The following is a 72,089-nucleotide window of genomic DNA, read 5'->3' on the forward strand; positions in this document are numbered from 1 at the left end:
ACAGCGGGGAGTGAGAGACGAATGAGTGATGAAATCCTAAACCCTAAGGCTATTCTCTTGTCTTTCTTTTCTTCGGCCAAAAACATCACATTTTCTTTAAAATAGTCTTTTATAACTCTAAATAAAAAAATATTGCAACATAATTCATATCTTATTTTTTTAATTGAAGATGTGAATAAATAGACTCGTTACGAGAAAATAATAGAAGAACATTGAGAATAAGTTTATGAAACAAGAACAATAAAAAAATTAGTACGTACTTGATCAAAATTTCAGTTGGTTCTGACGGATCTTTATGTTAGGAATAGAACTTGCCTTAACAGAACTAGCCCAATTATTTCTACGTGTTTTTACCATTTTAATTAGCTTGTAATATTATGTGTTTGAGAAAAAATACGTAACAATGATAAAAGAGAGTTATTATTATATATCAATTTAAGGTGAATCTCTATTAAATATGAATTCAATCTAATTATTGACAATCTAATTAGTGTTATAATCAACATGAATCACACAAATTTTATTATTTATAAGTAAATCATATATTCAACCAGAATCAATATTATATGTAAAAATTACAAGTTTGAAGGCTAATATTACGTAGAGTAATAAGTTAGAATAAGTTAGAATAATAATATCTATTTGAATCATTTCTAAATAAAAATAATAAGTTTCCAGTTATATATGATTTAAAAAAATTATATATATATTATTAAATATTATGTATTTATTATCACGTGGAATAATAAATTTAAATAGTAATATCTATTATGAATAATTTTGAAATAAAAATAATAAGTTTACAATAATATATGATTTAAAAAAATTATATCTTTATTATTAAATATTATGTATTTATTATCACTCGGAATAATAAATTTGAATAACTATATATACTATGAGTTTCTATATCAAAATAATAAGTTTCTAGTAATATATGATTTTTTAAAAAAAATTATATATTTATTATTAAATATTATGTATTTATTATCACGTAGAGTATAAGCTGGTACTATAATATCTACTATGAATGATGTCTGCATAAAAATAATAAGTTTCCAATTCAAAATTATTTTTGAAAAAAAAAATTTATTATTAAAAATTATATATTTATTATCACATAGAATAATAAGTTTGAATAATAATAATATCTATTTTAAATCATTTTTAAATAAAAATAATATCTACTTTGAATAGTAAATCTTTTTAAATTACAATCATAAAAGATGCACATACCTTGTAATTATATTATATGATATAAATATAAAATAATGAAATATTTTTAAAAGATAATTTTTCAAAAATAAAGAATGAGCAAACAAAATTTTATTCTATGTATAAAGACACTGCTTAACATGTTATTAGCAAACTATATTCACCATATTATTCTAATTGTGTTACATATATTCTTGGGTGATTGACATGTGTAAGTGAGAATCAATTGGACCATCTCAACATAGGGAGAAAAAAAGAGACATAAGAGAGGTTAGAATTAATGTTATTGATAACCAACTCTTACATCATCCGTACTTCAACCATATACCTCACATACCCCAATATTTTTATTCTATGTACCACAATTTTTATACTGCTGCAGTATATTTTAACTAATCTCCAACAACCATGCATCTTTTGCTATACAACCTATTTCTACCATCATTTATCATAGGTCCAACTGTCACAAATTTTTCGCATCCTACTCTCTTATATCCTTTTCAATCTACTAATCCAAGAGATACAGATGAAATTCTTAAACTGTTAAAGTCTCTACAACATCATCAGTCTGACTATGGTAAAAATAAAAAACTATCAAAGCATACAAGTGTATACGATAAGAAGGTATCTGCGGCCAAGAGAGAATTGTCTGGAATTCACATTTGTCTAAGAGTATAATTGGTGTGAATATTGCCTCTATTAATGACAGATTTTCAAAAAATAAAATAACTACACTGAGGACCTCACACAAATCCCTAACCGAGGAGCAAAAGGCACTCTTAAAAAAGAGTACGTCAAATGGATATTCTATTAGCATGCGTTCCCTAAACAACAAAAAGGCCGAGCACAATTAAAGCTTAAAAAATGGTATAAGATTAATGTGTTTCATGTTTGCAGTGATGAGGTATTGGCAACAACAAACAAGTTTAGCAGAACTCATGACAACTTCATGTTATTAATTCCCTAGGAATGGGTACATGGGAATGTAAGTGCATAATTAAACTACTATCTCTAGCATACTTTTGATTCTTAATAAATTTATTAATTACCACATAGGTGTTGGATTTGGTGGCTACTATGCTAACCGTGCAGGAGAAAGGAATAGGATGTCAAACACACTGGTATTTGCCAGCTGTGTTTTCGGTACGCCATCTCTATTTCAGGCTTGTTACAGTTTTTATTTATTTTATATTATTGTATAATTGGTGTCACTGACTTAGCCCATAACTATTAAATTCAGCAATTCATACTGAAATGTGGTACGAAAACTGAAGTTTTGTTGAAATATTATCAAAAAGATTTCATGGAAAAAGTTGAAGAAGGTCTAAAAAAGGTATATGATTTATTGTATTTTTTATTATTTTCATTGTTTAATGGCTTTTATCTTTATGAACTGATCTATACTTTTTATTTTAAAATCTTTTGTATCTAGCAATATTCTAATACATGAATGTTGGTACTAGATTTTTTTACCTGTCAACGAGAACAACACGCATTGGTATCTAGTTGTTTTTTATTTGTGCAATCATCAAACAGTTCTGCTAGACTCCCTACCGATTGTTTCAAATAAAGAGGGAAAGAGATCGAGTATTGTAAAGCTAGTAAATTAACTTTTCCCATTTTCACTTTTATCACATTTTTTTAAAAGTTTCAAATATCATCCTTTATTTAATTTTTTTCCTATATAAAAAGGCAATATATCTGGAAGATATGCTCAAGTATGACTCATTTTATAAATACAACACTCCATTTAGGTCATGGATACTTGATTTTGCATTTGTGGATATGCTAGAAACAGGAGAACAAGCTCCCGTCTCGTAATGAATATCTGTATTTGTGTTTTTCTCTTTGAAATGTTTATCTGCATAAGCTATCTGCGCCTTATTTAACACAGTAATGACTGTGGTGTATGGGTGGCAACCTGGATGACAAACTACAGGAAAACGTCACTACAAGAAAAGAGAGCTATTTTAACACCTTTTTTTAACAATCATAATTAAATGTAAAAATTAATATATATATTTAACAAATATTACAAATGTAAAATTATCATATTTGTTTTGATATTTAATTTGACCGTAAAGAATTATTTCTCATTTTTGATGGTCTTTATTTTTAGCTTAGTACATTCCTCTTCTTCTTTTGTCGATGACCCTGCTCTTCTTTTTCTCTTCCGTCAAATTTGGGATCAGCGTGCTCTTCTTCTTTCTTTGGCTCAGGCTCTCAGTTTTGGAAGTCCACTACTCATTCTTCATATTCAAAATCTCAATTTACTCTTCAGTTTCAAGATCTCATCTCATTCTTCAGCTCCAAAATCAACCTGGTCTTGTTAGGTATTTCTTTTTCCTCTCTCAAAATTTGTTATTCTTTCATAAATCTGATTTAATTTTCGTTTTGATGCTTCAGATTTGAAAATTTTTTTATTCAAGCTTCTTATTACTAATACGTATTAAGGTAAGTTCAGATTCTCAGATCTATTCCCTAATTTATATTTTCTGATTTGGCTTCTTATTGAGCTGTTCTATAATTCGTACTTTTTATTTGTTCATCATATCTAATTGCTCTTGAATTTGTTCCTCATATCTGATTTGTGTAAATTGATATGTAATTTTGGTAAAGTTTTTGCTCTTTTTTATTTGATTTTTCTATTTTTTCATTCATAATAAAAAAATGAGAGAAAGATAACTGTTACTTGGTGATGCAATGCTATTGTTTGTTCTGTTTCAGAGTTCTATTCATTTTATATTTTATCTAATTTGACTTCTAGCCCTTCGTTTTTTGTCTTTCTAATTTTTGCACACCATGTGTTTGTTCCTTTTCCTAAACCACAGGTTCATATCAAATAGGAGTATCTAGCTTTACTTTGAGAGTTTAAATTTCTATAATATATTAGTTTGCATTAGTGATATTGCTTATTTGCATAGTTGCTTAATGTAGGTCAATCAATTTTATCAATGGCTTCCAAATTGCTATTAAAGAAACAAAGTCAACCAGTTGAGGCAAGTATTTTTTTATTATTGAAACTTACTCTTTGTTAAACTTAAAGAATTTTTAGCATATTCATGATCACATTTGTTCCCTCAGCTGCAATTTATGTGATATAATAAGAGTATACGATCACAATGTCACTGCAATATAATGTAAAATATTAGGATTAGAATATTTTTCATGACTTGTTTAAGTAGTGTTCTATAACAAATAGGCTTCTACTTGTGCTTCTGTTACGCATTCTCTCTTTTCTGCTCTGCCTCTTTGCCTCTGTTATTTTTTGTGATCAAATTTGTTGTTGTTGTTGCTGCAGTTAATCAGAGAAATTTTGCTATTTAAAAAAAAACAGTAGTATACTTCTTCCTTTAATGGAGAAGGTTATGTTAATTAGTAATTAACTCATCTTCAGTTAATAAGCACAGTCGTGTTTTCTTTTCTTTCTTTAGTGTTCTTTTCTAGAAAATAGGAACTGATTAATTAATTTAAAGTATCCCTCTAACTGTATTCAAAAGAAAAATTGTCTTAGAAATACAACAAGTTTCTAATTCACTAGGTGGATCCTATTGATTAAGTGAGACTAAAGCTACGTTTGCATGTCTGATAATAAAGCTAGAGTTACACGTTGATTTTGTAGCTTTGTTCGAAAGAAAATGAGTGTGATTAAAAGCTATGGAAGGTAATATTCATTTTTATTTTTATGTTCATTTTAAGAGAAAAAAGATAAGAATAGATATATTTTGGTCCTTTAGGAAAAATAAAAAACAAAAGAAATTAAAGACAGTGACTATAATGTTGTTTAATTTAGCTCTAGAAACTAACCGACCATATCCCCTAAAACCAACAAAAACCAAGGACTATATTCATGTTACATCCGACCACTCATCATTTGATCATTTTTTTTCTGAATTTGTTGTTAACCGGTCTAATAATTTAATTAAGAGTTATGGCTTAATTTCATTGAAATGTTTAGGAACTCACTAGTAATTTTTAATTTTGCCAAATTTTTTCACCACTAAGTCGTTCACTTGTATAATAGAATAGCTTTCATTTCAATATTATTTAATCCTTCATTTAATTTATAGGAAAGATCTTGATCTATTAATTTCCCTCATTGTCAAATCAATCTCTCTTTCTTTCTCTGTTAACTAGTAATATTATATTAGCATTTTCTTTTAAAAAAAATTAGATGACTAATATATTCTTTCTTTCTCTGTTAACTAACCCTTTACTTTCTCTGTATCTATTTTTCCTTTTATATTTTTGTTCATTATATGTGCTCCTTAATTTTCTGTTTTGTATATGGTAAGCAGTGGTTGCGTTATATGTTTGGTATGGACTATGTGACATGCATTCTTTGGATTTTATTATAGCTACACTTGTGTTTTAACTTTTTTTTTTCTATTGAGGCTTGTGGTTTCTGGTGCTTATTTTTAATATTTTTTTTAGGTATGTTAAGCTTGTCATATATTCAATGGACAAGGATTGGATGCAAATTAAGAATAGAGCCCTTTTACAATATAGGAGAGGTGTCAAGGAGTTCTTAGCTTTTGCCTTTAGTCATACAAAGGATGATAAGATATATTGTCCGTGTTTTAAATGCAATAATTACCTTAGAAAATCTCATGAATAAGTAGAATTTGATCTTCTAAGTCATGGCATAGTGAGAAATTATACAATTTGGTACCACCATGGAGAATCGCTACAAGATGAGTCACCCTATTCAAGTTCATTTGATAGTGAGGATGATTATATGGATAAAGATGACATGGAAAACATGTTAAAGGATCATTTTGGAGTTTGGGATATAGAAAAGGATATTGAAGAACCTAATGAAGAGCATATAGAAGAGGAGATAGGAGAACCTTATGAAGAGCATGTAGAAGAACCTAATGAAGATGCAGCAAAGTTTTACAAACTTTTGGATGATTCCGAGAAAGAACTATATCCAGGATGTATGAAATTTTCAAAGCTCTCATTTTTGATGAGATTATTCCATATTAAATGTCTTGGTGGATGGAGTAATAAATCATTTTCTATGTTACTTGAGTTATTGATTGATTCCTTTCCAAAAGGGGTACAACTACCGGCATCTTACTATGAAGCTAGGAAGATTATTTGAGATCTTGGCTTGAATTATGAGAAAATAGATGCTTGTATTAATGATTGTATGCTATTTTGGAAAGATCATGATAAGAAAGAAACTTGTGATCATTGTGGTGCTTCAAGGTGGAAGTTTGAGGAGAAAGATGGAAAGAGAAAAAAATTCCTATAAAAGTTCTCCGTTACTTTCGAATAACTCCAAGGCTTAAAAGGTTATATATGTCAACGAAGACATCATTTGATATGAGATGGCATGATGCAAAGCGAATTGATGATGGGTATTTACGTCATCCAGCTGACTCAGAAGCACGGAAATCATTTGATGAGTTACATAAGTCCTTTTTTGATGAACCTAGAAATGTAAGGCTTGGATTAGCAAGTGATGGGTTTAACCCCTTTGGAAATATGAGTACTACATTTAGTGTTTGGCCTGTGGTACTTATACCATATAACTTGCCACCTTGGAAATGCATGAAGGATCCTTATCTAATGTTATCATTGCTTATACCAGGTTCAAAATCTCCAGGAAAGGCAATAGATACATATCTAAGGCCTTTAATTGAAGAATTAAAAGAATTATGGAATGTAGGAGTTGATACCTTTGATGCATATGAAAAAAAAATTTTAAAATGCGTGCAGCTATATTATAGACAGTAAATGACTTTCCAGCATATGGAGATCTATCTGGATGGAATACGAGAGGGGCACTTCGTTGCCCCACTTGTAATGTTGAGACTCAATCTAAGTTTCTTACTAATGGAAAGAAATTTTGCTTCTTAGGTCATCGACGCTTCTTGCCAATTAAACATAGATGGCGACATGAAAAAGAATTGTTTGATGGCATAAAAGAACTTAGGCGTCTTCCCAAGCAACTCTCTGGTGATGATATTTTTCAACAAGTTTTTAACTTAGAAGGCTTAGTAGTTAGTAATCATAAAGATATTAAAAAAAAGGAAGAGAAGTACAGTAGGAAAAGAAATGGGAAGTTCCAATCCATGGTTGAAAAAAAGCATCTTCTTTGAATTGCCATATTGAAGGACTTTATTGTTGCGTCATAATTTAGATGTAATGCACATAGAGAAGAATATATGTGACAATGTTCTTGGGACATTGATGGATATTCCAGGAAAAACAAAAGACAATTTAAATTCTCGTTTGGATATGAAAGAGTTAGGCATAAAGAAAGATTTGTATCCTATTAGAGAGGGAGAAAAGGTGTTGTCATTACCTGATGCCATTTATAAATTGAATAATAAAGAAAGGAGGAGTTTGTGTGAATTTTTACAAAATGTCAAAGTACCAGATGGATATTCTTCAAATATTAGGAGATGTATTAACCTAAAAGAGAAAAAGATTTATGGCTTAAAGACTCATGATTGTCATGTTCTTCTAGAGTGCTTCCTTCCGCTTATTTTACGGGGTCTTTTTTCATCACATGATGTGCGTAGTGCATTAATAGGACTTTGCAGTTTATTCAAGGAGTTGTGCTCAAAAGTTCTAACAGTGAAAACTCTTGAAAAGATTGAAGAACAAATCATTATCACACTTTTCAAGTTGGAAATGATATTTCCGCCTTCATTTTTTGATGTCATGATCCATTTACCTATCCATTTGGCAAGTGAGGCGAAGATTGCAGGACCGGTCCATTATCGATGGATGTACCCTATTGAGAGGTAAATATTATTTTATCATGTAATATTTTAGATAAAATGTTCAATAAATTCCTTTACTTATATATTGTCCCTTTTTGAACAAAGGTATTTACGTAGCTTAAAAGCTTATGTACGTCGAGCTCATCCAGAAGGTTCAATTGCTGAAGGATATCTTGCAAATGAATGCTTATTATTTTGCTCAAGATACTTTAATGGTATTGAAACAAAACATAATCGAGTTGGAAGAAATTGGGATGGTGCAATAACTCATGGTTATAAAGTTAAAACAAAGGATAAAGTACTACCGATTTTCAAGCAAACTGGAAGACCCACAAGAAATTGTAAAGTGACAAGAAGATTGAGTCTAGAAGAAATAAAGCAATCTCATCTTTATATTTTGAAGAACTGTGATCAAGTTACTCCTTTCATATGGTAAGCATAGTTGTATTTAGATAATATTTAGCTTTTATTTTAGAAGTATTGCTTGAAACTTATTGGCCTTTATAAATGCAGCAAACATAAAGAAATATTAGAAAAAGAGAACCCAAGAAATGTTCAAAAACGACATGATCAAGAATTTTCAGATTGGTTTGAAAGTCATGTAAGTCCTAAATATGGATGAAATATTAAATACTACTTTTTAATGAGGTTACATACTACTTTTTAAAGTCATGTAAGACTTTTTTTAACTATATCTTTTCTTTTTCAAATCAGGTTACATCTTTGTACAAAAAAAAAGATGAACAAGTAACCCATCAACTTTTATGTTTAGCAAGAGGTCCAGCAAGAGAAGCCATATGCTATAAAGGATACAAAGCAAACGGTTTTATCTTCCACAAAAAAGATTGTGAGAATCATAGAAAAACTCAAAGTAGTGGAGTTATGGTAAAGCTAAATTGTAGAAAGGAGTATTATGGAGTCATTGAGGATATTGTGGAGTTATCATATATGAATGATAACAAAGTTGTAATGTTCAAATGCTTATGGTGGGATGTGGACAATTATGGTAGAGGAGTGAAAGTAGATGAATATGGTGTCACCCTGGTAAATAAAGGTCGCACTTTGAAGACAAAAGAAGTATTTGTTATGGCATGTCAATTTGAGCAAGTATTCTATGTTGAAGATATTTGTAACTCCAATTGGCAATGTGTTGTAAAAGTAACACCACGTGACTATTTTAGCATGCCTTTAGAAGAGGAGGAGGAGGAGGAGGAAGTGGCTGAGGATATGTTTGATGAATAAATAGAGTAATAGATAGATTTTCTTTTTTTACTTGAAACCTTTTCTAATAGAAATTAATTGCAATTATGTTTTTAGGATTTTTCTATTTAATATTTTTATTGAAATCCTTTTGATGTGCTCTTGTTGGTTTTAATAATGAATATGATTTGTTTATTTAGCCAAAGACCTCAAAGATTATTAATAGTGTTGCTGCTAGAAGAAATAAAGGGATTCAGAGTCTTGTATCTAGAAGAAATTTAGCTCCATCAAGTCATTTACAACAAGCTGATTTTCTTTCTAATAATGATGGAGTGCATGAAAAAAAAAGCAAGTTCATCAAGTCACACACAAGTTAGAAGGACATTTGACTCCCTTTCTAATGATGATGGAGTGCATGGAAAAAAAGCAAATTCATCAAGTCACTCACAACTTAGAAGGCAAATTGACTCCCTTTCTAATGATGATGGAGTCCATGGAAAAAAAGAAAGTTCATCAAGTCACTCACAAGTTAGAAGGACATTTGACTCTCTTTCTAATAATGATAGAGTGCATGGAAAAAAAGCAAGTTCATCAAGTCACTCACAACTTAGAAGGCAATTTGACTCCCTTTCTAATGACGATGAAGTGGATGAAGAAGAATTCGAATCTGGTATATTCTTTAGCATTCTTTAATTTCATTAGTCTCTTTTGGATATTTATTATGAGGTGGATTTAGTTTTCTGACATAAAAATATTAATTGCATGACTAATTTTATTTGTATATCTTCTTTGTGACATTAATGCCATACCATAAACTTTGAAGCTAGTGACTACAATTAGAAAAACATTAGTGCTATACCATATAGATTTAAAGGGTGATGGGGTGTGAGAAGAGAAGAGAAGAGAAGAGAAGGGCAGTAATTAAAAACTGAAGGAGGGGGCAGGGGCATGGGTCAGGGTGGGTGCGTGCAATGCAGTGCAGGGTGTAACAAAGACAAGCCATTTATTATTCTTCCCCTACTAAATTATAAGTTGCAGAGGTGAGTGTTATATACTAGTATATTATTATATATCTGGCTAGCTAGGAACCCTGCTTATGCCATCTAGTCTATGTATAATGTATGCTTCTTTTGTCCTTTTCCAATGCTAGTTATTTTTTTGTCCTCTAAATTAAAATCTACTGTTTTCTTTGTATTTTCTCCACTTGTTGTCTAAATAAATTCCTTGTATTGAACAATGCATAGAATAGAATTTAACATGTTGTGCCAACTTGGACTTAATGTCTGATTTATCAAAGACTAATATATGTCTGAAAAAATATCTTGCTCCTATTATCTCACTGATTTAAACAGATTTTGTTGCACCGAAAAAAAAAGCGAGAGGACCTACACGCAATCTTGAGTTAGCAAAGTTATCAGCTGGAAAAAGACTTGACATAAACTGGAGAATGAATAGGCCAGTTGGTCCAAATGCAAAGTTGTTCAAATCAAGATGTACTGTTCTAGTTCGTGATGTGAAGAATGCACCACTAAAGGTTAAAGAATGGGCTTATATCAAAATAGAGAACAAAATAAAGATGTTTGACCTAGTTTTGGTAATATTCATGTTCTCCTTATTATGTTTTCACATGCTTTTTTTATTTTTATGTCTATAAACTCAAACTAATAGTATATGTTATGTTCTTTTAAGACATACTTTAAAGTTGAAGGTCGAAAGCATTTAGTATAGGCTCAAATGAATTCTTCTTATCGGAGTTATCGACATCTACTAAAGAAAAAGGTATTTTGAACCTTATGATAACCCTGAAATTGCTCGAGCCAATATACCATTGGAAATGGAAAAAGAGGATTGGGATTACCTTGTGAATCTTTGGATTGATGAAGGCTGGCAGGTTTGTACTTCACATGACATAATAATTGTTAATTGACTTAGATTTAACTAGCCTCTTTTATCACATGTTATGACATATTTTGTTAATTATTAGAAAATAAGTCAACAAAACAAGATGAGTCGAGCTGCAAATAGCATTACCCATACCACTGGTGCTAAGGGAGCCCAACAAAGTGCTGAAGAGGCAGTATCTAAATTTTACTAATTTATAGACTTAATTTGAAGATATATATTAGTTGCTATATTTATAAGATATGTTATTTGTGGCTACAGTTTGAGCAAACAGGACAAGAAATTGACCATCTTCATCTTTGGGAGCTTACGCATACCCGTGCTAATGGACAAGCTTGCAATGAAGAAACTCAAGAAAAACTTGTAAGATATGTTATCACATGTTGTGAGTTTTGTTTATTACTTTGATAACTTCTCAAAATTATTTCTTCCTTCTTTGATAACTTGTGTAATTGTTTAAATAAGTTCTACAAAAGATAGAATCATTAACAAAGTAGTTGTGCTTTGTCGAAAGTACTAATATATTAGGAGCTGTTTCTGCTTCAGATTTTGTTGTGGAAGTCTTGAAAAGTTGTGTTTGTTTTGTCCTTAGTTTATGTATGTTAAATTTTCTGCTTGTTAAAGAAGCCTCTAAATTTTCTGCTTGTTTGATTTTGTTAAAGATATGTTAAATTTTCTGCCTGTTCTGCCTGGCATTTAATGTTGCTAATTGGTTTCTTTGTGGTGAATAGTTCAATTCTTTAACACTCTTCCAATAAAAAAATCATTGTTAGTTTGTAATTGTAGTAAGATGGTAAAGTGTGATGCAATATTTTTTATCATTAGAGTGCTATCAGCTGAACAGGTACATGTGGATCTTTTGATGCTTGATTGACATTAGAAATTGTCCATAGTTTTATTTTGCATAAGAATTCTTATTACATTTGTGTATTTATGTAATGTTGTTGGCTATCCACAGAAGCTGGTTATTGATTATTAAAGCTCTTGAGCAATGCATATCATCATTGCTTATGAAGTGATTATGTATAACTTGTGGGCTGTGGTGTAATTGGGTGACAGTGGTATCCAAAATACAACCTGCAGAGTTTCATTTGCATAATAAATGTGAATTTTCTATAAGTATATGTAGGGGTGTTCATGGTTCAGTTTTTTCATAAACTGAACTGAAACTGCACTAAACCATTTTAAATGGTTTAGAAACTGAACCAAACTACTTTGTCAAATAAAAAATTGGTTTTAAACCAGTTTACAATACAATGCACCAGTTTAAACCAGTTCATAAAAATAAAACCAGTTTTAATAAAAAAACCAGTTTAAACTGGTTTATAGGCTAAAACTAGTTCTAACTTTTAACATATATAAAATTAGTTTTTACACTTTCTCTCTCCCCCTCTCTCTCTTTCCTCTCCCCCTCTCTCTCCCTCTCTCCCTCTCTCCCCCTCTCTCTCTCTCCCCTTACTCTCTCTCCCTTCTTTCCCTCTCTCTCTCTCTCTCTCCTTCCCTTCTCCCTCCCTTTCTCTCTCTCTCTCTCCCTCCTCTCTCTATCTCCCTTTCTCTCCTTCCCCTCTTCCTCTCTCTCTCTCTTCTTCTCTCGCTCTCTCTTCCTCCTTTCTCTCTCTCTCCTCTCTCTTTTCCTTTTCTCTCTCTCTCTCTCTCTCTCTCTCTCCCCTTCCATCTCTTTGTCTTTTTCTCTCTCTCCCCCTCCTCTCTCCCTCTCTCTCTTTCTTTTCTCCCTCTCTATCCCTTCTCTCATTCTCTCTCTCCCCTATCCCTCTTTCTCTCTCTCTCTCTCCCTCTTCTCCTTTTCTCTCCCCCTCATCTCTCTCTTTCTCTCCCTCTCTCTCTCTTAAAATATATAAAATTAGATTTTACATTCTCTTTCTTACCCTCTCTCTCTACTTCTCCCCATCGCTCTCTCTCCTCTCTCTCTTTCTCTCTCTCTTCTCTCCCTTTTTCTCTTTTCTTCCCCTTTTCCTCTCTTTCTCCTCTTCTCTCCCCCTCTCTCCCTCCTTTCTCTCTCATTCTCTCCCTTTCTCTCTCTCTCTTTCCCCTCTCACTCTTCCTCTTCTCTCTCTCTCCCCTTCTTTCTTCCCTTCTCCTTTCTTTGTCTTCCTTTCTCTCTCTCTCTCTCTCTCTCTCTCTCTCTCTCTCTCTCTCCCCCTCTCTCTTTTTATCTTCCTCTTTGTTCCCTTCCTCTCTCTCTCTCCACTGCCCCTCTTTCTCCCCTCCCCTTTCTTTCTCTCTCATTTTTCTCCCTCTATCCCTTTTTCTCTCTCCCCTATCCCTCTTTCTCTCTATCTTTCTCTCCCTCTCTCTCCTTCCCTCTTTCCCTCCTCTCTCTCTCTCCCTCTCTCTTTCTCTCTATCTCTCTCACTTTCTTTTCCTCTCTCTTCCTCTCTCTTTCTTGCGCTCTTTCTCCCCCTCCCTTCTCTCTCTTTCTCTCTCTCTCTCCTCCTCTCCTCTCTCTCTTTTTTCTATCTCACCTTCTTCCCTCTTTTTTCCTCTTTTTTCTCTCCCTCATTCTCTTTCTTATTTTGAAAAAAAGAGGGAGAGAGAGAGAGAAGAAGGATATAGAGTGAGAGAAGGTTGAGAAAGAAAGAGAAAAGAGAGAAAGGAAGGGAAGAACGAGAAGAAAGAGAGAGAGGAGGGAGAAGAAAGAGAGAGAAGAGGAGAGAAAAAGAAGGGAATGGGAGAGAAAGAAAGAGAAAAAGGGAAAAAAGAGAGAGAGAAAGAGGAAGATAGAAGGGAGGGAGAGAGAAAGAGGAGGGACAGGAGAGAGAAAAACAAAAGGGGAGAGAGAGAGAGAGAGAGAGAGAGAGAAGGGGGGAAGGGAGGGAGAGCAATGGAGAGGGGAGAAAAAGGAAAGAGAGGGAGAGAGAGGGAGAGGAAATGGAGAGAGAGAGAGAGGAGGGGAAGAAAGAGGAGAAGGAGAGAGATAGAAAGGAAGAAAGAGGGGAGAGAGAGAGAGAGGAGGGAGAGGAGAGAGAGAAAGAAAAGGGGAAGTGAGAAAAAGGAGGGAGAGAGAGGAAGAGAGAAGGAATGAGAGAGAGAGAGGGAGAAAGAGAGAGAGAGACGAAGAGAGATGGGATGATGAGAGAGAAAGAAAGGGGAAGAGAGAGGGAAATGAGGGAGAGAGAGAGAGAGGAGAGGGAGAAAGAGGAGGAGAGAGAGAGAGAGGAAGAGAGAGAGAGGGGAGGGGAGGAGGAGAGAGAGAAGGAGGGAGACAAAGAGGAGGGAAAGAGAGAGAGAGACGAAGAGAGATGAGAGGGGAAGAGAGAGAAAGAAAGGGGAAGAGAGAGGGAAAGGAGGGAGAGAGAGGAGAGGGAGAAAGAGGAGAGAGAGAGAGAGAGAGAGAAGGGGGATAGAGAGAGAGGGGAGGGGAGGAGGAGAGAGAGAATAAGGGAGACAAAGAGAAGGGAGAGAGAGAGAGAGAGGAGGGGAGAAAGAGGAGAGAGAGGAAGGGGAGAGAGAGAGAAAGAGTATGTAAAAACTAATTTTAAAGTTTAAATAAAACCAGTTTTTATTTGGTTTAAAACTAAATTGAACCATAAAAACTGGTTTAAAATAAACTGATTTTCATAAAAACTATGGTTTCAGTTCAGTTTTTTATTTAAAAAAACTGGTTTATTTAAAACAATTTCAGTTCAGTTTCAATTTAGTTCAGTGAAACCAGTTTTTTTGCACACCCCTAAGTATATGTGATTTATCTGAAATTATCCTATGTATGATATTTAGGTAGTAGTTTGAAGTATGGAAAAGTTTTTGGTCATAGTTAGGATTCAAAGGCACTTTAAAATACTAAATTCTTATGGTATTGTGCATTTTAAATTCTTTTTTGTCCCTCCTTTCCCATCAGTGAAGGTTTATATATATATATATATATATATAGAGAGAGAGAGAGAGAGAGAATAAAAAATGCATATTTTTGTTTGTTTTGAATAAGATTTTAGCATTCTACATCCATTTACCTGTACTAATTGTTGTATTTGGAAACACAAGTCGATTTTGATGGTACGACTAATATTTTGTTGTGTTCTAACATCTCAATTATCTCATTTAGGTTGCTTGTAAAATACTAAATTATATGCCACTGGTTAGACAAACAATATGATTTATGACACAGTTAATAAAACAAGAGACAAGTACGAAGGTAATCAGGTAGAACATATAACAATTTTATTTCTTAACCGAAATTTAAGGACAATTTTATTACATTTAAGTGTGGTCTTGGTATTATCATGGTTCTCACACAAAATTATCCTCTGGTTCTCACTACTCAGTCAAAAGTAATTTTAATGCTGAAATGTTCTGGTGAATGTCGATATTTATATTTATGTTTTAAAAGCATTTTATATTTATGTTTACATATATTTTTATTGATTTTATTAGGTTGATTTGATCCCTTTTAAGATTTACTTAAGGAATTATCATCTCAAGTAAATGAAGGAACATTAGAGATGAATGTAGAAGTATTTGGACCTGAACGACATGGACGAGTTTGTAGTTATGGGGCTGGCGTGACACCTACACAGTTATGGGGTCCTAGATCATTTATATTTTTTGATCTCCAAACAAAACTTCAATGTGCAGAAAAAAATATGAAGACTCTAAAATAGAGGTGGAAGATTTAAAGAGAAAGATAGATCATATGGCAGGAATACTTAAGCAACTATTGGATAGAAGGTTGCCTATAATTCAAAGTGATAACAATCCTACTTCACTTGATTAATGCTCAAGACTTTGATGAGTTTATGTGTGATTCATATAGCACTATACAAAAAAGAACATTAATATGATATTATGATATGGAGTATTGATTTTGGTACTTGGTATTAATTGTTGTTGATATACTTGTCAAATGCTAAATAAGGAATATTATAATTGTACTAGTTTTGAATCATGATCAATGATCAAAATTGCAAAGTTCTTGTTTGATTTTATACAATGATTATGTATGATAAAGTGAAAGCATATTCATGTCATAGTGGTAGAATTTTTGTTTTGTCTATTGTTATAGTAATTTTTATTTTAAAAAAAATAATAGGTGAAACCTTAACTTTTATAATAATGAATGTCAAAAAAAATATGATTGAGTTTTTTTTATGGTAAAAAATTGTCAAAAAATATCCATGATATAGTATATTTCACGGTTAATAATTGTAAGAAATTGTTGTTGAGAATTTTTTATGGTCAATAAGTGTCAAAATTATAATATTTTTTACGGTTAATAAGTATCACAAAAAATATATTCTCAAATTTTTCTAACATTATTTTTGTCGGCCAATATTTATCAAAATAAGATTAAGCTTTTTTGACAATTACTTATATGTTAAAAATACTATTTTTGACAAAACTTTTATTAATATATTTTTATAATTAAAATAGTTTCAAAACTTGTTTTTTTGATGATTTTTAATTCTTTTTTGACACATATAACCTTCAAAAATAATCTATATTGTTGTAGTGTGTATAGTTATACAATAAATGTAATTTTCTTTTGCTTAAAAAAAATAGTACCTCATTTACTAATGTGTATAGTTTTGTTGGTAACCTAAAATATTTATATTTTTTTAGGTTAATGATGGTATAAAGATGCGACTTGCGTTGGATTTGATTCTAAGGCCCCACAAGTTGATGCTGCATGATGTCATTGACTTTGCTACCAGGAATTACAATAAGTATAAACAAAAATATTCAAACAAAAATTAAAAATTCGTAACTGTCATGTAGTCATGTTTGGTTTATATTAAGAGTTGTTAGTTTTATCTCTTTTACTTAAAAAATTATCTTGCACTATATTTTCTATGGACTCTTTTTGAAAATTGATGTTTCTGTCTTTAGTTCAATTATATTTGAATTTAGATGAAACTTAATTTTCACTTTAGTATTTTTATCCCTTGAGCCACTTCTGTGTTGTAAGCTAGGCAAGTTCTCATATTTGGGATAATATTAAAAGTTACTAGCAATATATAGGTATAAATAAATTACTAGTTATCGTATAAAGTATAAACAATAACAAAAGCTGATATTACAGAGGTTTATTAGGAACGTGTAGTTAAATAAATTCAGTGCTACCATTGTCTTGTAGAATTAGTTGTTGGTGAATGCAATTGAATAAACAAAAGCAGTTTCTGAATATGTAATAAAAACCAAAATGTTGAAACTAACTCATAAGGAAAGCTACATGTATTAATGAAGTAAATCTTAAAAAGAGTTATCTGATCTTTCTGTTTAGTTACTACTAATGATGAGGAACAAGAATGCGACTAATTATATTAAAGAAAGGTCAAGCCCAAACAAGTTTTCATTATTGATTCATATGAACCATTAAACCATTTATTCTTTCTTTTATAAATTATTATATTGTATCCTTTTTGAACTGGAATTATATTATAACTTTGACTAAAGAACAAAGCTTTAAATAGATATTTATTGCCAGAAAGTTGAACAACTTTGTAAATTGCTAATGGATTATTCTACAAACTCATTAATTGATACTCTTCCTCCCTTCCATAGCGTCATTCTAAGCGATTTCCATCGCTGCCACAAAAAAAAGTTAATTTCATTCGCATATGATATCAACTTAATGTGCCAACTCTGTTTACCATTGTCAGAGATGAATTTAGGTCTAACATGGGTCACAAATTAAAATTTGATTATTTAACTTTTGGCATAATACAATTTAAAGAGCCATTTTGGTATTTATCTTTAGAATGAAAGAAAGAAAAAAAATCTTACATAATAATTTTAATAATGATACTAAGTCGTTTTACTTTTACAATATCAAAGAGTTATATGTATGCTACAAACTTTGTAGCAAGACAGTAGAAACAAAAGGATCTTGTTCTCTTCTACAAGTCATACTATACTATACTCTCATACCTTGTGCTTCCATGTCAAAACCAAAGCTTCACTTGTGGTCCTTTCTCTTCTTTCTGCAGCATCTTGCACTGCACACTGTCACTAATCAACCCAGAGGACAAGTTCAGCTGGTTTGCCATAGAATTTAAAGATGTTAACTTGGTGCAAACCTGAAAAAGTTCTTGGAGGAAATGTGACTTTTCAGTTGGAAAATAGGTATTTGATGAGTTTTACCCTCTCTATGATTCCAACTGTCCCTATCTCAGCACAGCAGTAACTTGTCAAAAGAATGGGAGGCCAGATTCTGACTAAGAGAAGTGGAAGTGGAAGCCATTTGGCTGTTCCATCCCAAGGTTTTTATATGTTGTCAAATGATTTGTTAAATGCTTTCATGATCAAGAATTCAAGATTGTGATGCATGTTTGATAGCTAGTACAAAAGATAGGTTATTAAAGCTCAAACATCAGTTACAAAGTAGATATTCTAATGCTCTAACAAAGTCAAATATGCATTAGTCGTTAATCATTATGGTATATACAAGACAAGAATACTTTACTAGCAATTTTTGACAGACTAAGTGTGACAAAATCACCTGGCAGCATCAACTGCAATTCTTAAACGGAGATACCAAGTTAAAGATGAACCACGATTAGGCCCTACAATTATGGTTAATATAAACAAACAATATAAGATGCTTTAGTTCCCAACTATAGAAAATTTTTATGTATTTCTTCTGAATCAACATGAATGAAATGAAATTAATGTACCATGCAATTGAGTTTCCAATGATCCATTCTCCATCAATTCATAAACAAGGAATTTTGATTCACCATGAATACAATAGCCATGAGTTTTATGATATTCTAATGCCGAATCTTGCTCAGCCAACTCACTTCATTCTGCAGTTTGATGTAACCATCAAAGGCAAATGAGTGCAGCAAACCTAGATATTAAATATTGATATGGATATCTTCTAATTTTTAATAGTAATAGAGGAACATCACCTTAAATTCTCTATCAGCATCACTATCTGCTTTCTTAATAGCTGAGTGGAAATTCTTATCAAGATGAGCTCTGTAAGCAATTCTAGAACTACTCTCTGCTATAACATTGCTGTTGTTAAAGCTGTTTGTTACCGCCTCTAATAATTAAAAGTAAAAAATAGCAACTAAACTCTTCTTATCTACCATCCTTGAGTAGTTAAGTTTAGCATTGACAGGGTTTAAGGTTTTTTCCTTTTCAGCCTCTACACACTCAACAAATAAATAAAAAGAATGAATTAGAGATCTAACCAAAGCCAAGACCATCATAGGAAGTTTGTCTATAGGTATCCAAATCCATGATGTAATGGTTTCAATTTCAAGTTACACCACCCCTTCTTCAAAGGCAACAAGAACACATCAAATTTGGGAATGTCTTTTCTGCTTAATCCAGCAGCAAGAGAAATTAAAGTGTTTAAAAGAATATATAGACATGGAAAATCACATGAACTAGAACCTGATACTTGTTACACATACATCATAAAATCGTCAACAATATTTGATTAATTGAAATTGATTGATGTTGCCACACTACAAAAAAAATTAGTTTTAACGACAAATTTTTAGTGGCCATAATATAATAGCCATTATTTCTTTTGTTTAAGCTATGTTATTATGGCAATTATATAATTTCCATTATTACTATATATTATACTGGCAATTATTACTATTACCGTTAAATTAGCAACTTTTTATTCTTTTAATCCTATTTTCTCTAACTCAATAGTGGCCATTGTCAATATTGCTGCTAATTTTTTATTATATTTTTTTAACTCGTCATAATTCAATCAGAACTTCTTCCCTAACTCAAGTAACCAAAAGAGAAACTCCTCAAGTCATTCCCTCCCTCGCCGACCATCGCCATAGGCCATACCATCACCGGCGATCGTCCATCATCCTTCAATCATTCACACTCATTCAAATTGATCATTCTTCATGTTTTCATCTTCCCCCCTCAGATCCGCATCGCTATTCTTGTTCGTTCGTGTCTCAGATCTCCATTGCTAGGTTCGGTTCCTATCACCAATTTCGCCAAGGAAGAAACGAAAATATGGCGGAACCTGCAGCACTACCTTCACTTTCAACACCATCGTTAATGGTGGCATGGAAGTCCGACGCAGAGCTTGAGGAGGTTCTTGATCAGATTCTCACTTCCGCGACATGCACTATCGCTAATCTCACGCGCACTACACTCATCAAATCTCATTCTCAATTCAACCTCTCAAACACACTGCAATATCTCAATTTAGGTTTTCATCTTCAATTTCTCTGATTCTGAGATTTTTGAATACTTTGTGATTTTTGTGTGTTTCTTTTGTGTGTCATGTGTGTGCAACGGCTACAATTCCCATGGTTTAGAAACAACACTAGTTTCCGGTGACTCTGCCTCTGTATAATGCAACTGCTATGGAGTAATGGAGGTAACTAAATCAATGTTCCTTCTTTTCCATGCTATATTTTTCACTGGAATTTGGAATATTGTCATTGTTAGTTCAAGAATGTGGTGGTTTATCAGAAAAAATAATCGAGTAGAGCTAATAAGTAAAACAAACCTGCCTATGGTTTATTATGTAATGGCATTGTTGGAAGGTAAATAGGTTTGTTTATACAGCATCTATCTTTTTATGATCCACGGTAAGACATTATTGTTTCTAATAATTGGCTAAGATATTGGAGTAGGATAGTCCAAAATCTATATAGTAGGCCAATTTCAGCAGAAGTTTGTCTTAATCAGTAGCTGGTAGAGTGGTTGGTAATTTCTAAGATATCTACCAATTTATCATACAAGGATTATATTTCAAATTTTAAATTTAGGGTCTAATCAATCTATAAGTTATTATCTAAATGGCATGTCACGTTACTTATTACAGAACCTTGGTAATTGGCCAGTTGTTGATCCGCTACTGTCATATGAACGAGGAAGGGAGTTGTCGGGTAGAAGGCACAAGAGCCTCATTTATGGACCAGATTTTACTGATGTTATTATAATAAGGTAAATGCTAGCTAGTTTTATAATGCTGTAAGTGTTCCAGTGATATGTTACAGGTGGTGGAATTGACAAATTGAACTTAGTGGGGGTTCTCATCTCGAATTTAACCTTTTTATGTTCTCCATTTTGGAATATCCATCCTATATATTGCAGGTTTGTCTTCTATGGGATAATCTAGTTAAATTTTTCATTTCCAATGGTGTTGATGGCATATGGAATGATATGAATGAACTTGCTATTTTTAAGGCATGTTTTATAATAAACTTGTGGGCAATACATGCAAGTAGGATGTGATTCAGTTATATAATAGTAAGATGCAGTTCTGCAGCTTGACTCTGAATTTATTTTGTGAAGTTTGTCTTTGTTGAGTGTGTCAATGGTTTTACAAGGTAATATTGTTTATTGGATATTTATGTATTTACAACTTAAAATTGGAATCCAGTAAGTTTTCTGCATCCCTTCATTTTTTGCATTTGTTGTGTTCAAGGACTCAGTGGTCAGCCATTTTCTGGTCCTAATCTTAGGGGATTTGCTGGAAATGCAACACCTAGGATTTTTGGAAGTGGATGGGTGTAGGTTCCTTGTTTCCCTTCTGCAAAGGTCATTCTGAAGAAGGCACAAACGATCATGAACCCTGGTCTTTTGGGGAAGAGATTGGTTCGCAGTTGCCTATGTAAATTCTTTTTTGGTCTTATCTAGTTCCTTGTCTTTGCTTGACATCAACTTAAAATGAGTTAATTGAAATAAATAAATATATTCTCACATGTACTTCATTTCATGCTTTAAGTTTTGGTGTTGCACAACAAGTTTTGAACTTATTTGGTGTTAATTTTAAAAATTACTCTTGTTTTCCCTGAAATCTTTTGAACTTCTGTGAAAAATGATAACTGTTTATGTACTTCTATTCATTTATATTATTCAGGGAACCTAAAAGAAAATACTGGTTTTATCATGTATTCTTTTTTATGCCCAACTACTCACTAAGCATGTGATTGTTGCTGATGTATCAGTATCCACATCCTGTTAAATCATTATTTGAAATTTGGGTGTTAATTATTAATTGCCCATGCCTTTTACTTTATATCATTTTTATTATTATTGTAACCGGGCTATGCTCTGTCTTTTCTTGAACTGCTTTTCCACTTTTCCTAAAGGAAATTCTGTTTAACTTTTACCCAACTTATTGAGAGGTGAACGGTAGTTTTGTTATGAAAAATTGTTTGGACTTTGGAAGTAAAATATTTTTTTATTTCAGTGTTAAAATGCTTTGCTTAAGTTATAAGACTGTTAACAATAAAGCAACAGCAGAGCTCTTGAGTCGAGCGTTAAGGAGCACTCTACAAAATTTTTTTAGTTTACTACATTGGATTAAGTGTAAGGTTATTGAGATTTGATCCCATGACAGTGAAACGAATTAAACTAATGTCAAGATGATAGTTTACTCATGTTATATACAACTCTTTAATATGCAGGCTGCATAATATTGTATTAGTATTTAAGATTGAATCCTTTTATTCAGTGTTAGTAGCTTATAAATGCCTTCGATTTAAGTTTTCTTTGTTGACATGCTCTATATTGTTAGTATTTAAGATTCATTGGACAGGTACACGCATTATTATGAGCGATGGGCCAGCAATCAATCCGTACACACTACTTTATACTTATTAGTATTCTTGGAAAATGTTTTTTCTTCACGTATCTAAATTCATTGATTAGTTTTATATTTGGATAGTATTCTTACTATGTTATATGCTTTATGATTAATTTTCTTTCTATGGTAGTCGAGGCAAAAAGCTCTTGCAGATCTACACCAAATGCAAACTGTTCATGTATGTTACATAACATTTGCTATATTTTGCATTAGCTTGTATCTGTCTTTTGCAACTCTTTCAGAAAGAATGGTATATAAGACTGCACATTTTTCTTTTTAGTAGTATAGGTTGCTGCTTTTGTAGTCCATTGATTATTTCAGTGTCAAGAGTCTGTTTAAAATTGAAGCTCTTAAACTGCTGCTCTAGAATCTTCTTTCTTCTAAGTAGAGCTTAATATGAGGTTGCGAGGATCATAAAATCACCATGTAATCCTTGTACATCAATTTCTGGATCAATGAATCATTTACTGAAAACAATCTTTGTGAACTTGTCAAAGGAAATGCTGGGGATCTTGTAGAAGAGGTAATTCTTTAAACTTTTTCTCTAGCATTTAAATGTATGTGCATTATCAATGTTGTTGGATCTTTAGCTTCAGAAGTCATCATAGCACCAAACCTTAATCATAAACCTACTAAATCATTAGGAAGAAGCTGAATTAATATGATGGAAGTATTATTTTTAGCTGAAATTAATATAATTCACTTTTAGGGAACAAGTTGCTAAACTAACCAAAAGATTGGAATGGGCCTTTGCTCCGCCATTTTGATCCTAAAATATTTAGAAAGTATTAGCTTTGTATTAGAAGAAACTTCCATTTTATTACAATTGATAGCTATGAAATATATTTCAGGTATTCTTGCTAATACTGCTGAAGCAAAATACAATTACTGGTCTACCTTTGCGCCTAATCCTTTTGAAGTTGTATTAACTGGTCTACATCGTTATAGGCTTGTAGGCTTGTAGTATTTTTTTGTTGTTAGATTTGTAACATGGTTTATTACTTTTCATGAGAAATTTGTGTATCAATATTTTGAGTTTAATGAAATATCTCATTTTGTAGTAATTAATTTTAGTATATTTATATTATGCATAATAATAATTATTGTTGGCAAAAATATATACTTGATTCTAGAAAAAAGATAGTTCGTTACTTTTAAGAAAATGAGTATAATATAACTAAAAAAGTCTTAAGATTTTAGCGGCAATAGTAATGACAACTAAAAGTGAATAACATTACAATTCTAGATTTATTTTTAGTGGCCATATAAATTGCCGGTAAAATGAGTTTTGGCGGCAATAGTAATAGCCACTAAAAGTGAATAACATAGCAATCTTAGAATTACTTTTGGTGGCCATATAAATTGCCAAGAAAATGGCCGCTAAAAGTTATATACTTTTTGCAGCCATTAAAACGGTCTTTACCGACAAATGTTATAATTGCCGCTAAACCCTTTTAGCGACAAAGCATAAGACGGGTAATGTCTAATTGCCGGTAAATGTATTAGTTGCTATTTTTATTGCCGCTAAAATCAAAATAAATGGCCGCTAAAAGTGATTTTTCTTGTAGTGGCCATACTAACAAATTTGAAGAATAGACAAAACATCTTCCATGTTTTTAACCACCAATTCAGCATCAATGTCTTAAAATTCAACCTTTATATCCAAATACATCATTGTCAATTAGATTGTTCAGAAACAAGAATAATAATAATGCAATCACACACTTTAGTTCATACTATGCATTGTATTTGTCTTTCTTAGCTCAAACAATGCAAAATTATTTGTAATTAACCAATCCATCTTATGTATTCGCTATAGTTATTTCGTATTCCTTCTTTTTTCACAACAATGCTATAATAATTAAAATCATAGAGAAGGAGTTACTGGAAGGAAGAGGCTGGCGACGGTGATAAAGAACAAGGAAGACGGTGACGCTCTCTAGAACGAGGAAGGCGGTGACGCTCTCTGACGCGAAGACATTCTCCTCGACTGGGTGAGGCACGCGACGGATGCTGCGGTGACCTTGGCAGGGAGCCGTAGAGAAAACTTCTTCATCTTCTTTACCGGAGAGAAGAGACGATGAAGAGAAGAGAGAGAGATACTAACAACAGCGACAGAGAAGAGATATGAAGATTGGGTGAGAAACCCAGGAAAACAAAGAACAAAGTGATAATTTTTTAGTATTTTTTAGATTTGTTTATTTTTTTTGTATGAATGATTGATTAGGGTTCATGGAGGATGTCAATAAGATTGAAATAATCTTTTTTAGTATAGATAAATAATTATTTTTTTTGTTTTTGTTTTTTAAATTATTTAAATTTTGAAATTGTAAAATTAAACTATTTGATTATTTTAAAAAGGTAATTTTTGTCTAACATAAAAAAAGGTATTTAAGTCTTTTAAAAAATAAAATAAAATAATATTTTTTATTTTTATTAAATTATAAGGGTATTTTAGTAAAAGTAGTGATATGATATATATCTTTTTAAAAAAATTAAATACTGATGTGTAAAATAAATTCTACATGTTATGTTATTATTTGTCTATATTTTTAACGTATCGATATGTATAAATTTATTATCGTACCAAAACAGACACCTAATTTAAAAAGTATAAGCAGAGAAAATAAAACCAAATTGATAAATTCCTTTTTCATCATTCGAATCAATGCATGCACAAGATGCACTTACGAGTTCCATTCATTCAGGGGAGTTAATAAAATCTTATAATTCATCAATGATAGATGAAGCATCCCTCGTGATGTCAGGATCCATTCTAATCAAAATATAATAATAGCTTTAAACCAGCAAACCATGATCAATCCCAAGCGTAGCACGGGTACTTTCACTAGGAGTATATACTAAAATTCAAAATACATATTAAAAATAAATTAAATAATATATATATTATTTATATATAAATATATAGTAACTAATTTAGTAGTTAATTTTTTATTTATACATAACTTTTTTGTGTTTAAAAATGCTGACAAATTTACTACGAAAAATTAAAATTTACGTTGTACTTATAAAAGATGGGCTATATTAACTAAAATATTCGGACAGTAAAAACCTATCTAAAATTTCAAATTATCCTCTTCTTAAACAATCTAATCTCAAATTTCCAATTATAATTATATTTCTACCTCACCCCAATTTTCAATCCTCCACACTACCTCCCCGACTCTTCCGAACAATGAAAGACAATAACACTATCCACTAAATTTTCTAGCCACCGCCATAGCTATAAACTCTCATAAACTTGTTCCTCGCCGCTCAACTTCCATGGTTTCATCCTTGTTTCATGCGCTTGTAGGATTCAGATGCGCTGGTCATCCTCTCTGCAGGAAAAAGAAAAGAGAAAATTGAATAAGCAGCAAGTATATCATAACTATATTATAAAAAAAAATCTACCTAACTCGGTTCGAATAAAACTCAGTAGCTCGATGAAGAGCATTTTCGTGGAAATGGTGGTCAAGACCATAACCGCAACACTCTTTCAGAATCTCAACGAAAAGCTCCTCCTCATTAAGGTCGTCACTCTCAAGTTCAGAATGCTAATATATGCGAAATATGTACTCGTCTTTTTTGTTTTGGAGAAAAGGTTGGAAGTCGGGCAGGGCCTCACCTTAAAGTAAAAGTTTTTGAAAATCGTGGAAAGAGTCCTAAAAAATCTGGAAGATCTTCTAATCTTGGTGAGCTCGGACAGAAACCTATTGTTGTTTTTTGACACTGAAGGGCTTTGCCAGGTGAAGAGGTGAAGGAAAACCCGGAGGGAGCAAACAAGTCAAAGTGTCCAACACATAACCTGGAATCCTAGCATGAAGGTCTAAAAGTTTGGATGGAGTTAAGTAGGAGTCACTTTACATGTGTAAAGGACAACATACTCGAACTTGATAAAAAGGATCTTTATCCCAACATTATAAAGAGACACTCGTACATGTAGATAAAGTAAGGGACGCTCGAGATAGTAGTATCCATCTAAGCTAAACTTACAAGTATGTTGGAAGGCATCTCATTAACAATCGATTTGGTTATGAGGTCAGATACCTACAAAAGTAAAATTGAATGACTATTTAAAAACGTGAAAGAAGAAAAAAAGGTTTGTGTGGTGGGGACCACAAGCAATCAAAACTTCCAAAAAACAAGCACTTATTCAGGAACAAAGCCACCACCATGACGGCAGCGTCACTGCCTGTGGAAGGCATCAAGAATCACATAGCATCAGAAATAATAGTATATTGGCAAGATGAAAAGAAAAAGAAGAAAGAGTAAAGCATAAAGCATGGTGAAAGTGAAAAAGAACCAACCTAATGAAGATGAAATTAGGAAAAAGCAAAGAACACTTTGTAAATCCTGGGAGCACCAACAAAGGAAATAGAAATGAGAGAATACAAAGTTGAATGAAGAGAAATCAAGCGAAAAAAGAAGAATGCAAAGAAAGAGAAGGGTTATAAATAAGTATAAGTAGGGGCATTATGGTAATTTTGTAAGGATTTAAATGCTAGGTGCGGTTATCAAGAAAACTGAAAAGACACGAGAGCAATTAAAACAATGTACATGCTCTCCAAGAATTACATGATGTTTTTGACTTGATCTATAGTGAAACCATGCAGAGATTCGTCTTGTGTTAAGCATAATCTGACATGAGAAACAAGACATCACGACTGACTCCAACAATAAGATCGATCTGGCTCCTACTCAGACAGTTGTCGATCTCTCAACATGCCAAGCTCGGTGACCAACAAACAAAGGATTCGTATTTATGACTTAGACTGTTACTCGAAGATGGTCCTCAAAATGTCCTCACAACCTAGCCTGTTATGGAGGTCAGATCCAATCGGCGGGTCCATATACCCGAATAACATTAGACTTGGGCTCTAAGACCTGAGTTCGACTGGGCTTCGGGAGCAAGTCAGAGCTCCCCCTCCATTACTTCAGTTACGGGGATTACAACAGCTTAACCGCCATTCTACTATAACCTCCCAAACAATGAGGGGATAACTTCCCACCTTGATCGGATAAGATCTCTTCTCCTAATGCACTACAAAAAAGTCTGGTTAAAACGACGGTTTTTTAGGTATTTACGGCGGTTTGAACTGCCATTATTATCAAGAACGGCAGTTTTAGAAAGTGACGTAATTCTGGGCGCCATTCTGGTTATTACGACAGTTTCAGAAAACCGTCACAATTTTTTGGGTTAAAACGGCAGTTTTTGGATAGGTTAAAACAGCGGTTTTTGGTTGGTTAAAACGGCGGTTCAAATCGCCGTTATTTTCAAGGTAAAAATGGCATTTTCGATTGGTTAAAACGGCATTTTTGTTAGTTAAAATGGCATTTTTGAACTGCCATTTTTACCCTAACAGTGACATTTATATTGGTCAAAACGGCATTTGAAACTGCCGTTTTTACTGGGTTAAAATGGCGTTTCATGTTGTTTAAAATGGCAATTACAAACTGCCCTTTTTACCGAATAAAAGTGATATTTTTTATCTTTTAAAATTGCAGTTTTTACTGTTGTTCTTATCGTGCTAAAATTTTTTTTATTAAATTCCACAATAAAAAATCATAATCCATAGACAATATTATATAACTCAAAGTATTAAACATAATATATGATTTTTTAGTGTTGCAAATCAAAAGTAATAACTCCTATACAAAGTATCAAACTAAGAAATATTGTTAGTTCTATTACATTGGGAGTTTTCTTAGAGATGCTTAAAAAGTTTGCTACAGACCCTTCCAACATTTTCACTATTCATGTCCGTGTGAATAAATATTACATGCAAAAGAAAATTGAACATTAGAAATAAATAATTGCTCAAATAAATAGCAAACTACCAGCATTTTGTAGAAGAAAAAACTAAACTAGCAGTCTCACAAGAAATATGCTATTTGATAAGAACTCATTATTAATTAAGAGTAGCTATCTTTTTAACCTCTTTGGCTCTATCTTGTTTCTATCCTTCTCTTAGCTTTCTCAAAGTTCAGGAACTCACTCTGCAAGGCATTCAATTACTATCTACTCCACTAACATTATTAATAATAAATCAAATATAACTAACTAGCTATCTAGAGAGAGATAAATTCTAATAATTAGTACCTGGTCTTGGCTCAATCTGGCTCCCTTTGCTAAGAATATAAACTAAAAAGGATAACCACTCTAGCCTTAAATATTTGCAAACTCAGTTTATCAAACAAATCAGATAGTTTAGTATATTTTCATAGGAATGAAATCTTAATATATATTCTCCTTTCAAAAATATACTGAACTAAAAAAACTAATTAACAAATTTGGAAGTGGCAGGGAATATAATATTTCACATATGTAGATATATTAAGATGTTAATTAATATTATTAAATCATCTCTTTTTTAAGTATTATTTCATTTTAACATCTCTTTTCTCAGGAATTTCCTGCAGTAGCAGAGAAGATGCTTCAGATTCATATCCTCTTTATTATTATTATTTACAAGAAACTTGGGAACATGTACTGAAAAATTAAAGCATGAAGACTTTGATGTAAGAACCTGTCTTGAAATGGCTAGGGAACGAAGGCCTCTTTCGGCGAACTTGTCAATAATGGCATGAACCATCTTCTTAGCATCATCCCTTAGATTACACAAGTTCATGATCTATTCATCATAACAAAGAATATCATATCAGCATCAATGGAACAGGCCAGAACCTCTCACAAATCATGAATAAACTAAAAATTGTTCCCTGCTCCGGAGCGCCTTTGCTTGCACGGTGCCAGTTTCCATCAGCATCAATGTAAGTCAGAGCAGTTCTCTTGTCAATAGAATTGAAAGGTAAAAAGTGAACATCTCTGATTCTAGCCCTTACCTACAGCACAAGGCATATACATGTTCAATTTTTGGCACGATTTTCGAATAATGAAATCAAGGATTAAAATTATGGACACTAAGCTTTATGAAAGAAGTTAAACCTCTTTAGGATCTGCAAGCATTCCAACAATAGCAGCATCAATGGCATCCTGGTTTTTCGGTGCCATTCCAACAATAGTAGGCATAGTAGCATCAATTGTTGTTGCGTAGAAGAGCGAGCTATGATGACTGCTCACCGGAGGAAGAGGGAACGCCAGACTCACCCCGCTTCCACCGTGCTGTTGTAACCCTAGAGTCAAAGAAACCCCATTGAAACCCTGCTGTTGCTGCTGCTGCTGGGTGTATGAAGAGAAATCAAGCTCCATTGATCCAAATGTGTCCATCACTCACCCCAAGCATTCTTCTTCTGCTAGACGAACCCTTGCATTGATAAACCAGTTTGAAACCTCCTTCATTCATTTCCAGACATACATTTACATTTTAATTGACAATGCCCTCTACCTACCATAATAATTGAATGCGAAAAGAAAGAGATGGACGTGCCTGGCTTCTTGAAAAGCCAGTTTGGCGGGCTAGAATATGTTTATCAACGTCGCTTGGGTAACTGCAAGGAATGAAGGTCCAATTTATACACTCTAGACTTATCCCTACTTGAATTCTTGCTGACTTAGGAATTAGACTCCTTTGCAGGTACCTGCAATTGTTGTTCTGGAGCTGACGTGAAGCCACCCCAGGCGCATTTACCATCATCTCCAACTTTCTTTTCAAATCCATTTTCCTACAATCGATTTCAGGTACACCTCAAAATAATTTTTTTTCCTTAAAGTAAAATTTAAAATGTTTTGATTTAGTCATGCCTCAATTAGTTATTGATATGATAGTTTATATAATTAGGGATCTCTTTGGTGAAGAGTGATATTTGGTAAAAAAATGAAGATTATAGTTAATTTTTGACAAAAATATGCATTGCACATGATGCCTTTATTTTTTTTAGAAAATGACAAATAGATTCCTAACTTTTTGCCCCCTAGACATTTAAGTCCCCGAGGATTAGAAAATACTTTTAAGTTTCTGACCTCTTTAAAAGTTGGACATCTTGATCCCTCCGTCCATCCAGGTCCATTAAACGTAACGGAGACGTGTGATGTGGCTCCCATTTTATTTATATAATCGTTACGGATGCACATGTGTAGGAAGAGATAAAAAAAGAGACAAATTAGTCCCTCGAACTCAAACGACGTCCTCAAAGAAAGTAATGCCATCAACATTTGCAGAATCATCATCATCTTTTTATTCTTCTTCATCCTCCACTTTCTCAAAGAAAGGAACAAAGTCTCATGTTGAAAACAAAGTGGAAGAGTAGTTTTTCTTGAATCAGATTGCAAATGATTCTTCCTCCGCTTATGGTGGTGACTTTAGAGCTGCAAATGAAGTTGTTAATAAATATGGTTTATGTGCATTCTAACCATATTCATTACACTGGTCTTCTACTAAAGTAGTCAAAAGTCAAAACTGAAAAGTGAACACAAGTTCATCACTTAATATCTGTTGGAGAACTTTCTTTTTATTGTGATTTAACAAGTGATTGGTCTTGTATGGTTTAAACTCGAGAAACAACCTTGTATTCAACAAGTTTTACTTCCATTGAGCAAAAGAGAAACAAAAATATTTCTTGATCTATGTTGACAATGTTGATCAGCACATTCGAAAGATATCAGCTACACCGTAACACTCTAAATCACCAAATGTTGATGGATGTCTACAAGAATTATATCTGACTCAATATGTAACATCTCGAGTTTTTGAAAATTAAATAATAAATTATTTATGATTTATTATATTTATTGAGAATTTTATTTTAAGAAAATTAGAAATAAAAAGTAATTAAATCAAATTTTATGATGCTGAGTTTAAAATTAATTAGGATTTATATCATTTTCATAATAATTAGATATTTTTGTTTACTAGAAATTAATGATTTGGGTATTTCTTTAATTAAAATTTAAAGTTTTAGTAATTGAAAATAACAAGAATTTTATATAAATTAAATTGAAAGTTTTGGTTAGTTTTATGAATAAAAAAAATTAATTTAGTTATATCTAATTTTAGATTAGCGTACTTGTTTGAAAATAAATTATAAATTGATAAATAAGTAGTATTCTTAAAAATAATTATATTGAACTATATTTAGTTTAATTTACTACTCTACCGTTTTAATTTTATTGAAAGAGAAAGTTTAGGGAGCCAGCAACTTTTCTGTTTTGTGGCCAGCATTTAACCATCAAAAGAAAAATGAGTGATCTTCCACCACTGGATGTCTCACACCATTAAAAACACTATTGATGGCCAATTAATAATTACAAAATACAAAAATTGCTGTCCCCTAACACTCCTCTTATTAAAATCTCCAATTTCACCATTATCCTTTTTTTACCTAACCCACACTCACTCATTGCCAAGGTTCTGAAAACCGGACTGAACTGGCCGGTTCGACTAGTTTAACCGCGAACCGGCGATGCAAGTGGTCCGGTCCTCCTCTATTAACCGCTGGAGAGAAAACCGGGAAAAAACCAATGAACCGGTGACGAGCGGCAGAAGTTAGACCAATTAAGAGATTATAATATAATAGAATAGCGTTGCGAGTATAGCTCTTAACCAGCAAAAATCCGCCTCATCAATTTAAAAAGGTTGTCACAAAAAGTTAAAATAAAAATACTGGGAGTATGAGTCCCAGGTCGTCTCCCAACGAGTTGCGAGAAAGGGTACTAATTTATTAATTAGGAGTTTCCGAGAGAGTTTGAGAGTTGAATAACGAGCAATTAAATAATTATAAATTAAAGCAATAAAAACTAAGAATGATTATTAATATTCTAGATAAAAAGCCTTGACTGGGGGAATGATTAATTGGAAGTTCTATCCTTGTTGGGATCTCTTAAGTGTAGTATCAAAAAGGTTGTTGTTTTCACTTAGTTAACCCTTACTAAATAAAGGAAAGTCAAGCGATTGAGCTAACTCTTATTCGCAAATCCTAGTCCTCTCCCTTGAGGAGGTCTAGCGTTAGTAAATACAGAACCAACCAACAACTTCCAGTTTAATCAGCACTTAAGCCTTCCAACTCAAGTGTCTCCTTTTAATCAACTCCCATGTCAAGTATGGAATCTACTCCATTAACATGAATAAAGCGCTCATAAAGATATAAGAAGAAGGCATGGTAAACTGAATAAAATATAGATTCGAAATTTATTAAAAGTAAAAGTAATCCTCTTCACTAACAATTCATGAAAATAATCCAATTACCACTCTAGACAAGAATTAAGAATATGGAATAAATAAATAAAAGAGTAAGTAAGGAAACAAACTAGAATAGTATCTTCAACGAAGGTAATGACTCTTCAATATCCAAAAGCAAAACTAATAAACTATGAAAGTAAAAGAGAACCTAGAGGGAAAGTAATCCTCTCTAAATTCAAATCTAAAAACCTAAAAACTATTCTAATAAGATTATGTGAATGTATCTCTCTCTGTGAAAAGGTGTGTTGAGTCTCTGCATGTTTCCTGGCTTTATTCTGTGTTTCTGGGTCAAAAACTGGGTCAAAACGCGGCCCGAAATCGCCCCCAGCGTTTTTTGTTAATTCTGCAGATCGCGCAGGTCACGCATACGCATCGTCCATGTGTGCACGTCATTCAGCATTTTTCCTTGTCACGCGTACACGTCGTCCACGCGTTCGCGTCATTTGTGCAGACTCCAATCCACGCGTACGCGTCAGGCATGCACACGCGTCGCTGCAATTTTCTCTATTCCGCGCGCTCGCGTGAGCCATGCGCGCGCGTCGGTGTTCACTGGTCATCTCCTTGCTTTCTTGTGTTCCTTCCATTTTTGCAAGCTTTCTCTCCATTTTCTAAGTCATTCTTGCCCTATAAAGCCTGAAACACTTAACACACGGATCACGGCATCGAATGGTATAAAGGAGAATTAAAATATACTAATTAAAGATCTCTAGGAAGCAAGTTTTCAATCATAAAACAATACTAGGAAGTGATTATAAAATCATGCAAATCATATGAATAAGTGGGTGAAGACTTGATAAAAATCACTCAATTAAACACAAGATAAACCATAAAATAGTGGTTTATCAACCTCCCCACACTTAAACATTAGCATGTCCTCATGCTTAGCTTAAGGAGATAAAATAAATGAGTAGGAAAAAGTAAGACTCATGCAATGCAATGCAACCTATGTATTTGAATGCAACTATATGCTAAAATGATTTTTTGTCTACTTAGTTAAAAATAAATAAGTTCTTTTAAGACAAAAATAAATCAAATTCCACTAATTCAAATTATACAGTAAAAGCAATTTAAACTTGTGAGAAGACAGCTCATGAAAGCAGGGAACATAGGATTAAGCATTGAACCCTTACTGATGGTGTATATGCACTCTAGTCACTCTAGTGTATAGGGTAATCACTCTGCTCTTCTCTAATCATGCTTTCTAAACCTTGTTCTTCACCTAACGAATCAACAAGTATTTAATGTACCAATGCAAACATCATGAGGTCTTTTTAAGGTTGTAATGGGGCCAAGGTAAAGGTGAGGGTATATATATGGCTAAGTGAGCTATAAATTGAATCCTTGATTAACCTAAGCTCCTACCTATACATACACTCTATACTTTTAAATTCATGCCTAGTTACCCAAAGTTTTCCCACTTTTGTATTACATACTCATGCATCAACTCTTCTTTTAACTTGTATCACATGTACATTGATTTTTCTCATTAACTTAACATTGGGGTAATTTTGTCCCCTTATTCATTTATTAATCACTTAATTACTTGAATATTTTTGGATTTTTTTTGAAGCATAAAAATAAACATAACATTGCCAATGCACATGAATTTTTTTATTTTTCTAGTTTCACATGAGTAGGTACCCAAATTCCCAACATTTTATCATGACACATTCCCTTATTAACCCATGTTCCCACAATTTTTCCACACTTAATTGACACACAATTTTTATCTTAAGCTAACCAAAGATTCAATTTGGGGTATTATTTTTTTTCCGCTTAAGGCTAGTAATGTGGTAAAATATAGAACAAAGGGATTTAAAAAGGCTCAAAGTTGGCTAACAAAGGTAATGGAAGGGTAGGCTATTTGGGATAAGTGAGTTAATAAAATAATGGCCTCAATCATATGCATACATATAACACATTAAACATTGGACATATAGGATGGAACAAAATATAGATCACAATCATAGAGAAGCAAACACACAAGAATAAAATTTTATGGTTAAATAATGTAACCATGTCATTAGGCTCAAGTCTCACAGGTTGTGTGTTCTAGCTTTTAACTATGTTCAAAATACAACTTCCAAATAAGTTTAACACAAAAGTTTTGATTTATATTAGTGAAATTTTTTCAAAATAGAGTCTTTGAAAAGAAGCTTATTATTTTTCAACCAAATAGAACATGCTTGCAATTACCTATTACTATGCTATCTATCCTTATCCTAATAAAATAAAAATAAATAAATATCCTATTTTATTAGTGTTAAGAAAGAGAAATTACCTCCGGAAGTCAAGTACTGACCGACCCCCCCACACTTAAAGCTTGGCACCGTCCTCGGTGCCATCAGTCAGGAACAAAGGGGGGCTGGTAACAGCATCTCCGCAATCGGGACCATCATGGCTCCCTGTGCTGGTAAATGAAGTGGAGTCCAGGGTGTCTGGGTTTTCTTCAGGTGGGCGGTTACCAACAAGCAGCTCCTTGAGGTATGTAAATCTGCGCTTGTTACGGCGCTCCCTTTGCTTTCCTTTCCGGTCAAGCCGGTCCAATTTCTCAAGTATCTGATGAAGCAGTTGGTTTATTGAAGGTGCTTGTGATGTGGTAGGAGAAGGGATATCTTACGTTGGTTCTGTGCTCCGGTTGATAGTGGCTGCTGGAGGTTTGATATACTTCCCGTTAAGGACGTACTGATCATCTCATGGAATCATGGCCTTGGTGTCCCCAGCTTTGTAGGAAACTCTGGCTGCTGAGACTAGATCTGAAACCAAGGCGGAAAAAGGTATGTTACCTGCAATCTGTACGTGTCCCATAGCATGCCGAATGTGTCTTGGTAAATTGAGGTGCTGGTCTGTAAGGATACACCAGAGTAAAGCAGCCATGTCTGCAGTGAAGGAGGACTCGTGAGTACTCGGAAAGACGTAATGGGACATAATATGTGCCCAAACTGGAGCCTCCAAGGTGAGTGCTGAAGCCAATATGCTCTTAGGTCGAGATCGATGGTATCCATAGATCCATCTGCTGCTAGGTTGTGCTATAACTCTGAGAACGGCATTCCAGTCAAATTGGTATGTCTGGCGCTTGAAAGAGGCTTCTTGGAATGCGTCCAATCCTTCTGGAGCAGGGGAAGATCTAAAACTCGTTGAATGGCCTCTTCTGTTATGGGAACTTGCTTCTGACAGACATAGACAGACTGCACGGTTGGCATGTGAAAATTGGAGTAGAATTTAACTACCCATGAAAGATTAACCTGCCGTGGCTGTCTCCGTAGGAATCCCCATTGTCTTTGTTCAATTCGGGGCTCAACAAATTTAGCAATGTTGGTTGGGAGGATGAGAAGGTATTCATTATTATAAGTCCTTTCAGCCAGAATGGAGAACATCTGCTCACAGTAGCGGTTAGTGAACCGCGCAGCGTCCTTTGCTGGAAAGGCTTTCTCTTTTTCATCGACCTTGATGATCCTCTTGATTCTTTTTGTTGAGGGTTTTACTGCTGTTGAAGATGGCTCTGCAGCTAGTGCTCTTTTTGTTCCTTTCCTTATTGGTTGTTTGGGAGTAGCTTTTTCTTTACCTTTATTGGTGGCCATCCTGAAAAGGGAAAAAGTAAGTAACTTTAAAACTAAGGGTTAGAGCAAGGAAGAGGATGGTACAAGTGATAATCAATGCACGATAAAGAAGGATCTCGTTAACACATGGTCATGACTACATGTAAAAAGTTCATCAATGGAAATATAGCAAGTGCATGTGATGGCTATTAAATGCAAGATGTTTATTGGCATGCCGGCAAAGGCACGAGTAGCATAGATCAAGCATTAAATGTCCAAGTTAGATTATCAACTCTTTCAAACTAACAATCTATTTGTATTGACAATTATATTTAATCAATAAAATATAAAAGGGATTTTGTGAAAAATAGGCATTAGAGTAGTAGAATAGAGTAATATAAAAATAATGCACAATGCCATACGGACTTTTTCATAAACACATAGCATGCATGGTGAATATGTTATTGAAAGTATTAAAGTGAACATGCAAGCAACCCTTTAAGAACTAATATTAATTGTCAAACAATTTCTTAATATACTCACAAGCTAAATAGAGAAGAAAACAATCATCCAATTAAATTTCTAACACCAATTAAAGGAATAAAAAGAAAAAGAAAGAAAAAGAAAACATATATAATGAAAGTGAAAGAAAAAAGAAGAAGAAAACATTAATAAAAATAATAAAGGAAAAGTAAAAAGTAAGGAAAGAAAGAAAAGAACCTTGATAATGGATGTGAAAAATAAGGGAGGAGAAAGTAAAAAAAAGTGAGAAAGAATAAAGAAGGAAGAAGAGAGAAGAAAGAAATAAGAAGGGAAAAGAAAAGACTTAGATTTGGGGAAAAAAAAGATAAGATATCAGGCGCTGATCTGGATAAGCTGTACGACGCAGGCGACACGGACGCGTGGGTCACGCGATCGCGTGGTGTGTGATAAGTTCAGGTGACGCGGACGCATGGGTCACGCAATCGCGTGATCTGATTTGTGCTATTGGCGCGAGTGCAGCCTCGCGTATGCACAACTCTCTGTTTTATACGCATATTGCCAAAAATCTAGGTGACGCGTGCGCGTAAGTGACGCGTTCGCGTGGTAGGGCTTGTGCTTCCAGCACCATTTCAGCCCCACTCCATCATAACTCTCTGCCATACACCTTTTTACGTCGATTTTTGCACGGTCACGCGTGCGCATGCGCGACGCGCACTCGTGGGAGGCTATTTTTGAAAATGACGCGGACGCGTCAGCGACGCGTTCGCGTGGGCATGGTTGTGCCTAAGGCATGCCTCCAGCCACGCTTTTGCGTGACTCTCTGCTTCTTTTCTTCATGTTTCGAAAACACCTATGACGCGGACGCGTCAGCGACGTTTGCGCGTCGCGTGCATTTTTTTTTATGCAGTATGCAAATGCAAATGCAGGCTATATACAGCTATATGCGGAGATTATGAGAAGAGTCATTAACAAAAATAAAAATAGAATAAAGTAAAATAAAACTAAGACTGAAACTTGAACGATCATACCATGGTGGGTTGTCTCCCACCTAACACTTTGCTTTTACGTCCTTAAGTTGGATGTTCTTCAGGCTCATTCTGCTTCTGTTGATGGGTCTTCCAAGAGGAAAACCTCTAGTTCTTTGTGATCCTTAATCTTCTCTCCATGATAAAGCTTTAGACGATGTCCATTGACCTTTATGAATTTAGAGCTTGAAGGATGACGCAGGTGAAAAAGTCCGTATGACTCTGCCTTTTCTACTCTATAGGGACCTTCCCATCTTGATCTTAGTTTACCTGACATAAGCCTCAGTCTTGAGTTATAAAGAAGAACTAACTCCCCTGGTATGAACTCTCTCCTTTTTATGTGCTTGTCATGGACAGCCTTTATCTTCTCTTTGTATCGCCTGGAGTTGTCATATGCTTCTAGGAAAAGGTTTTCTAATTCTGCTAGTTGTAGCTTTCTTTCAGCACCAGCTTCTTCAAAATTCATATTGCATTTCCTTACAGCCCATAAAGCCTTGTGTTCCACCTCTACTGGAAGGTGGCAAGCCTTTCCGTATACTAAGCGGAAGGGGCTCATCCCAATGGGTGTTTTGTACCCTGTTCTATATGCCCAGAGTGCATTTTGTAGCCTGGCACTCCAGTCTTTCCTATGAGGCTTTACTATCTTCTTTAGGATGCGTTTAAACTCCCTGTTAGACACTTCTGCTTGTCCATTGGTCTGAGAATGGTAAGCTATTGCTACTTTGTGAACTATCCCATGCTTTTTCAGTAATCCTGTTAGTCTCCTGTTACAAAAGTGAGTGCCTTGATTGCTCACGATTGCTCGTGGTGATCCAAAGTGACAAATAATATGGTTTCTAACAAAGGAAACAACAGTGTTAGCATCATCAGTACGTGTAGGAATTGCTTCCACCCATTTAGAAACATAATCTACAGCTAACAGTATATAAAGGTAACCATTGGAGTTTGGAAATGGACCCATGAAGTCAATGCCCCAAACATAAAAAAATTCACAGAAAAGCATAATCTGTTGAGGCATCTCATCCCTCTTGGATATATTACCAAATTTTTGGCATGGGAAACAAGATTTACAATATTCAGCAGCATCTTTAAAAAGAGTAGGCTACCAGAATCCACAGTCTAAAATTTTCCTAGCTGTTCTTTGAGGGCCAAAATGTCCTCCACTCTCAGAAGAGTGGCATGCCTCTAAAATGGACTGAAATTCTGATCGGGGCACACACTTTCTAATTACCTGGTCAGCACCACACCTCCATAGATATGGGTCATCCCATATATAATATTTAGACTCGCTTTTCAGCTTGTCCCTTTGATGTTTAGTAAAATTAGGAGGGAAAGTATGGCTAACTAGATAATTAGCTACAGGTGCATACCAAGGAACTGCTTCAGATACTGTATGCAAGCTATCAAATAGAAAAGCATCATTTATAGGAGTGGAGTCATCCTTAATGTGCTCAAGGCGACTCAAGTGGTCTGCCACTAAATTCTGGTTACCACTCCTGTCCTTAATTTCTAAATCAAATTATTGCAGCAGCAGTATCCAACCTATCAACCTTGGTTTGGACTCTTTTTTAGCTAATAAATATTTTAAAGCTGCATGGTCCGAGTACACTACTACCTTAGTACCAAGTAAATAGGCTCGGAATTTATCCAGAGCAAAAACAATAGCAAGAAGCTCTTTTTCGGTAGTAGTGTAATTAGACTGAGCAACATCTAGGGTTTTAGATGCATAAGCGATTACGAAGGGATCCTTACCTTCGCGCTGAGCCAGCGCCGCTCCTACTGCATGGTTGGAGGCATCACACATAATTTCAAATGGCTGGCTACAGTCTGGTCCTATCACAATTGGAGCTTGTGTCAGGGCGATCTTCAGCTTATCAAATGCTTGCATGCAATCCTCACTGAACTTGAACTCAATATCTTTCTGCAACAGTCTGGATAAAGGTAATGCTATCTTACTGAAGTCCTTAATGAATCTCCTGTAAAAACCTGCATGGCCAAAGAACGAACGGATTTCCCTCATGGAGGAGGGGTAAGGTAAACTAGAAATGACATCCACCTTTGCTGGATCTATAGAAATACCAGTATTAGAAACAACATGTCCTAGAATAATCCTTTGTTTTACCATAAAGTGACATTTCTAAAAATTCAATACAAGATTTGAACTAACACACCTGTCTAATACTCTAGCTAAACTATCCAAGTAAAGGCCGAATGAATCACCATATACGCTAAAATCATCCATAAATACTTCCATACAGTTCTCAATAAGATCTGAAAAGATACTCATCATGCATCTTTGGAAAGTAGCAGGTGCATTACATAGGCCAAAAGGCATCCTTTTGTATGCATATGTTCCAAAGGGACATGTAAAATTGGTCTTCTTCTGTATAACCATCTAAAAAGCAATAATGAGATTTACCTGACAAGCGATCAAGCATCTGATCAATAAATGACAAGGGGTAATGATCCTTGCGAGTAGCTTGGTTGAGACACCTATAGTCAATGCAAACCCTCCATGAATTCTGTACTCTAGTTGTCAGGTGCTCTCCATGCTCATTCTTTATTGTTGTGACTCCAGACTTCTTGGGCACCACTTGTACTAGATTGACCCATTCACTGTCTGAGATGGGGTAAATGATATCTGCTTCAAGTAGTCTGGTTACTTCTTTCTTGACAACTTCTAAGATGGTGGGATTCAATCTTCTTTGGGGTTGACGAATAGGCTTTGCTCCTTCTTCTAAATATATTCTGTGCTCACAAACTTGAAGGCTGATGCCTACTATATCCGCCAAGCTCCATCCAATTGCTCTCTTATGTTTTCTTAGCACACTGAGCAGTTGCTCCTCTTATTGAGAAGTGAGTTCCCTTGCAGTGATAACTGGAAACTTCTAATTATCCTCAAGGTAAGCATACTTGAGGTGTGGAAGAAGGGGCTTCAATTCCAATTTATGCTCTTGGCTAGGCTCTGGATCATCCGAGGCTAGTGATAATGGTAAAGTGTCTTCATTATGTTTAGAGGGTGTCCCCACACTTGGACCTTGCTCCATGTGTTTCTCTTCTACTTCTTCTTGGTGAACTTCAGCTACAGTTTCATCAATGATGTCACACTAGAAGATAGAATGATCTTCCGGAGGGTACTTCATAGCTTCATTTAAACTGAAACTCACTGTTCTGCCATCTATCTCAAAGGAGTAAGTTCCTGAGAATGCATCCAGCTTGAATTTTGAAGTCTTCAGGAATGGTCTTCCAAGCAGGATTGATGATGGTATTCCTGAGTCATTAGGGGGCATTTCCAGGATATAGAAGTCAATAGAAATGTGAGACCCTTAATACTCACTAATACATTTTTAGCAATTCCAACTACTGTAATAATGCTTTTATCTGCTAACACAAAACGAGTTACCGACCTTTTTAAGGGAGGGAGCCTTAGAGTATCATATATAGACAATGGCATTATACTAACACACGCTCCTAAGTCACACATGCAATCAGAAAATATTACACCTCCAATGGTACATTTTACCATACATGGACCTGGATCACTACATATTTCAGGTATACCCCCATTAAAGCAGATATAGAACTACCTAAAAGAATAGTTTCTAACTTATTAATTTTATCTTTGTGTATGCATAAATCCTTTAGAAACTTTAGGTACTTGCTGAATAACATCAAAAAGGGGAACAGTTACCTCAACCTTTTTGAAAATTTCTACCATTTTGGGATTAAGTTCCATCTGCTTTTTGGACTTCCTTGCAAGGTGTGGGAATGGGATAGGGATGGCGCCACTTGTAGCCTCTGCATCCTTTGGTGCTCCATTCCTTGGCAGAGCCGTTTCTTCTTCAACCTTGTCTTGTACTTCATCTTCTTCTTCAGCATCTTCCATTTCAGCATCTTCCACTTTCACCGAGTCTTCAATTTGGGTGTGTTCTATTGGGCTTGGCTCCTCCTGATTCCTCTCTGTCAGTGTGGTTCCAGACCTTAAAGTGATGGCATTGATGCCACCCTTGGGATTAGGTAAGGGTTGAGAAGGAATTCCACTGGAGCTTAAAGGTTGGTTAGTAGAAGTAGGTAATGAATCTATCCGGGTGGCGAGAGCTTGTGAAGTAGCATTCAGACCATTTAGAGTAGAGTTCAGTGTAGCCTGCATGTCTTGTTGTCCTTGTGCAAGAGAACGAAGCATCTCGTCACTTGATGAGGAAGTAGGGTAAGTGATCTGTGGGACTTGTTGTTGGTTATGCTGGGGTCCTTGTGACTGTCTTAGGTGAAGAGCTCTGTAAGGTTGGTTCTGATTCTGCTTTCTGTTGTTGTTATTCCACCTCTGGTTTCCATTGTTGTCTCTGCCTCCTCTGTTATAGTTGTCCCTCCAGCCATTGTTGGAATTATCCCTCCAACCTTGGTTGGATTTGTCCTGCCATCCTTGGTTATAGTTCTCACCTTGGTTGTAGTTGCCACCTTGTTGATTGTATCCTTGATTCGGGCGGTCATAGAAGTTATGAGTTGCTGCCACAGTATTGTCTTCTTGTTGGAGCTGCGGGCATTCATCAGTATAATGACTATAATCAGCACATATTCCGCATACTCTTTGGAGAACTAACTGTTGGCTTTGTTGTGGTGGGGAAGGCTGAGCTTGTTGTTGTTAATTCAACTGTAATTGCTTCAGTAGGTTGCTCATTTCACATATACTCTGTGTAAGAGCAGTAGTCTCAGTACTAGAGAAAATTTTTGCAACAGCTTTTGAGTGGCTATTCCTGTGCCTGTGATTCCTGGTAGACTCAGCTAAGTCGCTGATTAGTTGCCATGCTTCATCTGCGGTCTTGTACTTTTTTAGAGAACCATTACTAGCACCATCTAGTGTAGTTTTATCCCGAGGCTTCATTCCTTGAGTGAAATAGCTGATCAATACTAGCCTGTCAATCATGTGATGGGGGCATGCGTCTAGAAGGTTCTTAAAATGCTCCCAGTACTCATAGAGAGTTTCTGATTCACCTTAAACAATGCATGAGATCTCTTTCCTTAGTCTGTCTGTAACTTCAGCTGGAAAGTATTTTTCTAGAAATTCTCTTTTGAGCGTATCCCAGTTGGTAACAGTCGCTTCAGGTTGGGAGTAGTACCACTCCCTTGCCTTTCCCTCAAGAGAAAACGGGAAGGCAGTTAACACAATAGAAGTTTCATTCGCACCATGACGCCTAACAGTAGAACAGGCTGTTTGGAAATCCCTTAGGTGCTTGATAGGTTCCTGAGCAGGTAAGCTATGAAACTTGGGCATCAAGTTGATTAATGCAGTCTTCAGCTCAAAATCTACAGCTAGAGTTGGATGATGCACTTGATACGGCTGTAGTGTAAAATCTGGGGCTCCAGCTTCCTGGAGAGTAATCTTTCTAGGTGCTGCCATTCTATTTGCACGTGAATCAACTGAATCAGTAGTAAAGGAGCTTGTTTCGCTCTCAGATGGCGGTTCAGATTCGCCCTCAGATGAGACTGGTGAATCGATAACAATCACTTCACCACCCTCAGAGGCTAACCGACGTCGAGCTCGCCTAATACGTGAAATAGTTCTTTCAATTTCAGGATCAAATACGGCTAAGCTCGGATCAGGCAGTGAACGCGTCATTCAATGAAAGAAACATATAGCTCATGGTAATAAAATAAAAATAAAATATGCAAATAAAAATAAAAATATGTACACTAATTAATAATTTAGCACACAATTGCAACTCCCCGGCAATGGCGCCAAAAACTGACGAGCGGCAGAAGTTAGACCAATTAAGAGATTATAATATAATAGAATAGCGTTGCGAGTATAGCTCTTAACCAGCAAAAATCCGCCTCATCAATTTAGAAAGGTTGTCACAAAAAGTTAAAATAAAAATACTGGGAGTATGAGTCCCAGGTCGTCTCCCAACGAGTTGCGAGAAAGGGTACTAATTTATTAATTAGGAGTTTTCGAGAGAGTTTGAGAGTTGAATAACGAGCAATTAAATAATTGTAAATTAAAGCAATAAAAACTAAGAATGATTATTAATATTCTAGATAAAAAGCCTTGACTGGGGGAATGATTAATTGGAAGTTCTATCCTTGTTGGGATATCTTAAGTGTAGTATCAAAAAGGTTATTGTTTTCACTTAGTTAACCCTTACTAAATAAAAGAAAGTCAAGCAATTGAGCTAACTCTTATTCGCAAATCCTAGTCCTCTCCCTTGGGAAGGTCTAGCATTAGTAAATACAGAACCAGCAAACAACTTCTAGTTTAATCAGCACTACTTAAGCCTTCCAACTCAAGTGCATCCTTTTAATCAACCCCCATGTCAAGTATGGAATCTACTCCATTGACATGAATAAGGCGCTCATAAAGATATAAGAAGAAGACATGGTAAATTGAATAAAATATAGATTCAAAATTTATTAAAAGTAAAAGTAATCCTCTTTACTAACAATTCATGAAAATAATCCAATTACCACTCTAAACAAGAATTAAGAATATGGAATAAATAAATAAAAGAGTAAGTAAGGAAACAAACTAGAATAGTATCTTCAACGGAGGTAATGACTCTTCAATATCCAAAAGCAAAACTAATAAACTATGAAAGTAAAAGAGAACCTAGAGGGAAAGTAATCCTCTCTAAATTCAAATCTAAAAACCTAAAAACTATCCTAATAAGATTATGTGAATGTATCTCTCTCTGTGAAAAGGTGTGTTGAGTCTCTGCATGTTCCCTGGCTTTATTTTGTGTTTCTGGGTCGAAAACTGGGTCAAAACGCGGCCCGAAATCGTCCCCATCATTTTCTGTTAATTTTGCAGATCGCGCAGGTCACGCGTATGCGTCGTCCACACGTGCGCGTCATTCAACGTTTTTCCTTGTCACGCGTACGCGTCGTCCACGCGTTCGCATCATTTGTGCAGACTCCAATCCACGCGTACGCGTCAGGCACGCGCGCGCGTCGGTGTTCGCTGGTCATCTCCTTGGTTTCTTGTGTTCCTTCCATTTTTGCAAGCTTCCTCTCCATTTTATAAGTCATTCCTGCCCTTTAAAGCCTGAAACACTTAACACACGGATCACGGCATCGAATGGTATAAAGGAGAATTAAAATATACTAATTAAAGATCTCTAGGAAGCAAATTTTCAATCATAAAACAATACTAGGAAGGGATTATAAAATCATGCAAATCATATGAATAAGTGGGTGAAGATTTGATAAAAACCACTCAATTAAATACAAGATAAACCATAAAATAGTGGTTTATCAACCGGCTAAAAATCGGCCGGTTGGGCCGGACCGGTGACCGGCCGATTCTTATAAAACAAAAAAACGATGCCGTTTTTTATTGCTTTAAAAAAAAAGAAACCCGACCCGGTTACCACTCGAGAACCACCCCCTTCTTCCCCCATTCATTCATCTCAGTCTCACACTAACGCTGAACCCTAGCATTCCCAAATCCCAGCCCAGTAGCCACCGCCGTTGCCGGGGTTCTCAGGTCGTCAGCGCCACCGCCGTCGCCTGGTCTCTTCCCCCAATCATTCATCTCAGTCTCACTCCACACGTGAACGGTGAACCACTGAACCCTAGCCCTCTGAAGCATTCCCAGCCCAGTAGACTTCCATCGTCCCCGCGGTCCTCAGGTCGTCAGTGCCACCGCCGTCGCTTGGTCCTCAGCACCGCCGCTTCGTCTTCGCTGGCCTCTCGCTTCATCTTCGCTGGTCTTCGCTTCGTCAGCACCCAGGTGAGTGACTCCTCTGTTTTATCTTCTTTGTTTCATCTTCTATGTTAGAATGTATGGTTCTGATTCCAAAACGCCTAATGTTGATTTTTTGTGTTTTGCTGCTTTGTATTTGTTAATTTGTTGAATGGCTGAATGCTTTGTCTTTGTTAATTTATTAGAATGGCTGAATGCTTTGTATTTGTTAATTTGTTAGAATGGCTGAATGCTTTGAATGGTTGAATGTTCTGATTCCATTTTCTGTTTTGCAATATTGTTGAATGGCTGAATGCTTTGAATGGCTGAATGTTCTGATTCCATTTTCTGTTTTGCAATATTGTTGAATGGCTGAATGCTTTGAATGGCTGAATGTTCTTATTCCATTTTCTGTTTTGCAATACTGTTGAATGATTGAATGCTGTAGGCAGAATTGTGTTGTGTTGAATACTTGAATGGCTGAATGCTGTAGGCAGATATGGGCTTGTCTCTTGTGTTGTGGTTAAGAACATGCTGTTAATTTTCATTGTGTTTGGCTCCTGCTTTAGGTTAAGAACATTGTTAATTTTCATTGTTAATTTTCATTGTGTTGTGGCTGTTTTTAATTTCATTGTGTTGTGGGTGTTATTAATTTCAGTTATGGAAAATAGTATTAATCAAGAAGCAACTGCTGATAACAATGCTTCCGTGAATAATTGGGGGAAGAGGTTGACTTTTGGGTGACTGAAGAGGTTGTAGAGAAAGAGCCTGATCTTCCTAGTAATGTGGATGACTTATTGCGTGAGTATAGTTTATTTAGTTTCTAATGATTTATTAGAATGTTGTTAGTTTATAATATAATGATAACATGTGTATTTTATTAGGTGAAATTGATGTTGATTTATATCAAAGTGGCAGTGGTAGTAGTGGTCTTTATGCTGCATCTCTTGATTCTTCTGCTCAACAGAGTGGGAATGAAGGTGAAGATCATCCCACCGAAGCAGATTTGCAACAAGTTCTTGCGAATTTTGATGATTGATAAACCATGATGTTGGAATTTAATATTTAGATATGCTTTTATTACTATTTAACTTTTGAGTTTGGATTTTGATGATTGATAAACCATGATGTTGTGACAGTGCGTATGGAGAGGGATTTCGAAGAGAGAGAAAGGGGGTTCTGACGGAGCTCGTCACCGAGTTGCACTGCTGTGCTTCTGGCCACTGTCATCGTGGAGTCCACCGCTGGTAAGGGCGTTCTTCCTTCTAATTTCCATTTCCTTTAACTTCCGAATATTGTTGTCATTGATTGCCATTACAGCCGCGTCGCTACGCTTCTGGTAGTCGGAAATCCTCCACCAGAGCTTCTGGTCGCCACCGTCACTGAAGATAGCTGCCAGAGCTGCCGCCAAATCGATTCAGAGGTCGTTGTTGCTTCGTTCTTTTGTTGCAGGTTCAGTTGTGGTAATTTCATGCTGCGATTAAAGTTGATGTGGTTGTTGTAGTTTTGGTTAATGTGGTTGAGGTCGTTCGGAAATTTCTGCGGTTGTTGCCGCTGCTGCAGATTAACATGAAAAGAGGGTTTATTATATTAGAATCACTGCAGGCTTGATTCCTTGAAGTAGGGAATTCGTTTTCAAACTAAAGACTTTGGATTACGAGTGCCAATAAATTTATCAAATAATTGAAAATAATTTATGATTGTCTAGAATGATTGAATGATGAGTTTAAGTTGGGTTTGGAATTGTGAAAATGACTGAATTTGATGAATATGTGTTTGATTTTCTGATTGTTTGAGAATGCTAAAAATTCTTATTTTTAGCTGGTTGTATTGAGAATTTGTTGAGTTATGGCTAGGAACGGTAATTGATTTGGAATTATTGGTTAAATTGAAATATGATGATTTTTGAAAAAACTATTGTTGTTGGTAATTGTTTAAAAAAAGATTAGTAAAATCCTATTTCTAGGGGAGGGTATGTCTAAAATTTTATAAAAATAAGGAAAAGTTTAAGGAAAAATAGTAAGAATTAAAAGGAAAAAGAAAAGGAGATGAGGTATTAAAGAAGGATATAGGTTTCGGTCAAAGAGGTTAGGGTATTAAGGTTAAACATCAGTAAGGATGTAATGATCTTTTAATAAAAGAACGAGATTAAAATAATAATTTAAGGTCATTTGAATGTTTGAGGGTAAAGCGATTAAATCGAGTTTGAATGAGAAAGAGGTAATTAAGGTTTAATAAAGTAAGGTCTAAGGTTTAAAGTTTAAGGATTAAAGCTTAAGGAATTAAGAAATAAGGTTTAAAGGTTTAAGAAATTAAGGATTGAGGTTTGAGGAATAAAGATTGAGGAAAAGACTGAAAAAGATTGAATGATTTGAATTTAAATAATTTGATTTTTAGCACAATTTTGTGAGAAAGACAAAACATAATGCTTACTGTTTACTTGAGATATTGTGCATGAGGCTCAGTAGAGAAGATGATACTCAACGTCCACTTGAGACCTGAAGGCAGGAATGGACATAAGGGGTGCAAGTGGAGGCCTCGACCCCCTAGCTTTTTCTAAAAAAAATTAATAGTAATAAATTATTAAGTATGATTTAATTTTTTAAAAAATTTATTTAATATTTAGTCTATTATAAATAAAAGTTTAGTCCAACCTAAATATTAATGATTTCTAATATCTAAAAAGTAATTAATAATGTTAAAAAAATCTGAAAAAGATATTATTACTAATATTTTTTAATTAAATAAAAATTTTTAAAATCCATAAAGTGAATTCTTTTTCTTCTTGTGATTGTCTTTCTTGATTCATTTGGTATTAATTCTCTTTGTTTTAACTGCTACAACTGAATGATCTTTTCAGCTATGAATATTGTGAATAATGACTCAGAAACAAAATGAAAGATGAATTTATTGCTAATTGTCTTTTAATTATATTGAAAAGAAAATTGTTGATTTGACACAGATTCTATTATCGATGAATTTTATGATATGAAGAATCGACTACTTCGTTAGTAAAAATTACACACAAGTATATTTTTGTAATACATCTTACATTATATAATTTTTTGCATAATTTTTTAATATTATATACGTTATTGCCCCCCCCTCCCATAATAATATTTTTGGATCCGTCCCTGCCTGAATGATGAAGCTCAGTGGGGGCAGTGATACTTAACGCCCACTTGAGACCCGAAGGAAGGTTCCCTATGAGGACGGCAATACGTAACGTTCATGGAGGGGATGTTGGCTGAGGTAGGGACGGCGATACGTAACGCCTATCTCAGGACCACTGTCGGGTAATGGGCAACGAACTGACACGTGAGCTCATAGCCTGTATAGGAATAGACATTCATCATATGCATTTGTATGAATTGCTTGGGTGTGCTTTCTATTGCTGTGTTAGGTTATCTGTGAAATTCCTTGCTATTTGATTTGCGTGAATTGTTTGTACATTTGTATTTAACCTTACCTATGTTTGTTAGTTTATAAATGTGACTGTTAACTGAAGTAATAGAGGACTGATATAACTGAGGATTGATTAATGTAACTGAAAATTAATCAAATAATATAATTTGAAGGACAATAACTAAATTGTTTAAATTAGAACTTGAAGAATTTTAAAGGTAATTAGGATAACCACTTTTATGGTATTCTCGTCCTCTACTGAGAACGAGTGGTTAGTTCTCACCCGATAATCTTTTACCCTTTCAATGACACAGGTTTTGAAGACTCAATATGGATCTGTGGACGAATAGTGGAGTTTGTTTATGGGGTAAGTGCTTTCATAGAGTCCCCTCGTGCTTGTCGCTTAAGATTTTATTTTTTCAGAGGGATAGGTATTGTATTTGAGTTTTATTTGAAATTACTTGAATAACATTTACTATTATTAATAATTATGTGGCTATTATTGTTTGAAGATCTTTGATGAAAGATTTTATTTGAACAAAATTTTCTAGCATTTTCACAAAACTGGAACGCGATATTGATATAAAGTTCCAATAATTAAGTAGTTAATATTGGGAAAGATCATGTAATGTTCTTGCTAGTGGAAATACCATGACTTAAGCAAGGTATTTTGCTAGAAGGAACGTTACACAATACGATCAACTACTTAAGCCTCCCAAACAAACTGGATACATTGAAAGTAAAAGAGGATTACACACCAAATAATAATACGGTTAAACAAAAACATATATTTATTATAACATATATGTCCTTCTTGTAGATCATCCAACGACCTCTTAAAATGAGTAAGAAAATGAAATCTGTAAGGCCGGTCAGCATGCTCCCAGTTACGCCACTTGACATTACACAATCCGTTAATTAACTTTTATCGTAAAAACTAAAATACAATGTGCTACACTTTTTCAAAGCAGATAGTAATTAATTTTACCTGTTTGCAATTGGAAAGAGTTGGGGATTGCTGAGAATCGGTGCAAGAAATGGTAGACAGATCCAAGCCAAGGTAAGTAAAAGTGTCAGTGGACCATCGATCTCCTTGCAGTTGACATGAGATGCTCTACACAATGCTCTATATAAGTGCGCTAGACATGTCGATCCCAACTAAATTCTATGATCCCAGGAAAGTTACGGAACAATGGCAAAAATTTCCAATGCACTGTTGCTCCAGACTTTTCTCCAAACAGAATTGTCCCAAATAATAACATTATGTGGCACTTTACGTATCTCTGAATGTAAATATCATCAGTCAAGACTAAATGATCTTTTTAGTCCTTGAAACCACGTCAACTTTATAAAGCTTCCTCTACAATCTGTCTTTTTAGGTGCAACCCCAAACTGGTGCAAGCATTCGGCCTCTAAGGCCTTATCACTACCCATGGTCGGTCCTGTAACTGGATGACCATTTGTCAGAAGACCTAAAATTATCGCCACATCTTCCAATGTCACAACACACTCACCAACCGAAAAATGAAATGTGAGTCTTAGGGTGCCATCTCTCGATCAGAGCATTAACCATTACCGACTGACATTGGATTACTCCAATCTAGAAAACGTGATAAAAATCAGTCTCTCGTAAATGTCCCTCTACAATTGGATTGTATGGATCCGGCGACATTAAGTGATTACATGTCAACATCCGAGAACCCTACAAAACGTAGCCATGTATCACATTAAACAAAGATAACCATAATTAATTAATAAATAAAATTTAACAATATCTGATTTTCATTGTCACATAACTAGTATAATATAATTATATTAACAATTATATAATTAACTACTCGAAATATACTAAATCTATTTTACAAAAATCTCACATTTATATTTATTAGTTTCTAACAATAATTAATAAAACTTAAATGAATCTAAAATATAAATTTAATTATCATTATTAGATACATTAAAAATATATTTTCTAATGTCTAAAATCTATTTATTTTATAATAATTATTATTCATTATTTTCTATTTATATAACAAGAATAATTTTAAAAGGTATTAAACACTTCTAACGGATTTGGATCCTCTAAAGTTTGAATTTCACTTTAGAGAGTAAAGTGTGATCTCTCACCATTGATTTCATAGGTGGGACCAAGAATAAATATGAAAGAGAAACTATTCAAGGGTAGAAGATCACACTTTACTCTCTAAAGTGAAATTCAAACTTTAGAGGACTTATTATACATATATAGATTTTACAACACCAAATTTATTAATAATCATAAATAATTTATTAAATTCATAACCAAAATTTAGTGTTACTAACATAATTCATTACTTAAATTACACTAAATTCAATTATTATTATTATTATTATTATTATTATTATTATTATTATTATTATTATTATTATTTATTCAGTTTCGATTTTTATGCCACTATAATAATAATAATAATAATATACCTTAATTACTTAATTAACTAAGAATGAAGAATAATGGTTAATTATTATATGCAAAAAATTTCAAAACTTTCACTACAATACAATAATAAAGCATATTAATTAAATATCTAACTAATAATACACAACAACAAGTAGTTAATCCTTAATTAAATATTTAAATAATACATTTATAATAACAATTAACTCAACAATTATTTAAAAATCTTCTAAATTTATTTTATTTTACTAACTATTTCTAAAAATTAATAATAATATTATATAACCTATAATCTTAATAATTATTACTATAATATTGCTATTAGTCTCTAATATTATCACTATTATTTTCATTAAATCAAAATATTTGATAGTGAAAACTTATATAATTAGGATAAATAAGATAATTAAGAATGTAACACTTTAGATGATTAACTTCTTTTATATTGAATCTCCTAAGCATTATTCATATTTTGGTAGTGGCTGATTGTTCTTCTTCCGTTAAATTTGATAAACGATGGAAGAAGAGAAGAGAAAATTATAGTTGTGGGTGAGTTCTGGAATGTATGAGAAGAGAAAATTAGAGTTGTGGGTGAGTTTTCGAATGTATGAGAAGAGAGAATGAGAGTGAGAGAGAGAATTTCCAAAGTGAAAAGGAGAGGTGTAGATCAAGAGGCCGGGATGCGCTGCATGCACGATACGTGGCATTTGTTACGCAAATTAGACAGCCAAGTTTGTATACCTACTAATTTATGTAATTGGACTGTCTGATTATTGTTCTTCAACTCAGACCGTTCGATTTCTTTAGTGCAGTCATCATAAAGCGGTCAATCTCCTTACACTCCAATAACGTACTATACACTTTCCTACTCTCATATCAAAATTAAAAAAGTGCATACCATTGTGTATTGTTATTTATCGGATATAGAATAAAATAGATCCACTTCTTTTTGTTCCTACTGAATAGAATTGTTCCATTTTTCCTAAAAACCTAGAACAAATATAAATCCTTTACCAGATATAATCGACTGCAAAGGGGGTTCCATAGTATATTTTTTAGTATCTTTTTTCTAGTGCAATAAAGTTACATAGTGTCTATTTTTTGCTGAAAAAAAAAAAAAAGAGAGGGGTATTCTCATGGGTTTGCCTTGGTATCGTGTTCATATTTGGTAAATTAAATTAAAAATGACTTTAATGAAATAATTAAATTTGGAAATAAATTAATGTATTATAATAAACTTTTTAATTTCAATGAATACAAATTATCTTTGAAAAATTTTACTTTAAATACTTTCAAAAGTACTATATTTTTTAAATACTGCAAGTACAAATATATAATTTTTTTGATTTACCAAACATAAAATAAAAAAATAAACACTTTTTAAAATTTTTTATCAAATCAAACTTTATCTTTTTTTATTTTCTTTTTCTATTGTAAAATGTACAATGTTCATTTTTTCAGCCAGCTTTTCTTTTCACCATGTGTAACTATCAGTACACTATTTAAATAAACAACTAACTAAAAAAAATAAGAAGCAAAACTAAAAAGAGTTTAATTTTAATATATTAATAATATAAATAATTGTACATAATCGTATAATTATATTTGTTTTTTGAATAATTATTTATGAGTCAATATAAAAAATAGTTATTTTTATTATTATGTAATTAGATAAACTTATAAAAGTAAAACTAGTCTATATTGATAGGACATTAAAATTAAATTCAACTAAAAAAAGAATTTTTTATTACCAAAAACCTATTTACAATTAACAACACGTTTCACCAACACCCAACTTTTGTTTTTGCCCTCCAACAATATCATAAGATTCACAACGCCACTCACTCCATTTCCATTGCTCCACTTTCCTTCGTCTACCCTCTGCTCTCTCCTCCTCACCCTATTAAACAAAAACAGCCACACCCCGCGGTTCAACCGAACTGGTTTGTGTTGCTACTGCTAGCTAGGGTTTCTCTTCTTCGTTCTTCTTTCTTGAACCGGCTCGTTTCAGAGCCCAAATTAAATGGCTTCTCTCTTACCTTGTGCGCCGCCCAACATAGCTTCTACTCCGTTCGGGAACCGGACTGGGTTCCCTCTGCTGAACCGGTCTCACTCCTACGCTATTCCCGCTTCGACCAGGAGCTTCCTCCGCGGGTCGCTTTCGGTGGCCCGGTTCGGGTTCAAACCCGGGTTCTTGCCGGAGCCCGACGCCGCCGGAGAGGTGTTAAGGGAGCTGTTCGATAGGGCGGAAGGGTTCCTCTACACGATTGCGGATGCCGCCGTCTCGAATTCCGACACAGCGGCGACGGCGACAACCACCGCCAAACAGAACAACGATTGGCTCTCGGGGATCACCAATTACATGGAAACTGTGCTCAAGGTATTGTTCTTCTTGTTATTTTTTATCCTAACTTCCAGCTCTTTCTATTCTAATGAATTTTTATTTGTTTAGCGTGTGGAATTTGGATGGCATGATTTGAATTTGAATTTGGAATATGTGAATTCAGTGTTTGGAGCGTTTTGAGCATGCTAGTGTGAATTAGAATGGCGAATTAAGGGCTTGTTGGTTTTATTTCCTGTTTTAATTCCATGTCTATTTTGTACTGCACTGAAGAAGATAGTGGAAACATGAAATGATAATTGAAAAAAAAAAAATATAAGACTAAGACGAATAAAATTAACAAATCTGAAAAGTGAAAAAAAGAAACCAAACCATGCTTAAAAGTAGTTGCAGTTTAAGGTTAATGCATGGTGAAAGCGAAGCTAAAGGCGGTGCAATGCACTAGTTATAGTGGTTGGTTGGATTCATGGTGTTTGCTGTTGAAGATGACAACACAACTCACAAAAGAATAGGATTCCAAGTGCTAAATATCATTATTTCCATTGTTGCTGTGATTCTAGCTGTGCAATTTCCTATAGTTGGCCAAGTTGTCATGGAGTCGATTAGACAAATTTAAAGTCAAGAGATGATGATGCTGATAGTGGTCAGGTCAATGAAATAATATATTCCACTCATATTGGAGATCGAAATTGGGTCAACAGAACAATATCTTACTTCTGCTAGTAATGAATGACACCTTTGTACATGAGTCTGTAGACTACTTAACAGTCAACTGATAGTTGTTTTGTCAAACTTCCTTTTTTTATTGTTTGAACTCTGAAGTTATGAAATAACTTAGTTACATATATGAAATTTTAAGTAGATAACTACTTTGATCAACAATTGTAGTTGTATAACTACATATGGTTATACTACTGCCATCATACACATTGCAATTATTATGAGAGAAGTGTTTTTTCAATTTTTCGGTAGGTACTCAAAGATGGACTTTCTACTTTGCATGCGCCATATGCTTATGGTTTTGCAATTATACTGCTCACAGTTCTCGTAAAAGCCGCCACCTTTCCGTTGACAAAGAAACAGGTTTGTTCCTGTTGAAATGTGCTTCAAATTCGCTAGTGTTGATGAATTGACAACATACTGAACTGATTGTCATTGGCTCTTTGCTATTGACGTTAAAAATGTTCATTACAAATAGCATTCTTAATAAATGTTCACAGGTAGAATCTGCCATGGCTATGCGATCACTGCAACCTCAAATAAAAGCTATCCAGCAACGTTATGCTGGTGATCAGGTATCTTTTATAGCTTCCATAAGTAATATACGTGTTTGGATTATGAACATAATAAAGCTACTATGGGAATATACTGGATAACTCTTCGGATAACTTTTGATATATTGCTGGGCAGCTATAGCCATGAATAGCATTATTTCTTTTCCCCTGTGCTACTGGAGAATTGAATGAGCTTTTATCATTGCTGACAAAATTCCATTCTAAATTGCCCATGCTTATGTCTATATTTTCTCACTGTTATCTTTGACTGATAGGAGTGTAATTCAAATATCAAGTTTTATGCATTGTTTTGTTACAGGAGAGAATTCAACTTGAAACTGCTCGGTTGTATAAATTGGCCGGCATTAATCCTCTAGCAGGTATTTATGGAATTAAAGACTATATTGCAAAATTTTTTATAAATATGGTCCTTGGTTTCCTGGATGGAGCCATCCAAAGCTTTCATATCACAAGTTCAGTTTATTCTCTTTTTTTTATATGATTAAAAGATATATGGAACTATTTGATCAAGCATTTTAGTCTATTGTTTTGGCTTAATTGGGTATGCAGGCATCAATTAATCCAGTATAATGCATTAATGTTCTATCTAAATTTTTTACCTAGTAATATTTTTGTCAATCTGTCTTTTCTCTTCTCCATAGGATGCTTGCCTACACTTGCAACAATACCAGTCTGGATTGGCCTATATCGAGCCCTTTCAAATGTGGCAGATGAGGTATCTTGTGTATTCTGCTGATTTGGTATCTGATAGTCTATCCATTGATGTGATTTTTTGGTCATATGAATCTACCTTTGATGGTTAATGCTGCCTTTTCTTTTAATTTGAAAAATAATTACAAAGGGACTCCTTACAGAAGGTTTCTTCTGGATACCTTCTCTTGCTGGTCCAACAACGGTTGCTGCTCGTCAAAATGGAAGTGGTATCTCTTGGCTTTTTCCATTTGTGGTGAGTATCTTTTGGAAAATAGAAAGTAAAACTACATATTGAGAACACTACTTTTGTGGCATTGCAAGTACCATATTTTTTTTTTTGTCTAGGGCATTGGTCTTCTTTCCAAATTGTGAATTGTCCCGTCATTTGTATCACTAATAAGAAGTATATTTCTTTATTTTTTTAGTTGACCAGTTTCAATGTTTCATGGTCTTTTGAGAATCTGTGTGAAGTTTTTGAATTCCTTTGTGAGTGTGGACACATTTTATTGGCGTAGTGTGAGTAAACTAATGTTTTTGTATGTTAGGAGGAAAATGGAATAAGGTTTAGAGTTCCGATTTTATTTTTAACAACTTGGCTTGAAATACGACCATATTGAATTCTCGTGCTTTGTTTTAGGCATTCTTTACAATGTTTCCCTTGTTGGCAATGCTTATTCTGCTAAATAAGAAAGCTCTTCTATTGTATTTTTCCAATTTAAATAGTTACCTTATAGGAGAATTTCCATTTTCTATTATAATTTTTTACACCCTCATACAAGAGTTTCCTTTTTGCTGATTGAGAGTTACACATATTAGAAGGAACCCTCCACTGTTGGGGGTGCACCATCTGTGGATCCTATAGACCAAATTAGATTAGTTAGCTAGTTAATATATTTGTGATCTAATAAGCTGTGGTCTCATAAGAAAGAAATGGGGCAAGGGAGTGTTTGCCTCTGAGTGTAGGAAAAGTCGAAAAGGCATGATAATTCTTTGTTTATGATTCATGTATTTATGGTGCATCACTCTTTCCTCTCTCGTTTCTTCAATGAATCAATGAATGTTAAATTGTTGCATCATTTTTCTTAAGTGCAGTTCTTCAGAATTATTTTTAACCTATGCTAAAGTTATTGCAAAAAGTTCTTTGCAATATCATTTTTTGTTCTTGCTGCTTCCATTTCAATTTATATGTGATTTGGCAAATAATTTAATTTAATTTTTAACTTCTTTTGCTTTAATCATTTAATTTCAGGATGGTCACCCTCCCCTTGGATGGTCAGACACATTGGCTTACCTTGTCTTGCCCGTGTTGCTCGTAGTCAGTCAGTACATCTCTGTCCAAATAATGCAGTCATCACAGGTCAGTCTTGTTATATGCACAACTAAATTATATACATGTCGGTTCCCTTTCTCAATATTTCCCTTGAACCTTATTTTACAAGTGTTGAGCCATGGCTAAGTTATATCTTTAACTTAAATACTTAACATTTTTTCTTCTGCATCCATAGCCAGCCTTTCTAACTGAATTTTACCTTATTAGCTTAATCACATGTAACCGACTCACTCTCCTTTACTTTTTCATACAAGATTAAGAGAAAAATGTTCATATTAGTTTACTTTCTGTGTCTGCACATGAAAATGCATCTGGGTATATCTTATTAGCTGAGTTGCTCAACATTTTCCATGTCAACTTTCAGCCTAATGATCCCAACATGAAGAGTTCTCAAGCCATCACCAAGCTCCTTCCATTAATGATTGGTTATTTTGCTCTTTCAGTTCCTTCTGGACTAAGCCTTTATTGGTGAGCTTAATTAGAAGCTTATTGTTTGTCTTATATTTATATAACCATGTATCCTGTCTATCCGTATTTACTTATTATGCTATCTGCAGGTTAACAAATAATATATTGAGCACTGCTCAACAAGTATGGCTTCAAAAATTAGGGGGTGCAAAAAATCCTGTAGTTCAAATTCAAGATGATATTATGAAGGATGACCAAATGAAGATTCCGAAGTCGGTACCTAAAGTAAATTCCACGAAAACAGAAGCTAGACAAGATGAGAAATCAACATCAGGGGGGCCACAACCTGGTGAAAGGTCGGTATAAGTGGCCACCAGCGCTTAATAGTGCTGTTATTTTATTTTCATTTTGTCCCGGACTTTTTGTTGCAGATTTAGGCAACTAAAAGAGCAAGAGGCAAGGAGAAGACAACAAAGAGAAGAAGAAAAAGGGAAAGCCACTGAAGCAGCATCTAAAGCAACTAAAGTATACGAGACTAATGAGATAACAGTTGAAAAGGGAAATCAAGATGGGGGTGATAATGTTGAAAATTCTCAGCATGTTAACGCTGATGCTGATCCATCCACATCTCAAGTCACTGTAAATGGTAATCCACTAAGCAAAGACTTGGAAGAAAATCAGAATTCCACATATACACCTCAGAGGGAAAGTAATGAAGGTTCTCCTTTCAACAATGGAGTAAATGAGAAAAGTGATGAGGTATTGTAGCATATATAGATGGTATTTTTCTTAACATTTGTTAGTTAAGGACATGTAAAAAAGTGCATCTTGAATTTAATTTTTTATTGCCAAAAGAATGAGGAATGCTTTTGGTAATCATCTCTGCTTACCTTTTCATGTCAACGTAAATGGATTGTGTATCCTACCTTTTTCTATTTGGCTAATCATAAAATTTGTTCTGGAGAAAATATTTATACTGATATGTTTCCTTTTGCAAAATTTTGTTCTTTGGTGAACCTTCTTATAGTGCTTTGTTTTGAATGCTTTCATGCTTCTGACGTGAATTGTTAAATTTAGCAATACATGAACCAGCTTAAGAAATTGTAGTGTACTAAATTTTTCTGGTAGTCATGCATTACTGTTGTTAATTAATTGCTAACCAAGTTTTCTTTCATTTTCTCTTCGCATTTCTTCATTGGTACAGAGAGGAAAATTTCCATTATCATCAAGATTTAGATAATTATTTCATAACACGCCATCGTGTACTCGTGTCTAATTCATGTTTTTACAGGAACCAAGGGAAGCATTCACAACTACAGCTACCACCAAGAAGCAACATCCTGAAGAAGAATCGGATCACCTGGCGAAGGATTGAAATTAGAACCGTAGAAGTTCAGCTGCTGGGAAATTGATTGGTCCCAATGCCATCTAGAATTATACACTTAAATGCAACCATTCTTGCAAGTTGCAATATGAGATGTCTCTGGTTAACATCGAATATTATCACAGAAGTTTTGGATTCAACAAGATTCGAGGTTTCTACAGTTGCTGTGTGGAGGTGGTTGAAGTTTGATGGCTGAAACTGAATCAGTGAATTGGCAGATTGTATTTTCATTTGTATTATATTTTAGGTCTTTTTTTTTTTTCTTAATAAATAAGGATTGTGAATTCCAATAAGAGAATAGCAAAAGGTTGGAGGGGATATAACATTGGTGGTTCTGTTTTATTTTATTTCTTTTTGGTCTAGAAAATAGTTATGTTCAATTCAAAATTTCAAATAACGTCGAAGTTTGTATATGATATGAAGATGAAGTTCATAGCTCAAAACCAAAGCAATGATATGCAAATCCATTTCAGGTGTCGAAAGTTTAGATATTAAAATTCAACTATCAATTACTGAGCACCAAAAAATGGGCTTCAGCATATATTTATAGACACCAATGGGAATTGGTGTATTAGTGACGATATGATTTATCCTATACATACGTGGCCAGAATTTGTGCCAGAATTTAGAGCGGAAAAAGTGTTGTGTATTCGAATCTTGTATTGTGTATACGACGAATTTGTCCTTGATCCGATGAGTTGAGAAATATTGGACAATCATGCTTTAAAATTGCCAAGCGTTAATTTTGAGTCAATTTTATGTTCCATGCATTGACCAATGACCAGTACAAATTTTGTTAGCTTAAAACTTTCTGGTTTAATGTAAGTGTTTCGATCTTCCAACTTTCAAGTGACGCTAGCTTTAGAAAAATAAAGATTTAAGAATCAAGATAGTTTTGAAGTAGCTGCAAATGCAATTCTTGTCCGGTTTGCCAAGTCTTGGTGTTCTTGGTAACAAGTTATCATATATGCCCCGGAAACTCTCCCTTTTCGTATGCCATGTTTTGTTTGTTGACGCAATTTTTCCTCATTGGATGCTTCTTCTACCTTTTCGCCTAGGTTCCTTTTAGCCGACCCAACTTATACATTAACTCAAATTTGATTTACAAAAATACTATTTGTACACTAAAATCAACTACAATGTATTTATATATTTTAATATATATTCTATATTAGTGACTGATTTTGACATACATCTAGTATGGTTAGTTTATTTATAATAAGTTAAAAATTATGTATGAACAATTTCATAATTATTGGTTATAATTCTTCTTAGAATATGTATTAAATTTGTCAAAAATATATAGAAAAAGTTGAGTTATGTGATAAAAGTTTAGAACATACTTCACAAGAATGAGCTTTTCGTGCTTTTGCAAACTTATGATTTTGGTAGATTAATGTGTGTTGAATTCAGTTAAGAGAAATGTTTGGGGTCAATAATTTTGTTAATATTAGTCAACACATTAGGACTAATATTTTATTTTTATACTATTAGAATTTAGGATTTAAAATTTAGCGTTTAGAATTTAGTTTTTTGTATTTAGAGTTGGATAAAAATTGGCCAAAAATAATAAATTTTATTAATTATATAGTATTATTTTTCAATTATTTTTTTTAATAAATGTTTTGTTAACAAAGCTTTTCATAGAACTTCAAGTTTGTTATTTATTATTATTCAAAAATTATTTAAAAAAAAACTATTTTTATATTCTTCACAAATATATACCTAAGAAAATAAAATAAAATAAAATAATAATAATAGTAAAAAAGTGCTAGTGAAGCATGTCTTTCTCACCTCTATGTGTGATGTGTGTTGTGCACATGCCATTTCAGTACGGTAACGTTGCGTGTGCGCCAAATTTTGGTTAGTGTGTTGAAGATTTATTATCACTGCAACTTCGGTTGACCCGTATCTTTAATATTTAAAGATTAAACTACCTTATCTTCATGTTTCATTTAGTTTCATTTTGCAAAAAAAAAAAAAAAAAAAACATCTGATTAAGTCATTAAAATGCATACTTCAATAACGTCAGGTTCCTACAATACGTAACAGCCTTACATGTAGAATTCGGAAATCAACACCTTCATTGCATTTTGCTATTACTACGTTTTACGTGTATCTGGATTAGGGTTTTCTCATCCGGTGTATTTGTAATATTCTACGAAACACAAATATTTTGTTGAAAAGAACTCTAATAAAGATATTTAAAACATTTTTTCTTAAAAATGTTTGTTATTAACTAAAATTTAATATATATAATTAATTAAACTATATTATTTTGTCAAAATTAGATTAGATAAATTGATTTGATAAAAAAATTGGTAAATCAAATTTTGAACCGATTTAAATTAATATTTTTTTTATAAAAGAATATTTTAATTATTTTTTATAATAAAAATATTATAATTATTTTTTATAAAAAATATTAATTTAGACCGATTCAAAGTATAATTTATCAATTTTTTTGCCAAATCAATTTATCTGATCTAATTTTGATAAAAATAACATAGTTTAATCAATTATATGTATTAAATTTTAATTATTTGATATCTTTGAAAAAAAACATTTTAAACATCTTTATCTAAGTGACTCTCTTTATTGAATGATACCCAAGTTTCAGATACATTTTAAATATATATTTATATGAGATGCATGCCATTTGTATTTAAATATATCTTAATAAAAATAAAAAATATTTTTTAAAATATATTTAGATTGGTATGTCTACTTTTATTTTTGACTTAAATAAAGTATTAAAAGTGGTCATAAATGAAGTAAATATTAACAGATACAACCATAAAAGATAGTTTGTACTTAACACATCTGACTAATTAATCAATTGAGCGCTAAAACATGCAGTGTTATTGTCCAAAACATGGCGTTTGGTGCATAATGATATTTAAAAAAAGAAAAGAAAATTGCGAAAAATTCTTCCATCGTCGTGGTTTTCCATTACTAAGTGTGTGCTTGTATTAATGTTTGCAAACGAAATTTTTATCAAATTGATTTTACAATCTTAATTTTCATTAAAAGTAAATTGGTGTAAACATAATTTATATTTGATAATTTTTATATCAAAATAAATTATAATAAAATAAATATTGTTTAGATTATATTATTTAAAATTATATTTAGATAAAAAATTATTAAAAAAATATAAATTTAGATATTTTTATATAATCTTATTCTCTTATTTTAGATATTTAAATAAATTTTATTATTAATTTATAATAAAAATTAATATTTAATTATTAAAGTAAAAAATAGCATATAAAACTGATAAAATATATAATGTATTAAAATTAAAATAATACAAATAAACTAATAATTTACACTGTTAATGTAAATGAGATATTAATTTAAAGGATAAAATATATTTTTTGTCTTTAATATTTTTAAGAATTTTTAAATTTATCTATAACATTTAATTTAATTTAATTTTATCTTTAACATATAAAATAAATTTCAATTTTACTCCTATTATTAATTTTCTGACAGTAAATAATTAGTTAATTTTTTTTTAAATTTACCCTTAATTTAGCCATAACTCTAAAGTCCAAATCCAACTAAATTCGAACCTAAATCCAACATTTAAAAACCAACCTACTAAATCCCAAATCTTCCCCATCTTGCCGCTCCTGGAGTCCTTTTACTTTGTCAACCTCAACTTTCTCCTTCTCAACGATCACAACCATAATATCCTACTTTGCCATTGTCACCTTTTCTCGCACCCTCACCCTTATCACTAATAACATTATCCATCACACTTCATCACCTAATTAAGATCATCACCTACTATCGCAAGCCTACCATCATCTCATCCTTCAACAACAACAACAAACCGCAAAAGCATTCATATTTTCGTTTTCAAAAAGAAAAGACAAAAAAAAATAGGGAGAAATTACTCTAAAGGGTCGTAGAAGGGTGCAGAAAATATAAAGATGCAATAGAACAGTAACCAGTGGTATATGCCTTAAAATTATAGTGAAATTGTATTAATAAGTGAAGGAATTGAGTGACAGAACATAAGTAAGGGAGGAGACAGTAAGACAGTTATTATGAAGCTATAACAATAAAATTATTGAGGTAAATAAAAGAATAGCAGCCATGAACTCCCTGCAAGAACCTGAGAGAGGAAGAGAATTCAAGATGAAGAGAGTCAAATACCACAATCATCTACCGCTCATGATTTTCTAATTTTCTACTAATAGTGCGTCTTCTGCTGCCGCGTCTCACGCCCTGAACATTCGGACCATGCTCCATGTGTTCACTTTCTCTAACTAACTCTGCCCTATATGGTCATTTTGCCCCCACTATATTATTTTCCCATTTAGTTACTACTCCCTTGTTCGTTACATTACCCCGCTCTTGAACCTCAACCTTGTCCTCAAGGTTGAAATCTGGGTAAGTTGGGAGAAATTTTATTGCATCCTCCCACGTCTTCTCAGCCCCTGTACCTTGTCTTCATTGTATTTACAATTGCTGCACTTCTTGGCCATGTTTCAAGATGACTTGGTGGTCCACAATGGCATGCAGACTAAGAATAGGGCCTTCTTCACTCGACTGGAGTGGCAATGGCAAGTATTGCTCATGTTGCTCGCCCCTGAATTTCTTGAGGGCAGAAATATGCAACGCATTGTGGATTTTGGCCTCAACTGGTAACTTTAGGCGATAAGCTACTGAACTCAACTTTCTGCAGATGGGGAGTCCAAAATAATGCATTCCCAACTTTTGGCTACAACGTAATGCGACAGAGTGTTGCTGATATGGCTGGAGCTTAATCAATACTAAGTCTCCTTCTTCAAATTCCACGAATCGCCGACGCTTGTCAGCTTGAGTCTTCATGAATTGTTGAGAGCGTAACAAGGTAGATTTAAGTTGCTCAATCAACTTGTCCCAAGCTAGCAACAGTTCCTGTAATGGAATCTCATCCCTCAAATTTTATATCTGACCAAGGAAGAGGGGATCACGTCCATATAAAGCTTTGAACGAGGCCATCTTTATGCTGTTGTGATAAGTAGAATTGTACCAAAATTGTGCCCACGGAAGCATGTCAAGCCAGTGCTTGGGATTCTCAAAACAGAAGCAACGAAGGTACATTTCCAAAGTCTTGTTCAAGACTTCACTTTACCATCCGTTTGCGGGTGAGAGGCTGAGCTCATTGCTAAAGTGGTTCCTTGAGCTTGGAACAATTGCTGCTAGAATTTACTAATAAACACTTTATCACGATCGGAGAAATTGACTTGGAAAAACCATGGAGTTTAACAATGTGCTTGATGAAAGCATTGGAAACTGTCTTGCTATCAAAATCATGATGCAGAGAAATAAAATGGGCGAATTCGGTAAGTCTATCAATCACAACCATGATCACCGAGTATCCATGAAAAGGAGGTAAGGATGTAATAAGATTCATGCAGATGTCATCCCATACTTGGTGGGGAATAGGGAGAGGCTGCAAAAGCCCTGCTGGCTTGGTAGTTTTGGCCTTAGCTTGTTGACATATCAAGTAATTCTGGACATAATTTCAAATGTCCCTATGCATGTTTGGCTAGTAGAATGAGGAGCGGATCCGATCAAGAGTCTTAGCGATACCAAAATGTCCCCTGCCCGGACTATCATGGTGCTTATGAAGGATAAGAGAAATGAGGTTGCTGGTTACAGGAAGCACTACTCTATCCTTCCATAATAGAATACCATTTTGAACCGTATAATGTGGATTAACCTGCCTGTTTTGAAGACATTGCTGCCACAATTCTTGCAATTGCACATCTGCCTTAATTTCCGATTTAAGAATCCCATCCATTCAGCATTGGGATAAGACCAAGCTGCAAAAAAAATCTCGTGAAAGGGTATCAGCGACAACATTTTCCTGCCCCGATTTATACTGTATCTCATAATCATACCCAAGTAGCTTGTGGAGCCACTTTTGTTGCTCAAGTGTATGTAGAGTTTGATCTACCAATGCCTTCAAACTCTTCCGATCAGTACGAATTATGAATTTTTTTCTAGCAAATAATGTTGACACTTTGCTACAGCTTCTGTAATTGCGTAGAACTCCCTACCATAAGATGATTATTTTTGCAGCGAAGGAGACAACTTCTTTGAGAAGAAGGCTATAGGATGCTTCTCTTGAATCAACACGGCACCAACCCCTGTCCCTGAGGCATTAGTCTCGACTTCAAAAGGTAGCTCAAAATTTGGAAGAGTTAAGATAGGTTTGGATGTAATGGCAGCCTTCAATCTGTTAAAAGAAACTGTGATTCCATTATCCCAAGCAAAGGCATCTTTACGCAGTAAATCATTAAGAGGACTAGCTATGGAGGTATAGTGACGAATAAATCGACGATAGTACCTGGTTAAACCCAAAAATCCTCTTAGTTGTTTCACATTGGTTGGTTAAGGCCACTCCAAAATAGCTTGAACCTTGGCTTTCTCCATGTGGATGCCACTGTCTGAGATAGTATGCCCTAAATAATCAATTTTATTGGTTCTAAAAGAGCACTTTGATAGCTTAGCATAAAGGCATTCCTACTGCAATAACTTTAACATAGTCTCCAAGTGTTGTAAATGTAAAAGTAAAGGAGGGGCTATAAACAAGAATGTCATAAAAAAAAACAACACAAATTTATGCAAGTAAGGTCAGAACACATCATTCATCAAGTTCTGAAATGTTGCCGGAGTGTTGGTGAGGCCGAATGGCATGACTAACCATTCATAAAGGCATTGGTGAGTGCGGAAAGCTGTTTTCTATCTATCCTCAGGGCTGACCAGAATTTGGTGGTAACCAGAATGAAGATCAAGCTTGGAGAAAATGAAGGTGCCAAACAGTTCATCAAGTAATTCATCAACCGTAGGAATTGGAAAACTATCTTTAGCGGTGATATTGTGTAAGGCTCTATAGTTTGTACAGAAGCACCATGTACCATTTTTCTTTTTTACCAGTAATATTAGAGAGGAAAAGGGACTCCGACTCGGTTGAATAATCCCATCATCTAGCATCTGGTGGATGATCAATGCTGTCTGAGCTTTTTTACTGTGAGAGTAGCGGCATGGTCTAACCTTAACAAGTTCAGCGTCCTTGATTATAGGAATACAATGATCATGACGGTGCTGTGGGGGTAGGCCTGAAGGCTGGCAAACACCCCAGCATATGAGTGCAGCAGTTTTGCTAATTCAAAGTGTATATCATCAGGAAAAGGAAAGGAAGAATGAGCAACTTCAACCTGAGGTTGCACCTGCAATGTGAAAGCCCCAGCAATAGAATTGGTATGCACAAGTCTCATGATATGATGGAATTCTTCCTAAGCTATAGCATTAGTCTTCTCCCCATGCACCGTAATCAAACTACCCTCATTCATGAAACGAATATAAGCTGTCTCATAGTCCACAATATGGGCTCGCAATCATTTCAACCAAGCATTTGCAATGACAAGATCACCACCCGCAACATTTAAAACAAATACATCAGGGACCAGCACTTCATAGCCCTGCAGTGTCACCTCGAACGAAGGAATGTGACCTTTAACCTGCATAATGTCAAAATTTTCCGCTATAACTTGGACTCCCGGAGCTGGCTTAATGGAGAGATTAAAAAATTTTGCAATCCACGACTGAATGAAGCAATCAAAGCTTCCACCGTCAATGAGCGCTTGGATTTCTATTTTACCAATGTGAGCTTTGATTCGAATAGTGGAATGACCCGACGTGCCATGCATGGCATTGTAAGAGAGATAATGGTCTATCACCTCTGCATACAATTGTTGTAAAATATCTTCTTCAAACACAACTATGTCTCCACTATTTGCCATGAACATTTTCCTCATCATTCTCCACTTGCATAAGCATGAATTGCCGATTTGAGCACTTATGAGCAGCTGTGAATTTGTCATCACACCAATAACAAAGGCCTTTCTCTTGTTTATTTTGAATCTTTGCTGGAGACAAATGGCGAATTGGGTTCTTAGGTGGTGGTAGAGCTGGCTTCGGAGATGGTATGAGAAGCAGGGGAGGCAAGCTATTCCATTGAAAGGTATGCACAGGTATAGAGGAGCCTCGCGATGGGACTTAAAGGCTGCCGGACCTGAAGTGTGCCGCCGAGATGTCGAAAACTTGTCTTCATAGAGCCTAGCCAAGCTTAAAGCACGCATCGGTGAGGGTGGACATTGAGCTTTCACCTCATGTCTAATATCGGCCCGGAGACCGCTAATGAAACAGTCGCATAACACATCAGCATGTTCGATATGAGTTCGATTAGTAAGAGCTACAAATTCAGCGTAAAATTCACTAACAGAACCATGTTGTTATAGCTTAAAGAGAAGCTCTCTGCGAGACTCGAATAAGGAGGGGCCAAACTCTATTTCAATAGCACGCTTGAGCTGCGTCCATGAACGAAACTGAGCGGAGCGTTGTGACATCTGAAACCACGGAATCGTTGAGACAGTCATGTGCATCGCAGCGAGGCCGATTTGCTCTTCTACAGGTATTTGAAAGACATCAAAATACTAATTTGCGGAAAAGATCCAACTCAATGCATAAGTACCGTCAAATTTAAGAAGATCGAAGCTCACCCTTCGAGATTATGATCAAGGATGCAAGTAATTGTCAACTCTAGAGTTCGAACTAAGCGGAGACTCGTAAGAGATGGAGTGTTGTCGGGATGGTGTGATGAGTGGTGAGGTGAAATGGTGGGGTTGATGTGGATGGTAGGGAGTGACAAAGAAAGAGGTGATGGGAAGATGCTGCATGGTGTAGTGGAGAAGAGATGGAGTTTTGGAGGATTGGGGGATGAGATTTGGGTTTGGATTTGGGTTTTGCTAATATTTAGTATTAAGATTAAAATAGATAATTAAGGATAAATTTAAAAAAATAATTAATAATTGTCAGTAAAAAATTATTAATAAGAATAGAATTGAAATTTATTTTAAATGTTAGAGACAAAGTTAAATTAAATTGAACGTTAAAAATACATAATTTTAAAATTTTTTAAAAATATTAAGAACAAAATTATACTCTACCTTAAATTAAATTATAAAATACCAATAAATTACATAAAAGATAATATAATATGTTTTACAAAAATCAAAATATAAGGGCACTATTAATTTGTTGCATATCATTAATAATTTGACCTTTAATTGAGTCTCTAGCACGTTTTTTTTTTGGAAAGAGCTAACAATTAAATTTGGGACAAAATTTTCGTTGACATGATGATTATCTTCTGTACTATGAAGTATGAACATTAATATAAGAGAATACGACATGACACGAAATATGTAAACACACTATTTTTTTAACACATGAAAACACATCATTTATATAAAATATAAAAGATTTTTAAATAAATTGTAATTATATTTTATTATTTTATTGATATTAAAATATAAAAATTATTTTTAATGTATTTTTTATTATATAAAGTATTTAAATTAATTATTTTATTTTAAAAAATAATAATATATATTAATTCTGAACTCATTTCAAGAATATAATTAAGAATAAAGTTAGATACACTAACAGTATTTAGGTATGTCTAAATATGTAATAAGAAATATATTTTATTTTTATTAAAATACGATTGGATATGAAAGACACACATGTCAAATAAGTGTTAAATAACTCTTGTGCTCAAAATATATTTAACACATGAATACAGTGACAACTCAGCAAAATGTTCGTGCTTTATACCTTCTGTATCAAGAGCTTTTGTTATATATTCTTCCTTTTTCAACTTCTTTTTCACTTTCACTCTTCTCTGCATCTTTTCCTTTTCCAGTTTTTTTATTGAAATAAATAAGAAAATTTTTTATTTTCTTAAATACGCATGGATCAAAATATTTTTTAAAATGTGCAACACCAAATAATGAAAAGCGCCCACGAATTAGAAATAGCCTTCATCTCGATGCTGACAATGGCGGTACATACAAATTGGGCCATTCGAATTCTGGAATACACGAAATGGGCTTTTTCGTTTTAATGTAATTAAAACCCATATTTTAAATAGAAAAAAAAATAGTATGTTAAAAAATATCCTCCATTTTAGATGTACTCATCAAACAAAATTAATTCTTAAGGAGCCAAAAATCCTACGACAAAGAAACAATCAATCTTTGACAAATCAACGTTAAATTATCAAAATGGTGGTTTAACTAAATTAAACTATAACATATCTAGTGGATCAAATATTACATAATTTAATTAATTAAGTGCATGGCTGGGATTTAGAATGTAGAAAGTTCTAATAATTAACCACTAAGACCCAATTTGGATAAACAACTTAAATAAACTCTTTTGAAAAAAGAGTTTAAAGTTAAGGACTTTTATTAATAGCAACTTATAAATAAGTTATTTTGTATTTTGATTTTCTGTTGTAGAAGTACTTATTTTAAAGTTGTAGAGTTTGGATAAACAACTCAAAAAATACAATTTTTTTAGACAAGAAAATAAATATTAAAATAACGATGATAACAAATACTTTTTAATATTAAAGGTTAGATTTTATATAACCTAATCACTAAGATTTGCTCTCTTATTAGTTCCATTTTTAGGCAATTGGTTCTTTTCACGTAATATCATTAGAAAATGGTGTTCTTGTATATGGTAAATAATAATAAAATTTTAATTCACAATAATCTTGATGGCAATGCCAAAAAAATTATTGTGTAGTTAGTGTTTGCTGTTTAATTGTGTATGATATAGTAGGTAAAAATAAAAAATAAATGTGAAATATGTGTCAATGTATATTTTGTTGCTATTTTTTTTTACTCCTATTAGAACTCTCTCGTCCTTTATGGGGTCAAGAATTTGCAATAACTAACTATAAAAATAATAGTAAACTATGTGATAATAAAATCACACGTGAAAAAAATAAAATTAAAACTGAGATTTCATACCACACACAATGTTACATACAAATTTAATAATAAAAATATAGTGATAAATGATAAAAAAAATAAAAATATATACGGTAGGTGGTTTAGATGGAACATTGTTTTAAAATGATGGTGGATGGTCAATATTTCAGCTGATGAATTATTACGTGAAGGAAGCAACTTAGATAAAGATGTTAAAAACGTCTTTTTTTAAAGATGTTTTTTAAAAATTAAAATTTAACACATATAATCAATTAAATCGTGTTATTTTTATTAAAATTAGACCGGACAAGTCAGTTTACCCAAAAAATTAATAGATTAAATTTTAAATTGGTATAAATTAATATTTTTTATAAAAAATGACTAAAATATTTCTATTATAAAAAATAACTAAAATACTTCTATTATATATATATATAATTTTGAAAATTCTAAATTTTAACCCTATGACGACAGAGAAGAAAAGGGCTAAAATTTAAGATTTTTAAAATTAATATATATAATAAAAATATTTTAATTATTTTCTATACTAGAATTATTGTAGTTATTTTTTATAAAAAATAATATTAATTTAGACTAATTCAAAATTTAATTTACTATTTTTTAATCAAATTAATTTGTCTGGACTAAGAAGAAAGCACATAAATTCTTTACACAAAACACATAAATTTTGTAATAATAAACACATAAATATTTCAAAAGTAAACATAACTTTTTGAAAAAGAATACAGAAAGAAAACACAGATATTTACCATAGAAATTTACTAGGCAAAAACACAGAAATGTTACAATAATAAACACAATTTTTTTTTAAGTAAATACAATCTTTGAAGAAAAACAAAGGAAGAAAACATATAAATTTACTAATGGGAAATTTGTATGTGATGATAACCAAATAAACTTTTGAAAGCTAAACATACCATTTTAAAGAGAAGTATAAGTAGACAATAAAGAATTAATTGATGATAAACATAAAAATTTTGTGATGATAATACGAAAAGCTTTTTAAGGCAATCACAACTTTTTGCCAATGAACATAGGAAGAAAATACAAAAAATTATTAACGATACACACATGAATTTTGTTAAGATAAACACAGATTTTTTTCGAAGATAAATACATAACTTTTTGAAACGAGACAAAGGAAGAAAACATAGAAATTAATTGACAATATAAAATACAAAAAGTGTTTTTTTATTATAAATTAGAAATTATTTTAAGGTATTGAGAAAAAACATAAAAATTTTATGATGATAAACACAATTTTTTAAAGAGAAACAAAAGAAGAAAATATAAAAATTTATTGATGATAAATATAGAAATTTTGTAATGATAAACATATAAATTTTTCGAAAATAAACAACTATTTAAAGACAAACATAAAAATAAAATACAGAAATTTATTGATGATTAACACAAAAATTTTGTGATGATAAATACAAAAAAAAATTTAAAGATAAATGCAACTTTTGAAATAGAAACAAATAAATTTTGTTATGATAACTCAGATTTTTTGAATGTAAATAGTAAATACACAACTTGTATTTTTGCATTATTCAACTAAAATTTTGTGTTTTTTATTTAATTTTTGTGTATTATTCTTCTGTATCATTTAATTAGAAAATCTTTAAATTTTAAAATAATTTCTATATTTTTCAACTAAATTTTCATTTTCTTATGTGTTTTTCTTTGTATATTATTATATAATTCAACTTAAAAAAGTTAATTTATTTAAATAAATTTTTTTATTTTTAAAGAAAAATAAAAAGATATAAAAATAAATTTGTATCAATAACAAAATATGAAAAGAAAAAGTGTGTAATTTAATAGTGGTATAAACAGTTTTTATTATGGCGTTTAATAATTAAACTAACTTTGATTGAATTTAGTTAAATATAACACGAAGCTAAGGTTTTTAAAATTGGTTTCTTTATTCGCATTATGACGTGAATCTTTCTTTATGGTGCATATATACAGTGGAAGATGTTGACGGTATACCTTCTTATTACTATGATGTTTCTCTGGTATAAACCAAGAAGAGGCTTCAACCACTCCTCATCCACCACGTATTAATCTTCCCTAAACAATATTACCAAAAGATTTTCGTTATAAATAAAAAATGAAACCATGTTTTTACATTTTAGATGCCGATGGCAATTGACTAAGGAATAGATTATTCATTTTAGATTTGCTACCACATGTAGAGCTATCCATTGTTCACAATTAAGGTAAAGCTAGTTAACAATACCAAAAAAAAAAAGAACGTAAAGCTAGTTATTTAACATCTTAATTAATTTCTCTTGAGATCTAATTATCAAAATAGAAAAAAAAAACCTAATGCAACCGTTAAAAAATTAGAGAGTTTTTTTGGTATCTATAATCCTTTTGTTTAAATTATCTAAAAATAAAAATAGAAAAAAAAATGAGACTTACTCTTTTATTTTTAAATTCTATATCTAAAATTTAAA

At 33.4% G+C, this 72,089-nt stretch overlaps 3 protein-coding genes and 2 long non-coding RNA genes across 9 annotated transcripts; 4 read left to right on the plus strand and 1 right to left on the minus strand.

Moving 5' to 3' along the window:
• Positions 1-3,311: 3,311 nt before the first annotated feature.
• Positions 3,312-16,039, plus strand: LOC112784405 (uncharacterized). Of its 5 annotated transcripts, XM_072229373.1 has the most exons (10): positions 3,312-3,548; positions 3,622-3,669; positions 4,153-4,214; positions 5,650-7,976; positions 8,061-8,387; positions 8,469-8,556; positions 8,670-9,825; positions 10,508-10,749; positions 11,319-11,420; positions 15,447-16,039. In XM_072229373.1, exons 7-10 carry the CDS (start codon positions 9,480-9,482, stop codon positions 15,495-15,497), a joined length of 741 nt encoding a protein of 246 aa, XP_072085474.1. In that variant the 5' UTR covers positions 3,312-3,548; positions 3,622-3,669; positions 4,153-4,214; positions 5,650-7,976; positions 8,061-8,387; positions 8,469-8,556; positions 8,670-9,479; the 3' UTR covers positions 15,498-16,039. The 5 variants fall into 5 exon arrangements, with proteins under 5 accessions (XP_072085474.1, XP_072085473.1, XP_025683370.1 ...); XM_072229372.1 differs by having other exon boundaries at positions 4,153-7,976; positions 15,447-15,893; XM_025827585.3 differs by lacking the exons at positions 11,319-11,420; positions 15,447-16,039 and adding an exon at positions 10,845-11,046.
• A 4,199-nt stretch (positions 16,040-20,238) lies between these two features.
• Positions 20,239-21,570, plus strand: LOC140182789 (uncharacterized). The gene is made up of 3 exons (XR_011878915.1): positions 20,239-20,379; positions 20,830-20,951; positions 21,436-21,570. It is a non-coding gene; the product is annotated as an uncharacterized lncRNA (long non-coding RNA).
• Positions 21,571-21,613: 43 nt separating this feature from the next.
• LOC140182790 (uncharacterized) lies at positions 21,614-23,663 on the plus strand. Its single transcript, XR_011878916.1, has 2 exons — positions 21,614-23,122; positions 23,451-23,663. It is a non-coding gene; the product is annotated as an uncharacterized lncRNA (long non-coding RNA).
• A 5,482-nt stretch (positions 23,664-29,145) lies between these two features.
• On the minus strand, positions 29,146-30,129 carry LOC140182698 (uncharacterized). The gene is made up of 2 exons (XM_072229944.1): positions 29,549-30,129; positions 29,146-29,445 (listed from the first exon to the last, which is right to left on the minus strand). The coding sequence occupies exons 1-2, from the start codon at positions 29,828-29,830 to the stop codon at positions 29,257-29,259; spliced, it is 471 nt and encodes a 156-aa protein (XP_072086045.1). The 5' UTR covers positions 29,831-30,129; the 3' UTR covers positions 29,146-29,256.
• A 22,956-nt stretch (positions 30,130-53,085) lies between these two features.
• Positions 53,086-59,235, plus strand: LOC112782904 (ALBINO3-like protein 1, chloroplastic). Its single transcript, XM_025825569.3, has 11 exons — positions 53,086-53,682; positions 54,616-54,726; positions 54,864-54,938; positions 55,237-55,297; positions 55,580-55,653; positions 55,780-55,884; positions 56,881-56,988; positions 57,326-57,429; positions 57,519-57,725; positions 57,801-58,128; positions 58,661-59,235. Exons 1-11 carry the CDS (start codon positions 53,326-53,328, stop codon positions 58,742-58,744), a joined length of 1,614 nt encoding a protein of 537 aa, XP_025681354.1. The 5' UTR covers positions 53,086-53,325; the 3' UTR covers positions 58,745-59,235.
• The last annotated feature ends 12,854 nt before the right edge of the window (positions 59,236-72,089 follow it).

The sequence above is a fragment of the Arachis hypogaea genome, chromosome 20 (genome assembly GCF_003086295.3).
Source record: "Arachis hypogaea cultivar Tifrunner chromosome 20, arahy.Tifrunner.gnm2.J5K5, whole genome shotgun sequence".
Classification (NCBI taxonomy): Eukaryota; Viridiplantae; Streptophyta; class Magnoliopsida; order Fabales; family Fabaceae; genus Arachis; species Arachis hypogaea.

Coding starts and splice junctions, on each gene's coding strand:
- LOC112782904 (XM_025825569.3), top strand. CDS start 53,326: ATGGCTTCTCTCTTACCTTGTGCGCCGCCCAACATAGCTTCTACTCCG. Junction 57,430..57,518: donor TCTGGACTAAGCCTTTATTG/GTGAGCTTAATT, acceptor TGCTATCTGCAG/GTTAACAAATAATATATTGA. Junction 57,726..57,800: donor GGGCCACAACCTGGTGAAAG/GTCGGTATAAGT, acceptor TTTTTGTTGCAG/ATTTAGGCAACTAAAAGAGC.
- LOC112784405 (XM_072229372.1), top strand. CDS start 7,372: ATGCACATAGAGAAGAATATATGTGACAATGTTCTTGGGACATTGATG. Junction 8,388..8,468: donor CAAGTTACTCCTTTCATATG/GTAAGCATAGTT, acceptor TTATAAATGCAG/CAAACATAAAGAAATATTAG. Junction 8,557..8,669: donor CAGATTGGTTTGAAAGTCAT/GTAAGTCCTAAA, acceptor TTTTCAAATCAG/GTTACATCTTTGTACAAAAA.
- LOC140182698 (XM_072229944.1), bottom strand. CDS start 29,830: ATGGACACATTTGGATCAATGGAGCTTGATTTCTCTTCATACACCCAG. Junction 29,446..29,548: donor TGCTTGCAGATCCTAAAGAG/GTTTAACTTCTT, acceptor CTTGTGCTGTAG/GTAAGGGCTAGAATCAGAGA.